The following is a 72,089-nucleotide window of genomic DNA, read 5'->3' on the forward strand; positions in this document are numbered from 1 at the left end:
ATTCAAATTCTGATTGTACCGCTTAGAACTGTCCCTTAACTACTCTGAGCCTCCACTGCCTCATTTTATGAATGGCTGGTAATATCTATCACACCACTGTCTGCAGCGCTGTTCTGAGGGTTGTGTGAAATGTACATCAGGTGCCGTGCCTAGTACTATGGTGGATAATACTTTCACATCTAACTCTCCTAAGAATAGTTTGGCGCATTAATATTCCCATTTTACAGATGTGGAAACTGAGAATCCAAAGTATATTGTTTACTTAAGATTACACAAGGAGGAAACAGAGGGGCAAGGATTTGAACCAAACTATAAAAGATGGCTGGCAAGCCTCACTTTGAAAAGAGAGTAGGTCCCAGCATCTTCTGACTTGAATCTTTCTCTTGACAATGTGAATATGATGATGCTGTTCTCATTTGAGAAATAAATATGCCTACTGCTAAATGGAATCATGGTCATAATCTATGTAATGTGATTACATTACAAAAAAAAAAGAAACAGAATTGAAAGGAGGGAAGGAAAGGAAGACAGGGAAGAGAAAAAGAAAGAAGAAAGTGTAGAGAGAGGGATAGAGGAAGAGAAAAGAGCAAAAAAGAAGAAAGAAAGAAAGCTTTACATAGAAACAAGATGCAGTTGAACTGCTGTTGCACTTCTGAATTTCTTTAATTCATTCGTAGATCAATGTCTGCTTCAGGATTTGCTGGAGGCAGAGTTTGTAGTCTTTGATGATAATGGTTCTCATCCAGAAATGGTTATTACCCTATAGAGAATGTCCAGTTTCTTGAGGGACTATCACCCATGGCTGCTGTAACAGGGAGTTGGATATTGTGTGGGTCAGTTGCCAGAGATACTCTTTAGAACAAACCAAGAAAGGTGATGGTATTAATGACGATGTTGATTTTTCTTAGTGATGTTGATCTACTTTTTTTTTTTTAACTCACACCCAGCATTCCACTGGATGTGAGCAGTTTGTTTATTAATTTGTTCAACACATATTCAGAGGTCTTCAAGTGACAAATATTTAGAGACGCATTGGTCTAGCTTCTGGAGATTACAGATTAACTGTTCTAAATTCTTGTTCAATAAGACAAGAATGTATTCTTGATATTACAATCAAGAGTACAAGAGGATGATAGCATTTAAATAATAAACATATTATTTACAGAGAAAACCATGATGGAATAAAAAAAAAAAGATGATAGTGTTTGAGAATGCCTACTTGAGATGGAGTGATCAAAGGAAGCCTTTCAGAGAAGGTACATGTTAAACAACATTTGGATTAAAGAAAGAGCCAACCACATAATGTTCTGTGGGAGGTGAATTCAACTGGCCAATGAGATCAGAGTAAATTGGAGTGTTTGAGAAATATCAGCCCAATGCTGCTGAAATACAGAGAGTGGAAGAGTGAAGTGAGAAACAGTTAAAGAGATAGAAACCTTATTCATAAAGGCATATGTAGGGACTTTATTTAAATTCGATTTACTTTTAAGCATAAGGGAAACATTTTAAGCAGAAAAGGAACATGGTATAAGACTTGAAAGATTGTGTGTTGTTTGAGGAATGGATCTGGGGAGATTGGAAGCATCTGGACTCATTAGAATGTTGTTGCCCAGTTGCTCAGTCATGTCTGACTCTTTGTGACCCCATGGACTGTAGCAGCCCAAGCTTCCCTGTCCTTCACCAACTCCTGGAACTTGCTCAAACTCATGTCCAGTGAGTTGGTGATGTCATCCAACCATCTTATCCTCTGTTGCCCCCTTCTCCTCCTGCCTTCAATCTTTCCCAGCATCAAGGTCTTTTCCAATAAGTTGGCTCTTTGCATTAGGTGGCCAAAGTATTGGAGCTTCAGCTTCAGCGTCAGTCCTTCCAATGAATATTTGGTATTGATTTCCTTTAGGATTGACTTGTTTGATCTTTTTGCAGTCTAAGGGACTCTCCAGAGTCTTCTCCAACACCATGGTTTAAAACACGTGTACCCCAATGTTCATCGCAGCACTGTTTACAATAGCCAGGACATGGAAGCAACCTAGATGTCCATCAGCAGACGAATGGATAAGAAAGCTGTGGCACACATTTCATTATGTAAGGGAATATTACTCAGCCATTAAAAAGAATGCATTTGAATCAGTTCTAATGAGGTGGATGAAACTGGAGCCTATTATACAGAGTGAAGTAAGTCAGAAGGAAAAACACCAATACAATATATTAACTCATATATATGGAATTTAGAAAGATGGTAATGATAACCCTATATGCGAGACAGCAAAAGAGACACAGATGTAAAGGACAGACTTTTGGACTCTGTGGGAGAAGGCGAGGGTGGGATGGTTTGAGAGGGTAGCACTGAAACGTGTATATTATCATATGTGAAAACACATCACCAGTCCAGGATTGATGCATGAGAGAGGGTGCTCAGGGCTGGTGCACTGGGATGACCCTGAGGGATGGGATGGGGAGGGAGGTGGGAGGGGGGCTTCAGGATGGGGACACATGTACACCCATGGCTGATTCATGTCTATGTATGGGAAAACCACTACAATACTGTAAAGTAATCAGCCTCCAATTAAAATTAAAAAAAAAAAAAAAAAAGAAAAGCATCAGTTCTTCAGTGCTCAGCCTTCTTTATGGTCCAACTCTCACATCCATACATGACCACTGGAAAAGCTATAGTTTTGACTATAAGGACCTTTGTTGGCAAGATAAAGGCTCTGCTTTTTAATATGCTCAATACGCTTTACTATGCAGTAGAATAGACCCTAGGAAATGTGATAATCAAAGATGGCAGGTGGCTTGAACTAGAATAATACTGAAAATGGGGGGAAGTGGATCAGTTTGTGATTTATTCTGGCAATAGCCAGGGTCAACTGAAGGATTAAAGTGTACTGATTTTTTTTTTTTTTTTAAACCTGAGTAAGTGAATGGGTAGTAGTGTCATAGACTGAAATGGAAAATACCAAGAGGACAGATTGTGGGAAGGGATTCAGAGGAAATCAAGAGTTTATAATAGCTAGTGTCATAGTTGATAGCACAGGGATAGAGTCAAAAAGCCTTCCCTGCTGGCACAGTGGTAAAGAATCTGCCTTCCGAGCAGGAGATGTGGGTTCAATCCCTGGGTCAGGAAGATCCCTTGAAGGAGGAAATGCAACCCACTCCAGTATTTTTGCCTGGGAAATCCCATGGACAGAGGAGCCTGGCGGGCCACACTCCCCGAGGTCTCAAAGAGTCAGATACAATTTAGCAGCTAAGCAACAGCAAGAACAATAGAGTCACACGCTCTTGGGTTCAAATCCGAGCTCTGTGTTATTTCCAACATGAGAAGAAAATTACACCTTTTCTCATCGTGATGTCAGGATATTTGAATCCTGGGCCGAAGCTTTCATATGTTATCTCTTTTGTTAATTCCACCCCCTTAATTTTAATTCAATAACTAATGGATGATATATATATATATATATATATATAATGATTTTATATGTAAAAGTGTATGAGTGTGTATATCCATATATGCATATATGCACACACATGCAAACACACACACATTGTGTGAAACTTAGACAATAAAGTAAGAATTCTCTGGTCCCACTACTCATACTCTCCCGAGCTCTCTTTTATTTCCCTTATTTTTAACCATTTAAGCAATACTTCAGGTAATTATTATTCTGAAGTCTAAATAATACAATGAGACAATTTTTTTGATTTAATAGATTTCATACATCTATTGATTTTTTATGTGGAAAGATTATCTAATTTCCCAAAACTCTATCACCATAACTTAACATTTGCAGTTTTTTTTTTTTAATGTCTCAGTTATGTTCATTAAGTCAAATAATTTGACCTTTCTTGTTTCATTAACATCTCAAGAACCTCCACCCCTCACCCTCTGTTACGTGTTCTTCTGCCTCCTTCTCACACTCTTATTCCCATCTTCTGGGGTAACTTCTTTTCTTTCATCCCATCAAGGTTGATGACATCTGTATTTTCTATGTTGTATCTTTAGATGGGGTTCCCAGGTGGCGCTAGTGGTAAAGAACCCGCCTGCCAATGCAGGAGATGCAAGAGATACAGGTTCAATCCTTCGGTCAGGAAGATCCCCTGGAGGAGGGCATGGCAACTCACTCCAATATTCTTGCCTGCAGAATCCCATGGACACAGGAGCCTGGTGGGCTCCACAGTCCATTGGGTTGCAAAGAGTTAGACACAACTGAACTGACTTAGCATGTACACACACACACACACACAAGCCAGCGAAATATTGGTGTTTTGATATTATTTTCTTCCTTTGGGGTCAATTATCACTCCACCTGTGCCACTTGAAAAAGTTCCTTCCATGCAGGTCAAAGATCTATGTCTTACTATCCTCCACCAACAGCTAAAAATCATGGCATGCCTCATAATCTCCATCTATGGAAGAGAGTCGTGTCCTCTGTGGGCCAAATTCACTTCTGAAATAAGAGCAGGGTTTCTGGGACAGATTACACAGGTTCTTGTTCTGAGTCTGGTGCTGACTCTGGGTCCTGGGCAGCTTGGCTATCTAAGCTTAAGCCTCTTCACCTGGTAAATATGCATGAGGGCAGCACCAAGAATGTAGTATGTGAGATTTCAGTGAAATACATGCCCAGGACTTAACCAGTGTCCAACACACGGGAACCATTGCATAAACGTGTGGGGTTTTTATTATAAAATTTTATAGGAGTTGCTAATTGACATTATTTTTATTGAGAGAAGGAACATAGGCCAAATGTCCCACATCACTAATGGTATCTAACTTTGTAGTCTTATTGTCTGTTGCTTTAATTCCTTTCTTTCTTCTTGAAACATCTTTTTGGATTTCTAAGTCTGATTTGGACTCCTGTTGTTCAGGTGTAGTTTACAGCTGTTTTTCTGAGCTCATCCAGGGAAACTACTCTCTCCTCCACAGACGCCCAGTCCTCATATTTTAGTCTCTTCCCTGATCTGTTTCCTTCACCAACAGATTTTCACCTATGCTCCAACATCCTGCAATTTGTTAGCATCTCCTAACTGTTGAGAGTCTCCTCCAGTACCAACACTGTTGCTGGTTTAATTCTTTCCTTTCATTTAACTGGGTCTTCTGGACCACGTGTACCCATTGCATTATTCCCATATGGACACTTTCACTGAATCTTTATTAAAAAAAAAAAAATCCATCATGCGAGTGCTATGAGTTACATCTTAGAGAAAGGAAAATTGAGGTACACAGAGACTAAGAAATTTGCCCAGGTCTCCCAAAAGCAAGTAGCAGAATCCTGATTATGTTTCATGCCCTTCAGACATCAAAACCCTTCTTGAAAGGACAGCAGTGCTTTTTGCTTGCTTCAGAGGGATCTGGGAACTGTCAAAGCCTTCCTTGGGTGCAAAGAGAGCAGGAGGGATTGCAGGGAAGACAGGGCAAGGTTCAGATGTGTACCTTGCTAGGTTAGCATATGTGAAAGAATAGATACAGATGCAACTGCTCCGCAGGCTAGGCAATAAAGGAAGGAGCAGCAAAAAGAGAACCAAAAACAAAGAGACATTTTTGTTGCAAATCCTTGCCTTTGTGATGAAAGCAAGTGCCTGGATTCCAGCTGTGATTGTACACATTTTTTCAGCGAACAAAGCTTTATAATAGTTTCCTTGTCCCAACTAGACTGACAAATTAACACTTACTGATGGTGGTCCACACCTCTCTCCCACTTGGGGATTGGCAGCTATTGCTAACAAGCGTACTGAGGGAGAATTGCTATAGATTTCTTAACCAGAAGACTCTCTCATACATCCTCTATGTGTCATCATTAAAAAGACAAATCAATGTTTGTATACAGTAATATAAAAATACATTGTTCAATGCAGTTTCAGATCTGCTTATTGATTCACCCAAAGTTTTTCTTAATAAAATGCTAGGTGTGTGAATAAAGGATGTGCTTTGAAAGTAGAAAGAGACATTTATTTTTCTATATACAGTTATAGATATACATTCATATAATTATATTTACTCACAATATATTACTATTCAATAGGTAAGAATTTGTGATATATGGATATACGTGCCTACACATTTTATATATAGTGTATGTGCATTTGTCTCTCTATAACTTGCTTTATCTATCCATCTATCTGTAACTGTGTTTGTTGTTGTTTGTGTGCCTGCTCAGTCGTGTCTGACTCTTTGGGACCCCATGGACTGTAGCCCGCCAGGCTCCTCTGTCCATGGGATTTTCCAGGCAAGAATACTGGAGTGGGTTGCCATGTCCTTCTCCAGGGCATCTTCCCAACCCAGGGATTGAACCTGCATCTCTTACATCTCCTGCATTGGCAGATAGATTCTTTTACCACTGTGCCCCCTGGGAAGCTCAATTGTGTTTGTATGGATCTACCTATGATTCTGTTACTGAATCAGACTGTTCCTTCAGGCCTTAGCCTCAGATAGGTCTAGACATGAAATTCAACACCCCCATTTAATAACCATAAAACGATTTTGCAAACATGAAATAACGACAGTATCTACCTTGGGATCACTGTTGTGATAATCAAATGAGCGTTCCTGTGAAACACAAAGCCAAGAGTTTGGCACATAGTAAATGATCAACATATACTGACTGTGACAATGGTGATAATTAAGATGAAAAGAAAGGACATTCTCATAGGCTCAATCCAGCATCTAGTTACCAAACTTGTATCTTATTTTATCTTACTATACATAGATGAAATATATATATATAGGATGTGTGTTTGTTTGCATGTATGTTTAGCATCTATCAAGTATAATTTGCCTACGTATTTGTACTTTTATGCAGGAAATGTACATAAATATATTTAACAAATATATTTAATTCAACATACATTAATTGAGAAAAATTTTGGAACTAGTCTCCATGTTAGTCCCTGGTGTGTTTAAATAAACTCCATGCACTCTTTTTATACCGTACTCTTAAGATATTCAGAAAGAAAAATACACAAAGAAATGGTTATAGAGCTGTATAAAATGCAATAGCATCATATGTAGAAGGAGAAGTGTGAGAGAATCAATTCCTTTTGCCTTGAAGGACCGAGAAAGGGATTCACAGGCTAGGAGACAATTGAAACAGGCCTTACAGGATGAAAGGGAGCTCATTAGGGGAGAAATAGCAGGAAAGGGGAGCAGCTAGTGCAAAGTCATGATGGAAAATGAGCCTGAAAAGAAGAGATTAGTTTGTGAGTGGCTTTCTCTGTTTCATTACAAAGTTTGAACTTCATAGGCGATGGGTCTCATAAACCATCAAATACTTTTAATTAAGAGGATAAAAACCTGGCTGCACCTGTGTTATTGAAGGTTCGATATAAACGGTAGGTTAAGGAGAAAGTGTGGAAAGGAAGACCATTTAGGAGTTTATTGAAAAATTACCAAAGAATTTTATTTGTATCATCTCTTCTATTTTGCAAAAACATATTCATTTTGTAATTGCTTCCCATGCAACACTATAAGGTGACCTGAGTCCTCTGGAAGGATTTAGTTTGCCTGTCTCTAACTCCCTAATCCTTTCTAGAAGGTGAGAAGAGAATACATGCAGAATAAATGTAAGTTTAAATGCAAGATAAATAAAAATGTTTTTTTTTTTCCAGTTTAGAGGTGAAAATGGAGATTCAGGGAACCGACACCTTTCAGTAGCCATATCTGCCTGTTCGTGTTACAAATCTCTCCCTATTGAAGTATCTAATATCACTATGTCCAATACTTATATGAGCAACAGAGGATGAGATGGTTGGATGGCATCACTGACTCAATGGACATGAGTTTGAGTGAACTCCGGGAGTTTGTGATGGACAGGGAAGCCAGGAGTGATGCAGTCTGTGGGGTCGCAAAGAGCAGACAGAGCTGAGCAGCTGAACTGAAACTGAATGCTTATAAATTATTGTGAAAAGCAAAATCAAACACAAAAAAATATTGTTGGCCTAGAGGCAAAGCAGTTTTTATCAACTTGCTATTCCTCCAAGAAAAATGTACATTGTATTGCACAAGCTTATTAATATATTTCTTCTCTTATAAACATATTTTCAAAATATGCACCCTGAAAAGTACTACAAATGTGGCCTAGAAAGGGGCACTACCAGAGGTAAAATCCAGATCTTCTGATAGCAAGTGACTGCCCGTAAGTCTTGGGCAAGTCATCGTATGAAGGAGTCTACATTTTTGCAATCATTTTACAAATGATATAGGGATCATTTGCTCTTTGCTTTTATAGAGAGGATTTCTGGAATTGGTAAAGTGAAATATAGAGCATACTTAAAATTCAGATAAACATCGGCTAATTCTTTTCTAGTTTGAGTATGTTTCATGTGATATTGACGACCTTTCACTCACATTTCTAAATTCATCCTCTCCACGCTCTATTTTAAAACCTTTGGAATCCCGTTTATTATCCTACATCAAATCCTATGTCAGTATTCATGACATTCTCAGTTTTATCTCTTGGATGTACCTCTCTCTTGAGCTCTTATCACAGTAAGTAGCCTATACTGTCTTTTGAAATATCTCTCAGTTTCTTTACACTCAATGAGAATAATAATAGCACCAATCTCATGGGGTTACTGTGGAGATTAAATGAATGTTTATTTTTTTTTTAAAGCACAAAGAATAATTCCTGGAATATATTCTCTTCCACTGTATGAAACTGCCATTATTCCAAGATCAAATACTGATGAGTTCTAACACTGAGAATTGCAGGATTGTCTGCCATGATCATCAGTGGTATTATTATTTTACTCCCATCAGCACCTGTTTTATTGCCTCACACACGTGACAGCACCATGACTTTCTGCTTGGATGACTGTATATGCCCGTGTCCAGGGTCCTGGCTCAGTCTCTGAAACAGGCGGTGTTGGTCTCTCAGTTGTGTCCGATTCTCTGCTATCCCACGGACTGTAGCTCACCAGGCTCCTGTGTCTATGGGTTTCTCCAAACAAGAATACTGGAGTGAGTATCCTTTCCCTTCTCCAGTGGATCTTCCTGACCCAGGGATCGATCCTGAGTCTCACGAGTTGCAGGCAGATTCTTTACCATCTGAGCAGGGACTCAATTCCACTTCTTCGGCTTTGCAAATAACCACCAAAATAATCTTCCTAAAACTCCGGCTCTCCCATGTCACCTATGGCCTTATTTCTGATTGCTGTAAAACAGAAACAGCCCTGATCTGCCACTGACTAGCTCTGTGACCTTGGATAAGTCACTTCACTATGCTCTCAACATGCTTTGGGGTTCCCTGCCCCTTCCTATTTTCTCCCACTCTTTCCCCCTCTGGAATCTATCCACAGTCCCATTCTGCTCCATAACTCACCTATCTAAATCCCCTCATCCTTCAATTCCAAGCTTAAAAACTCTTTTGCATATATTTTTTTAAATTTATGTAAAACTCTATTAACATAGGTCATATTCCAGACCATGAATATAAATCTCAGGGCACATGGCATGTAGTACAGACACTGGAATGTCAGTGCATTTTTTGCTAGATTCTCCCACATGCATTGTTGCATTGCAGCCATGCTATAATCCTATGCAATAACTGAGCCATGTCCCATCTTTTCAGCTGAGGAAATTGAATTCCATAGAAGCTAAATATTGCTTTCCCAGGAGCTCACCCTTACTGATAAAATTAAGATTTGAACCCTGTTGTGACCTCTTTTCATGGTGACAGAAGTAATAATCTCTCAAAAGAGTTTTCATATTCAAGGTGAACCTCAAAAGTGCTCTTTACAAATTTCTCTGTAGTCTGTTCTTTACTTAGTGGTTTTATTTCCTGGATTAGATTAGGAGTTTCTTGAGGCTTAGAATTACACCTGATTTAAATCACCCTTGTTTTACAGGGAATAGTATTTATAAAAGTTACAATTATTGACTAGTTACAAAGTATCCATACTGTTCTATCATTTTTAATCTTAATTCTTTAAAATGAAATAAATTAAAACAAGCAGAAAACAGATCTATCATCATTCAGCTTATAATTATTAACTAGTAATAACTGTTTTTTAGGTAAGGAATCTGAGAAAACCATTTAACTAGAGTGAAGAACTTAAGAATTTAAAGCTCAAAACCTTGAAGCTTTGCCGCTCCTTCTACTTAAGCAACACTGACTGATTACCACTTATAAGCCCCACAGGTGCTCAGAGTTACGTACAAATTGATAACAGATTTCCCATTTGCTTTGCCTTTGGAATTTTGGAAATAGGCACTGGGAAAGTTGTTCATTTAAAATGAACAACCATCTCTTCATCCTGACTTTCTTGGGACACATTCATTTCTTTCATTCATTTATGGTTTCAACACATATTTGAGATTCTAGTATGCATCAGATACTGTGCTAAAGGCTAAAAGTATAAGGTTAACAAGCAGACACTGTGCTAAAGGCTAAAAATGTTTCACAAGCTGCACCTGTGTCTAATCTACCCGCGTTCATAGTTCAGTGGGAAAGACGAGCAAAAGCCAAGAAATTCTGGGTGTGAGCAGGGCTAGTCAAGGGGAAAGGCAGGCCTCCACCTGGAGAGATGGGCTCAGGGTGGCTCCAGGCAGGAGGACTGTGGAAGCTTCTGAGACCCTGACTACATGGGAGTATTAGGAAGAGCACTGGAGACAGAAGAGAGAGAAGGTACTAAACCACTGAGGTGGGAGGGAGACTACCCCACTACTTTGTAGAAAGAAGAGTATCTTAAAGTATCCGGTGAAAGCAAATGGGGCTACAGAGGTGGTCAGAGAGCAGAGCACAAGGGTATCGCCACCAGGTTAGGCGGTTTGGACTTGAATGAAAGGCAGTAGGAAAGCTCTCATGGAAATGCAAACTCCAGGAGTTAGTAAAGGACACGGCAGCCTGGCATGCTGCAGTCCTCGGGGCCGCAAAGTGTCGGACACAACTTACTGACTGAACAGCAACAAAGAGGCGCAAGTGTCCTGACTCACCCTAACCTTGCAGAGCTCACATAATCGTAAAAAAAAAAAGGCAAGTATATTTGCCTGTCCAACTTGACATGGCAACAGTGCCTCCATATATGCATGCATCTGTACATTAATGCATGCAAAAATATCTAAAAGATTCAGAATGAACTGATCAGGTGTGCAAGATTTTAGTAAAGATTTAAGAAGAGAGCAACAAGAGCCTTCATTTTCTCAGCCCAAGGTAAGCGTTCAGCTTCTCTCAAAGAACAAATTACCTCCTTTTTTTTGTGTGCCCTGAGTACATTTTCTGGCCAAGTTATGTAAGAGAATGGGAAGGGAGACTTACAATGCCATCGTCACAATTGGTTTCATGATTGTAATCACACCACAAGATTTTATTTCAAAAAATAATGATTTTAATGCTACTTTGTCATTTTCAAAGTGATAGCAAATACCAAAAAAAAAAAAAAAAAATGGCTCACGTGAGCACAAAGTTGATTTCACAGAGACATACGGGGAATGTGGCCGATATTTTTTTCTCTTTATGCAATCAATGCGTCCTTTAGTTAGAGAGGGGCTCCCATCTATCAGACTGCTGAGAGTGCCCCTTTGAAATCTTCAGGGTGATAATTTAAGTGAAACAGAAATGGAGAGAAGGAAAAGGTCACATCCTCGGAAATCTTTTGTGATAAAGGATTTCCCTAGCTGCTTAATAAGATGGCACAGAGGGGATCAGCTTTACAATTAAGTTTGCAATGTTGTTGTACCTAGTGACTCCTTCTAAACATCCTCTCCATTCTCCTTAATTTCCTTGTAACGGGGGGGGGGGGGCGGTGATAAATTCCTCCGACACCCCTCACCTCCTGAGAAGCCTTATTTATTTAGTCCAGTCGTTCCCAACTGCATCTAACGGAAATACTGTTTTCTTACTTGACTCTTTTGGAATCATGTCTGTATTGCATGAGGTGTACAAATTGCTTTCAAAATTCGTTAAGATTCCTTGAATTCCCTTAGATCACACTACTTCTTTGGGGTGGAGAATAGAGAGGGAAAAACACAGCTGTTACGGAGGCAGTCTTAAATCTGAATTGCAATGCTGTTACCATTTAACTGTAAGTCACTAAGCCCCTCAAGCTCCATTTCCTCATGTTAGCTTGTTAGTTTTGTGTTAGATAATATGTAACTTGCTAGTAAGCGCCCCTATGCAGGCTTTAATCAGTTTATAGAATTGCCTTCCCACTCTTTCATTTTCACCTTTTTTGGGAATATCCTACTTTTTTTCCCCCCCTCAACATTCTAGTATCTTTTATGCTTAATTAAACCCTACTCTTGACACAGAGAATCTGTTAGTGTAAGGGAAAAAATATGAATAAGGTATTTTCTGACCTTCAAGTAGCTCTCCATTTAGGAAGGAGAATAAGTACATGTACATCTAAATCAAGCATAGTACTGAAAATGCCATGAGCTGTTAGAGGAACTGAGGCTGGTGGGAGTAGAGAACTGGAAGAATTTCATCTTTGAGAAACAGGGTAAACTTTCTGTGAAGAAGCTTTGAGGTCTTAACCTGTGAGATACAGATAACAGTAGGCCAAAAAAGGGTATAAGGAGCCTACAGGCCCATAGCATTTATTCTTCAATTCCAAAAACCAACACTCTGAAAGTGAAAGTTTTGCTTTCAGACTTTTGGTAGCTCAAACGGTGTGGTGGTGGTGGTGTAGTCGCTCAAACAGTAGCAAAACTGAAAGTAAACTGATGTACTAGAATATTCATTAGTCTCTTTTAGTGTAAATATTTCCTTGCTGTGCTCCAGAAATATTAATATATTTTAATTGCAATATACCCCAGACTCTACTGAGGGCATTATTTAATATGCAGTTGCATTGGTTTATCTTCATAAAATACCTCTCCCTATCTCTTCCCCCTGATTACCGATTCTATCACTCATCTGACTGCATAGGTTTTAGATAAGGGATTGTGTCATGGTACTTTATTTATTATAGGCAGAGAAAAATACAGTGGTATTGACATAAAACGCTGTAAAGTAAGTGAAGAGAATATCAAACCATCCAATGTTGCTGGAAAGTTTAATGAGCAGACAAGTAGGCTGGCAAAGCTAATGAAAGGATTTCATTCAGTAAGTCAATGATACGTATTGAGCATGTATTGTATTTGGGATACTGAGGTTGTATTAATAGCTCTGAGCATACCAAATCAATGCAACGTAAGCAGACTTCAAAGTCCCTAGTTGTTCCAGAATGATAGTGATCTATCAGGGGTCTAGCTGGCAGTGCCAGGATCAAAGGGTAACTGAAGCACAAGAGGTGAAGTGCCTCGTTGAAACTTTTGCACACAGTTGAAGTCTTAGAGAGTCAAGAAATTGCCTGGTCTAAGAGTGCATGCTCACAGTCCCACTTTACTATTCCTCTTGCATTTAATTAAACACATGCCGCAGAGTTGACTTTCTCTGCGGAATTTTGGGATAGTGTCACCGAAGGCTTATCATGAACTGGGTCATAAGAGATAATCAAGATGTGTTGTATTAGGAAAGAGGATCGGGTTATTAGGCTGAGATTAGCTCTTCTGGGTGGGCATAGCACAGTGGCTGAGAGCATGTCCTTCTAAAGCCCAAGCCTAGTTTCTACTCCTGATTTGACCACTTAATTAGTGGATGATCTCTGGCATACTAACTTGCCTCTCTGTCTCATTTTTCTCATCCCCAACATAGGAGCAACAGTAGTACTCACACGTGAGGATTAAATCAGTTGCTGTCTGTCAAGGTCCTTGGTGTTGAGGTTATAGTTCTGAACATACCCAACCAATACAATATGGGCAGACTCGGGGCCGTGTCTGATGCCTATGACTGTGACAAAGACAGATAAAGGTCTTGTTCTCACGTTTGCTATTTGTTTTGCTTCTACGTAGTATTTGCTGTAGTTTTGATTTTTCAATCATTTGTGTTTGTTTAACATCCACCTTCTCTCTTTTCCAGTATATTGTATATACTCTAAAGCACCAACTTGGCCTGTTTTGCTCATCACTGTCTCTCACATATCTCATACATAGTGTGTGTGTTTGTGTATGTGTGTGTGTGTTAGTCACTCAGCCGTGTTTGACATTTTGTGGCCCCATGGACTGTAGCTTGCCAGGCTTTTCTGACCATGGGTTTCTCCAAGCAAGAATACTGGAGTGAGTTGTCCCAACCCAGGGATTGAACGAGGGTCTCCTGCATTGCAACCAGACTCTTTACCATCTGAGCCACCAGGGAAGCCCCTCGTACATAGTAGGTCTCAACAAATATATGTGAAAAAATGGATAGAGAAATGCATGAATGATATAAACAAATAGATAATTAATCACTGTGTATCCTTGACTCAAGCAAATCACTTAACTTTTCTTGTTTGTCATCATGTTTTTTTTTTCCCCCATTGGAAATCTGGAGCACTAAATGACTTAAAAAACAACAAAAAGAGTTTTACTCAGGGTGGTCTATTTTTGAGCTGTTCCTGCATTGACTTAACAAGAAATGTTTCCTGACATAGATACTCGAGACTAATTGCATTGTCTAGGCACATTGGATAAGGATTTAATTTCACACATCACAAACGATCGGCACCAAATTGTCAGAGTCGTATTTCATAACTTTTTCATGGAGATCTTTAATCTTCTTAGCCCACTTTCAATGTTTCACAGTCCACTACTCTGAATCAAGGCTCAGCTAAAGATGAATGGGGAAAAAAAGAAAGGTATAATGACAAAAGAGAAAGTAAGTGGTCACTCCCTTCACTGATTTCAGGAAGTCACTTGTGTCTCCAGAAGTTACTGCAACTTTGGACCCAGAGTCATGCAGTGTCCCAGGAAGCCAAACTTGGGTCTCTGCAGCTTCTAGCACCTGCTTTGATTTTATCTACAAAAAGTCTAAATGCAGGCTACACAACAGACCTAAACCCATTTACCAGTATCTGCTGAGATTCCAAGTTCTTTACTTTTTAACAGCTAACATTCTTAGAAGTTCAGGGGCTAAATCCTTTCATCAAAATGACACAGTAGGTTTCTAAGAAGTAGATACAACAAGAGAATTATCAGTTCTGTGATATGCTACCTTTCTACTGAGTGCTTCTGCACTGCAAACAAAAGCAACAGTTCCATCCATAGATTGTAATTCCTGATATTTCTCAAACCCATCTCTTAATCTTCATCCCTATTGACTGTTTATCTTAGTGAAATCCTCATTATCTTTTAGCTGAATGATTCCTAGAATAGACATCAGTAAACCTCACTCCTTTCTTCTCTCTCACAACTCAGCTTCTACCTCATCATCAGAGTATTATTTGTAAAGCGCAAGTCTGCTTACATTTTGTCAACCCATCCCCTCCTCCAAATAGAGCATGTGTTTTAGCAGAAAATGTCCTTAAATTTAAAAACCTGCTACATTTCCAACAAGTTCTGTTTTTCTGAACTCAGTTCTAATAGGGTCACACTAAACTATCTCCCATGAATCTCCTGGATGCCAATGATCTCTCTCTCTCCTCTACACCCCTTACAGCTTGTATTTTGCCTCCATTGCATAAGTCATTACTATGACCTAATCAGTTTATTTATTAGCCTGATTGTACTTCTAAACTGATTCCCCTTGGGATGCTTGACACGTTTTGCTCTTGAGTATATAGATCAATTTCTTTATTGGAATTGGCTAAGCTCCCTACTCATCTGCAGTCAGAGGTCCCCTCATACCCAGTCCTTCCCATGCTGATCTAATGTGGACTGTCAGATTTTGGGGGCTCAACTGACTCTAGCAAATCAAGAAGTGCCTTGTATGGTACAAGTGGGCTGTCTTCCAAGTGGATTCCCACCCTCCAATAGTGCAGTCCAAACCTAGTTTCATGGAACTGGCAGAGTTTCAAGAAAATAGAAATATATGCAAGGTTTCCTGAGGTCTAGACTCAGACCTAGCTAAGTATCATTTCCATCACAGTTTACTAGTGAAGGGCTCAGAAGATCAGTCTAGATAAGAGCTGGGGAAATATATCTCAATAGAAAGAGCTATAGAGTCACATAGCAAAGAGAATGGCTACAAAGAGGAGTGGAAAGTTAGAGCTACTTTTGTAAGTTTCTAATATATGTTGTAAGTAAACCAAAACATTTTTAAACATTGCCATGCTTCTTCCTTGAGAATTTAGGACAGTACTTGGCTTAGAGCAGTAAACTATCTATTATCATTGGTTCAATTAGTATTTGATTTGTTCATTGTTGTCCAGTTGCTAAGTTGTGTCCAACTCTTTGAGAACCCATGAACTGTAGCACACCAGGATTCCCTGCCCTTCACTATCTCGCAGAGTTTGCTTAAACTTGTGTCCATTGAGTTGGAGATGCCATTCCACCATCTCATCCTCTGTTGGCCTCTTCTCCTGCCCTCAATCTTTCCCAGCATCAGGGTCTTTTCTAATGAGTTGACTAAGCCTCAGATGGCCAAAGTATTGAAGCTTCAGCATCACTCTTTTCAGTGAATCTTCATGGTTGATTTCCTTTAGGATTGACTGGTTTGACCTCCTTGCTGTCCAGGGGATTCTCACGTGTCTTCTCTAGAACCACATCAATTCAAAAGCATCAATTCTTTGGTGCTCAGTCTTTTTTATGGCCCAACTCTCACATCTGTACGTTACCACTGGAAAAATCATAGCTTTGATTAAACAGAATTGGATTGATAATTGCTAAGAATCCTTAAAGCAGATGAAAGATTTGCAGAGAGGCTTAAAGTAAGCTAGTCAACAGTTTTATAAAAGAATTAAGGGAAGAAAGATGTTCTAAATGACTACAAAAATATAAAATAGCTACAATTTCACAGATTATATTCCATAAATTATAGATCCTTTGGTCCCTATTTTGTTTATGAGGAAAAGGAGGCTCTGAGAGGTTAAAGAGAGGTCCAAGGACATGAAGGTAGTCCTTTGGAAAACCCAGGACTCAAAACAAATCCTTCTATTTTACTCCAAGTGCTGACCTTTTCCCCTGTATCCCTTTGGTATATAAGAGTTTATTTACAGTGACTTAATATCTAATCATCATCAACATGATGGCCATTGTCTTATGCTAAAGGTTTTGGGGGAAGGGGCATCTATGTAAGAGATTTCATTTATGTGAAAGTCTTTTCCAGTTTATTCATCCTTGCAAGGACAAAACCCAATGTCTTTCGCAGCCATAGTTAGTTTATACTTTCAGTAAATTTCATGTTCTCCACACAGTTGATCAGATGCTACTTTAGGCAGGAATGCCAGTCATAAGTCTAAAAAGTTCATTCCTCTAAATACTGTCTAGAAAGCGGGGGAGGGGAAAGTTCTTATCCTTAAAATTTTCTTTGTTAATCCAAAGAGCTGAAAATATTTCAAGTCAAACATGACCACCTACCATCTGGCAGAGTTAGAAGTTTATTTAGTAATCTCCTTATCAGTCAAACAGCTGGAAGTCTAGATAAGTCCTGAGTGTAAGAAGTCAGTGTCAACTTGTTTCCAGATAATAGCAGTGGGGGGAGAAAAAAAGTAGAAAAGAGTCATCAGTAGGAATTAATTTGGGAGTTTTGCTGGCATGTACTGAACTCTCAGCACTGGTGAGTTTATCATCCATTAAACTGACTGAAGAGCGGAAGGCTACTCCACGTGTCATCTACAAGGATGCATAATTTCTGTGTGTGGTTTTCAAAGTGCTTTCTGCCCAGGAGTTTTGTTTGAATCTCTAAAGTGTGATATTACTGTATTTTACTTTGTGCAATAGCTGTCTCACTGCAAACTTGCACACAAATTGATTTTTTTTTTTTTTTTGTAAATGGAAACCTAATTGAAATACACTAGGGGGGGAATTTGCTAGTTAAAGAAATCCTTGTGTAGTGGGAAAATTGCTTTTGCTCTTGAAAATAAATACTCTTTAATATATCTGTTTTGTGAATTTGAATTTGTATGCCATGAGTTTCATATAGCTGAGATTATCTGTGTACCTTAGGGTACCTGGAAAAAATGCTTTAATATCAATTTAGTAATGTCTTTTCTGAGTAATACCTCCTACACCCCCAAACCATATGAGAATTTCATAACTTGAAAACATCACACTTATCACCTAAGTGATTAAATGTACTCCTACACCATAACTAGTTGAGAGTCAAACCCCTTCTAACCCATCCTCTCTATTTCTCTATAAGATGAGAAGTCATGATTAAAGCAGAAAAAATGGTAGGGTAAATTGATACATTAAAAACCAGCTCCCTCGTATAGATCAGTCTATTGGACTCTGGGGGAGAGGGTGAGGGTGGGATGATTTGAGAGAATAGCGTTGAAACATGTATATCATCATATGTGAAACAGATCGCCAATCCAGGTTCGATGCATGAGACAAGGCGCTCAGGGCTGGTGCACTGGGATGACCATGAGGGATGGGATGGGGAGGGAGGTGGGAGGGGGTCAGGATGGGGGACACATGTACACCCATGGCTGATTCATGTCAATGTATGGCAAAAACCACTACAATATTGTAAAGTAATTAGCCTCCAATTAAAATAAATAAGTTTTTTAAAAAAAGAGGTTAAAAAAAAAAACAGCTCCACATGGCCATTCAGATATTTCCTATACTCAGATGTGGAAGGCAGTTCTGCATAAGAGAATGAACTTTGGAGTCAGATAATGAGTGACAAGTCACATCAAATTCTTTGTGTCCCATTTAGCTCATGTTTAAATGGCTTGGTGCAAATCTTGGGACATAGTATGTATACAGTAGGCAAGTAGTTATTGCCACTTTCTCTGGTGTCACTGTGCTCACACCCTGGGAGAACCCCCTCATTTTCTGTATGTGTCAGGCAGGTTATGTTGAAACCAGACTCTACAGCTCTTTACAGCTTCCTAGAGAAGTCATTTCTTCTTGATCCTTAGGTTGTCTGATTTTATTCTCTGGCTTAATTTTATCATAGCAGTAATGTTTTCCTGTTTTCTTGCAGTATAATGTTACTCAGTATATAACAGGCAGATGACTTCCTCATCTTTAGACCAGTGGTGTGGGTTCCATTTCTTTCTTGCATTTACATGCTCAGCCTTTGAAGTAATACTCTGTTCCGTTTACCAATTTTGTGATTTGAGATGAATTTTCTATCACCTTTTAATTCTCAAATTTCTTATCCCTGAAAGGGAATTCACACAGTCGACTCTTAAAAAAGAGTTAGAAAGAGTAAATAAAACAGTGAGTATAAAATGTTTTGCAAAGTATGTAATACACAGCCAACATATGATAAATGATGGTGGTTACTATATTCAGGAAAGACTGCTTATCATACTCCATACCCAGATTTCTAACCTCTTAAATGTCCGGTGACTAATTCCTTAAGGAGATTCTGAGATTCCTTTGTTTTTATGTCACATTTTCACCTTCAGACATCTATATATTTCATATATTAATATACATAAATTAACATTTACATGCAGAGTGATTTTTTTCTTAAAGTATAAATAATTTATTTACATTAGTTTTAGGCACACAGCATAATGATGAAGTATTTTATAGAGTATAGTCTATTTAATATTATTACAAAACAAAGGTTATATTTTCCTGTGCTGTACAATATATCTTTGTTACTTATCTGTTTTAAATACAGTAGATTATATCTCTTAATCCTGTACCCCTATCTTGGCCCTCCCCACTCCTCTTTCTCTACTGGTAACCACTAGCTTGTTTTCTGTATCTGTGTGTCTGATTCAGTATTGTTATATAACTTAGCTTGTTTTTATTTTTTAGATTCCATATACAAGTTATAACGTAACTGGAGTAGATAATATTATTTGTCATTCTCTATCTGACTTACTTCATTAAGCATAATGCTCCCTAAGTCCATCCAAGTTGTTGAAATTGGCAGAATTTCATTCTTTTTATGGCTGAGTAATATCCCACTGTATATGTATATATATACACATACATATACAGATACCTCATATCTTTTTTATCCATTTGTCTGTTGATAGACACTTAGGTTGCTTCCATATCTTTGTTATTGTAACTAATACTGCTGTGAACAGTGGCATAAATGTATCTTTTTTAATTTGTGGTTTTGTTTTCTTTGGATTTGTACCCAGGAATTGGTGGTTTTTGAAAAACCTCCATATTGTTTTCTATAGTGGCTGTACCAATTTACATTCTCACCAGTAAGGTATTAAGGTTTTCTATTTGCACATCCTTACCCACATTTGTCATCTGTAGACTTTATGATGATAGCCATTCTGACAGGTGAGGTGATATCCCATTGTGGCTTTGATTTGCATTTATCAAATGATTAGATTTGCATTTATCTAGTGACACTGAGCATCTATCATTTTATGTGCCTGTTAGCCATTTGTATGTGTTCTTTGAAAAAAATGTCTATTCTGATATCCTGCACATTTTTCAATCACTCTTGTTTTTGTTATTGAGTTGTATGTGCTGTTTATATGTTTTGGATATGAATCACTTAAAAGTCATATCATTTGCAAATATTTGCTTGCATTCAGTAGGCTGTCTTTGTCAAAGATTCTCCTCACTGTGCAAAATCATTTACATTAATTATGTCCTATTTGGATTTGTTTGTTTTTTGCTGTTTTTGCTTTCTTTTTCCTAAGGACAGTGAAGGTATTAGTTGGTCAGTTGTGTCTGACACTTTGTGACCCTATGGACTGTAGCTTGCCGGGCTCCTCTATCCATGGGGATTCTCCAGGCAAGAATACTGGAGTGGGTTGCCATGCCTTTCTTCAGGGAATCTTCCTGACTCAGGGAATCTTTCTGACTCAGGGATTGAACCCATTCTCCTGGGTTGCATGCAGGCAGATTCTTTACCATCTGAGACACCAGGGAAGAGATGCAAAAAAATATTGCTATGAGTTATGAAAAACAGTATTGACATATTTATGATTCTCTTGTAGGATTTTTACAGTTTCTGGTCTTATATATAGGTCTTTGAAGTCTTTTTGAGTTTATTTTTGTATATGGTGTGAAGAAATGTTCTAATTTCATTCTTTTAGGTATTTGGTGGTAATTTATTCACTAAGTCATGTCCAACTCTTGTGATCCCATGGACTATAGCCCATCAGGCTCCTCTGTCTATGAGATTTTCCAGGCAAGAATACTGGAGTGGGTTGTCAATTCCTTCTCCAGGAGATCTTCCCAACCCAAGGGTTGAACCTGGGTCTCCTGCACTGCAGGCAGATTTTTTACTGGCTGAGCTACCTTTTGGCTGCATGTATTGCATGTATTTATCCACTATTAACAGCATGACTTATTGAAGAGACTGTCTTTCTTCCATTGTATGTTCTTATCTCCATTCTTACAAATTAATTGACCATAGATATATGGGATTTTCTCTTCCAGTTTGGATTCATTTTATTTTTCTTGTCTGATTGCTATGGCTATAATTTCTAATATTATGGTAAATAGAAGTGATAAGAGTGGGTGTTCTTGTCTTGTTCCTCCTGATTTTAGAGGAAATGATTTCCAGTTCTCACCATTGAGCATAATATTAGCTGTGGATTTGTCATAAATGGTCTTTTATGTTGAGATATCTTCTCTGAATACCAACTTTGAGAGCTTTTATCATGAACGAATGGTGACTTTTGTCATATGCTTTTTCTGTTTCTATTGAGATGATCAAGTGGTTTTCATATTTCCTTTTATTAATGTGGTATACCATGCTGATTGTTTTGCAATATTGAACCATCATTTTATCCCTGAAATAAATTAGACTTGATTACTGTGTATGATCCTTTTTATATATTGTTGGATATGATGTGTTAAAATTTTGTTGGAGATTTTGCATCTATACTCATCAGAAACAATTGGCCTATAACTCTCTCTCTCTCTCTTTTTTTTTTTTGGAATGTCTTTTTCTGATTTTGGTATCAAAGTAATTGTGGCCTCATAGAATAAATTTGAAATTAGGTGAAAGAGTTACCTATCATGATTTTGAAGGGCTATCCTTATGTGGAAGCACCCCAGTGCAACCTGCACGTTCTCAGGGTTTTGGTGAGACAGCTGATTTTGATGAGAACAAAAGTTACGTGTTTCCTCAGGGTGTGAGGGCAGCTATTTCACCTTGGGAGGAGATGGTGCTGGGGATGCAGGGACGAGGGACAGAGCCAAGTGTGAGCTGAGGTTTTCCCCTGCTCAGTGGCCATCATAAATCCAGAAGGGGTGGAATTAGGATTCAGGTTGCTGGAGAAGAAGGCCTGAGGTTCAGGCCTGGGCTGGCTCTGTTCTTCTTTAAGTGTGAGTAAATTTTCTTTCTCTCATCAGCCACCTTGCCCCAGTGGGGGCAGTGCTGAAGCAAGATGGACTGTCAGTTCTCAGCATATGCTAGAGTAAGGGCTGCAGCAGTCCAGCCATGGAGTTCAAGGATGCTTCTGATTTGCTGCCTGTGCAAGTACCGGTGATGGCTGTCCCTGCCTCACAGATGCTGCTTTAGGTCTGAGTATCCTTTGTGGCCAACCTCTCACCTCAGCCCCTGCCATTAAGCCCCTGGTTGAACTGGGCTGCAATACAAGCAGGACCTGTGTGGGCTGGCCATGTGTTATGAGGTGTGGGCTGTGGTGTCCTGGCTGCAGACAGAGGCCAGGGTGCTGCCCAAGTGTTGCCTATGTAAGCACCTGTAATGGCTGCTCCCACCCTGTTCATGTACCATTTTAGGTCTGAACCACCTGGGTGTCTCATAGCTAAGTTCTTTGCTCAGTCATGGTGGCCCTTGCTACAGTATAGACCTGCAAACTGGAGGAAGCGGGACTGGCGAGTTTGCTGGGCTCAGGCTGGGGTCCACATGCCAGGTGGTCATAGGAAATGAGTCAGCCACTTACACAGTTTTAATCCACTGTCTCTCCTCTGGTTTGGGAGGATTCACACACATGCACATTGCTTCTGGGCAGAGCATAGGCTTCCCACGGCCCTCCTGTTAGTCCCTCTGGCCCGCCAACCAGACAAGGGGGCTCCTCTTCTGTGCTGAACACCAGGACTGTGGCTCCATATATATGCCCTGAGCTGCTTACTCCCCAGGGAGGATCTCTGCATGTGTAATCTCCTTTTTCCTCTGTCCCCTCCTGGGGCACAGGTCCCACCATTATTTCTCTTCCCTTCCTACCTGATTCTGTGTGGATCTGTCTTTCACCCTGGGTTGTTTTACTGGAGTTTCACTGCCAGGTTCCAGTCAGTTTTATTGAGAATTGTTCCTCATGTGGATGGTTTTTTTTGGATGTGTTTGTAGGGGGAGGTGAGTTCCATATCCTGCTATTCTATCATCTTATTCTCTTCCTGCAGTGATTAAAAAAATATATATATATCAGGATGGGGAATACGTGTAACTCCATGGCTGATTCATGTCAATGTATGACAAAACCCACTGCAATGCTGTGAAGTAATTAGCCTCCAACTAATAAAAATAAATGAAAAAAAATTTAATATTAAAAAAATGTTTATTTATTTGACTGTGTTGGGTCTTAGTTGCCACATGAGGAATCTCTAATCTTTGCTGTGGCATGCAAAATCTTTAGTTGCAGCATGCAGGTGTTTTGTGTGTGTGTGTGTGTGTGTGTGTGTGTGTGTGTGTGTGTTTTCCCCAGCTGTGGCATGTGAACTCTTAGCCATGGTATGCAAACTTCTAGCTGAAACATGTGGAACCCAGTTCCCAACCAGAGATAGAACCTCCCATGTTTTGGGAGCTCAGAGTCTTCGGCGCTGGACCACCAAGGAAGCCCCTGCAGTGATTTTTGAGCAGTTCTTATACATCATCTGGTCCTTTTAAAATAGAAACCTGTTTAATCTCCCCAGAGAAATATATTAAAAATTAAAAAATGAATATGCTGTTCCTGTACTCCAAACTTCCTCTGATTCAGGGGCTATTTTTTATGCCGTCCTTCTTGTCTCTCTAGTCTCCTTGCTTGCATGTCATGCATCCCTGCTCCAAGCTCATTGAATAATGTATATTTCTCCGAATATGTCTTTCTCTTTCAGACTTCAGTGTTATGCATAGTTTCCTTTGAATATATTTTCTGCTCCCACTCTCTCAGCAACCGTCTTAAAAGCTCACTTTTTTGTGGACTTCTGTTTACCATACAAACCTTGGTCTTCCTCCTGGAGCTCTTCTTGCACCGTTTACAGATTTGCTTTGCAGCACTGTTCCAATGGCATTGAACTTGACAATTCATTTCACTCTCATCTTATAATGCAGGAACTATCCTTTATTAGATTTTATATTGCCAATGACTAGCACAGTGCTTGACCGTACTACGTTCTCACTCTTTTTTTCCCTTTCCCTTTTATTTCAGTGTATATATATGCATGTTTGTAAACACTCACATGCATACACTTTCAATAAAGAAGTTGTTCAATGTCATGTCGACTTATTTTTTCCCTCTAACAGTCACCATACTCCAGGGTAAATACCACATAATGTAAGCAAATTAGAGCGGTTCTCACCTTACTATTTAGTTTGTGGACACATATTCCCAGGGAATAGGCAGATAACTGGAACAGACATTTTCTCTGAATAGTACAATACGCATTCACAGCAGAGAAATCAATACACCATTTACTGAAAGAGAGTTAGCTTTATCGGTTGTGTGTGTTGTATTACAAATGACTTTACAAAAAAATGATTGAGCCTGACTTCCCAATTTGTGAGCATTGTTCAATGAAATTATTTCTCATTCATACTAAGGAATACAGCCTCACTAAACAGCATGATTTTGAGATTTAGTTCAAGAAAGACTTTTTAATGAAATGCCTTTGTTGAGATTCTTGGGAATTTCAGGGAGTCATCCGTTCATTGAAGGTGAGCATATGTTAAAATATTTAAATGAAGAGTTATTGCTGGAAATATCATTGAAAACTAATAGGTTCAAAATCTTTGTAAGAGTTAGTTTCCTATTACAGTTCTTAGTTTGTTTTGCAGCAGGATATTACTATTTTAAAATTTTTAAACAGGGTATGGATTTGTGTAAAATACTCCCATAGATTGATTTACAGTTCCCTAATGACATTTTAATCTAAAAGTTATCTGAAATATATGTATATATATATGTGTATATATATATATATATATATGTAAAGGTGACTCACTTTGCTTTTTACATGAAACTTACACAACTTTGAAAATCAACTATGTGAAAATAAAAATTCCTCAGTGATGTCTAACTCTCTGTGACCCTGTGAACTGGGCCCACCAGGCTCCTCTATCCATGGAATTCTCCAGGCAAGAATACTGGAGTGGATAGCTAATCCCTTCCCCAGGGGACCTTCCCAACCCAGGGATCGAACCTGGATCTCCTGCCTTGCAGATGGATCCTTTACTATCTGAGCCATCAGCAAATCACTAAACTTTATATCAGGACCAACCAAGGAAGGTTTATATAACACAAAAATGCATGTGTGTGTTGTATCAACAGTTACCTCCTCATCGCGCTACAACTCATTCAATAGTTTTTCATTGTTCCCTCCAGTTTCTGTCCATATGCATGCTTTATGCATACTTATGCTCTTACTGCTTATAAATTTGCAACTATGAGGTTTCAATATTTTCATCTTAAAGATATTTCATAGATACAGAGGATTTTTCCTCATTCTATCACTACCTTAATAAATAGAAAATTAAAAGTACTATCAAACTTTACTTCCGAATTATCTTTACCTTATTTAGATTCACCGAGTATATATGCATTTTTAGAAAATTTATATAAATGTGTCATACTGGCTATAATTTTCTCTACTTCATTCAACCAGTACTAGCTCTTTGAGATTCACAAATGCTGAAACATGTTCATTTATTATCAACTCTGTACAGTATCCAGAGCTTAAACTTTACACAAAAACAGAAAATTGTTTTCTAAAATAGTTACATCAAAATTATACTAAATACACCTCCACAAGCATAACATAATTTACTGTGGTTCTGTAATCTTGCTAATGCTGAGTATTATCAGATGTACTAAATGAAAATGAGTGGCATCTACATTTGGTTTTGATGTTTTTATTTCCTTCTTGTTAATGAAGGTGAATACTTACATATTTAGTGATTATTCCATAAAATATCTTCATATATTTTGCCCATCCTTCTATGGTTTGGTTACCCTTTTTTGACAGTGCTAGCAGTACTTTATATTTTATGAGTAATAATCTCTTAAGCCCTTCTAGTTTGAGGCTTGCATCTTCATTCTCATAATGATAGCTTTAGAAGTACACATATTGTTAAAATTTTTAATAGCTGAATTTATCATATTTTTATAAACCATGCTTTGTGTGTCTTAACAAGTGTGTGTGTCAAACCATGCTTTGTGGTCCTCTATACCAGGGAGGAAAAACATTGTCTATATTTTCTTTAATAATATTAAAATTTTGCTTTTCAAATTTTAACTTTGTTATCTATATGGAATTGCTTCTTTGATATGTATAGGGATTAATTTTTTTCATAGTAACCACTTTTACTTGAACCATTTCTGCTTTACTAAACAATGTACTATTTCCTCAAATACTTGTTTCTGTATTTCTACATTAATGATTCTAACAATTAGTCTATGTGTCAATTAAGGTTTTAAAATAAGTCTTGGTATGTGAATGGGGAATATCCATCTGTCTTACTTTGTCTCAGAATTGTGCAGGTCATTCTAAGGGCTCTGCTATTTAATATAGTTAGGGCATTCTTGAATGAAACATATGTGAATTTTGATTGAAATTGTATTATAGCCATTGAATTTCTAGAGAAATACTGATACTTTCCGAATATGCCACAACTCTCCATTTGTTTAAATATTTTGTAGTCTGCTTTTTTATTTATAATGAGAAATTTATTTCACATACATTAAATTACATGTATCTAAAGTGTACGAGAAGGTCTGTCTAGTCAAGGCTATGGTTTTTCCAGTGGTCATGTATGGATGTGAGAGTTGGACTGTGAAGAAAGCTGAGCGCCGAAAAATTGATGCTTGTGGTGTTGGAGAAGACTCTTGAGAGTCCCTTGGACTGCAAGGAGATCCAACCAGTCCATCCTAAAGGAGATCAGTCCTGGGTGTTCACTGGAAGGACTGATGCTGAAGCTGAAAACTCCAATTACTTTGGCCACCTCATACAAAGAGTTGACTCATTGGAAAAGACCCTGATGCTGGGAGGGATTGGGGGAAGGAGGAGAAGGGGATGACAGAGGATGAGATGGCTGGATGGCATCACCGACTCGATGGACATGAGTTTGAGTAAACTCATGTTACTCATGAGTCAACTCAACTCCGGGAGTTGGTGATGGACAGGGAGGCCTGGCATGCTGCGATTCATGGGGTTGCAAAGAGTCAGACACAACTGAGCAACTGAACTGAACTGAACTGAAAGTGTACAACTAGTACAACTAGATAATATTGGACATACATACACCAAGAAACTGCAACCACAACCAAAATAATGAACATATCCCTCATCCTCAAAAGTTTCATCATGACACTTTCCATCCTTCCCTCCTGTCTTTAATAAGTTTTTTACCTTCTCTGTATAGATTCCATGCTGTTACTGTAAAATGTTTTGTATTTTCTTGATGTGCTTTTTATTAACTCTATAATTTAGACATACTAGTACATACTATCATCACTAAAATGTTTAACAATAATGTTAGATTTTACTTCCATGTATGATAGTTTCAGTTTTATTTTCTTCCTTTATTCTCTTTTAATATAACTTTTCCTTTACTTCTTCCCTAATTACATCATTTTAGAGATTTCTTCAGTGAAATCATGCTGGTTTCCTCTGAAAATATTTTATTTTGCCCTTTTCCTTAATGATAGTTTTTGCTGAGTGTTCAATTTTTAAATATTTAGTATCTATGTCTCTTACCATGGTCAACATACTTATTCTGATTTCCATTGCTGCTGTGAAGACTACTCTCACTCCAGTCATTTTTCATTTAGATGACCTGTCTCTACTTTTTGTCTATTTATCACTGTCTTTAGTGGTCTACAGTTTTATTCTATTGAATATAGACTTGGATTTCTTTTTATTAACTCTGTTTGAATTTTTACTGAATTAATAATGTGTTTTTTTAATAAATTTTGAAATGTTTTCAGATTTTGATTCTATACATTTTCTTTTGCTTTTTTCTATTACCTCTTCTAGAATGCAAATTAATGTGTACCATTTAATTCTATACTATGTACCCCATAATGACTTCTATAAAATATATTTTTATCTCTGCAACTCCTTGAATTGTACTTTTTTATTTTTTATAGTTAGTTTTCATTTTGTTAACATTCTCTTCAGCTATGTTTAATCCACCATTTAATCCCCTTAGTATTTAAAAATTCAATGTATGCAATTAAATCTAAGCTCTATTTTTTATTTAATAAGTTAGCCTGTCTCTCTTTACAGTCTACTGTCTCTCTCTTTTGAACCCATATTTTATATGTTTAAGTGTTTTATCAGTGGATATTTTGTTTTCTGTATCTAATATTTCTAATACTTGAAGTCCTTAGGGTTCAAATTTATTGCTTAGTGTTTCGACTCATTTACAAAGGCTCTTTATTTTCTCATATATTTGGCGACCTAATATTTTGAGCTCATCTTTGACTGACCTAATATGTACAGATCCTGAGGGTCCTCACATGAGATTTCTTTCCTTCAAAGAGAATTTACATTCATTTTTGCTATGATGCTTAAATTTTAACTCCTAGGGCCACTGTCGTGTAATTTTCTCATGTGGTCTTTCTCAGACCATGAAGCTGTGATGCATCCTACCCCAAGTCCCATGCACAGTTAAGGCTATAGATACACACTCTCAGAAGACACCACTAATGTGGGTGTTCTAGTGGTTATTTTCTATTTAGCACTAAGAAATTACAGGCACCGTTTTGCTCCCTATAGTACCCACAATAGATCTTTTCCTCGTAGCATATAGTTTTGCTAAAGGTAAGACTTTTATGGGTCTGATTTATGTGGAGGTAGGGGTAGGGTGTGGATTTATTTCCCTTTCCTCTCTGCCATCCTAAAAGCTCAGGGGCCTAGTCATTCACTTCCAGTGTAGCATTTGTTCACAAAAGCTTGAATATTCTGGTATTGATGTACGACTCGGCAGTCTACCTTGCTAAATTTGCTTACTCTGTTGCTTTCAGCTCCTGATCCTCTTCATCCTCACTTTTTTTACATTTCTCTTTTTCTGGATCTTGGAGGTGCTTCTTTCCTCTTTCTCTGTGAGTTCAGCAATACAGTTAAAAGATATGTTTAAATATCTAACATCTAGATGTTCTGAAGCCAAAGGTTTTTTCAAAAATACATTTTCTTCAATACTGCCTAGATACATACATTTTCAAACTATTAATATTAAACCAATAGTATGTTCCATTTTATAATTAAACTGTATTTAATAGCTTAAAATATATATTCAATTGACCAAATTATTTTCAAATGCCTATTAATAGATCTAATTTGTATATTGTGTAATAAAATTGCTATTACTGATGCAATTTATGTTTTATCATAGTTTCATCTGAAATGTCTTATGTTATCCTATTTTATCACTTCCCAGTATAAAAATAGCACTTTCTGTCAATTTTGAGAATAGTAGGAACCACTATTTAAAAGTTTTGTTGGAATATAATTGATTTGCAATTTTGAGCCAGTTTCAGGTGTATAGCAAAGTGAATCAGTTTTATATATATATATATACACACACACACACACCCATATATATATATTTCTCTAGATTCTTTATAGGTTATTACAAAAGAGTGAATATATTTCACTGTGCTAAACAATAGATGCTATCTAAACATCACATCCTCTGCCACCTCCTCCTACCCACAACCTTTCCCAGAATCAGGGTCTTTTCCAATGAGTCAATTCTTTGAATCAGGTGGCCAAATTATTGGAGCTTGAACTACAGCTTCAGCATCAGACCTTCCAATGAATATTCAGGGTTGATTTCCTTTAGAATTGATTGGTTGGATCTCCTTGCAGTTCAAGGGACTCTCAAGAGCCTTATCTAACACCACAGTTCAAAAGCATGTATTCTTCAGTGCTTGGCCTTCTTTATGGTCCAACTCTCACATCTATCTGTACATACAGGACTACTGGGAAAAAAAATAGCTTTGACTATATGGACCTTTGTTGGCAAATTATGTTTCTGCTCTTTAATACTCCATCTAGGTGTCATAGCTTTTCTTCTAAGGAGCAAGCATCTTTTAATTTTGTGACTGCAGTCACTGTCAGTGGTGATTTTGGAGCCCAAGAAAATAAAGTCTGTCACTGCTTCTACTTTTCCCCCTTTTATTTTCCATGAAGTGATGGGACAGGGAGGCCTGACGTGTTGCAATTCATGGGGTCACAAAGAGTCAGACATGACTGAGTGACTGAACTGAACTGAACTGATGGGACCAGATACCATGATCTTAGGTTTTTGAATGTTGAGTTTTAAGCCAGCTTTTTCACTCTCCTCTTGCACCTTCATCAAAAGGCTTTTTAGTTCCTCTTCATTGTCTTCCTTAGAGTGGTATCATCTGCATATCTGAGGTTGTTGATATTTCTCCTGGCCATGTGTGTATTTATATATGTATATATATACATGTATATATATAAAAGCATCTTGTTTGTGTATTTGTTAATGGACCCTTAGGTTGCTTCTATATCTTGAAGATGACAAATAATGTTACCATGAACATTAGAATGTGTGTCTTTTCAAATTAGTGTTTTTGTTTTTTTCAGATATACACCGAGGAGCTGAGTTGCTGGGTCATATCATAGTTCTGTCTTAAGTGTTTTGAGGAACCTCCATACTTTTTCAACAGTGACTGTACCAATTTCAGTCCTACCAATAGTGTATGCGTATTCCCTTCCCTTCGCATCTTCACCGGCATTTGTGTTCTCTGCTCTTCTTACTGACAGTCATGCAGGGATGTGGGCGATGTCTCACTGCCGTCCTGCTGATTCCTGGTGCTGAGCACTGTTCAAGTGGCTTGTCGGCCATTTGCACGTCCTCAGTGGAAAATGTCTACTCAGTCATTCTGCCTGCTTTTAAATTGGGTTGTTTGTGATTTTCATACTGAGTTGCATTTAGAAAATGTGTAACAATTTTAACACAACTCTCCTCTTATATCATTTTGCAAATTTCAAGGTAGCTGCATAGTAGATGTCTATCTCATTTGATTTCACCATGACTCTCTAAGGAAGGGGTCATGTAATTTCTCCACTAGGCAGATGTGAAAAATACAAGTTAAAGAAACAACATACTTCCAAGCAAAGTGAGCAAAGGCTAAATTATATATAGAGAGAGAGCCCCTGATTAAGGAAAAATTAACTTCATTTTTACTACTTGGATGAAATGGGTTAATAGTCATGAAACAGGAAATGTCTCTAGCATGCATAGGGTCATGGTGAATAGGACGTTTTTCAGGACCATTTCTTTCTCCCAAAGTCCAATGAGGCTTTTCTTTGTTTCTCTAAATTGTTGTCATATTTCTGAAAAAAAAAATATGTGTCATATCCCACACAGGCAGCCCAATTCCCATCAGAAAGTCTCTATAAACTGTGTATTGTCTTGAAATTTTAAATAAATATATATTGAAACTATCCACTGGGCATCACAGTCCAGCCTGACTCTAAAATTGTAGTGCACATGGTTATTTTATTTTATAAGAATTTATTCCTCAAGAGGCTCCCAGCTTTAACCTTGTATAAAGTCAGACCATGAGAAATTACATATCTGGGCCACATCATCCTCTCCATCCTCACAAAATTGCCTTAAATAACTTCATTTTCCACTCTACCATTGTGTTTTACTATGTGCCTGTGATTTAAGAACCAGTGATAAAGGAAGACCTTCACCTTTCTGGTAAAACTGTCATCCAGGATATCAGCTATTACTTTGCTGAGTCCTAATTCATGCAACAACCCTCAGACAACACTTCTCAGGGCTCCAAGCCAGGAAATGGATAGTCTTTTCTGACAAACAAGCACATTCCTTCCTTGATTAGACAGTGAAAGCAATGTGTGATAGAAAAAGATCTATTGACTTAGGAAGTGATGTGTATGTGTTTTCATCCCTGATAAATACGATGTTAACCAAATTATTAATGCTCCCTAAGCCTCAGGTTCCTCTTTTGTAAAAATCCAAGTTATGAGTCTTAAACTGCAGGATTATTCTGAGAAATAAGTCTCATGTTGGGTAATATGGGATAACCACAGAGTTATAGAGCAACCCTTAGCTGTGCGAGTTTCTACTACATGTAGTGCACTGGGCCAGTTCCTTCACATATGTGACCTCCAAACTTGTCAGTAACACAAAGAAGTTTCATTGTCTCCATTTCTTAGTTGACTCAGCTGAGTTTCAGAGAATAGCAGTAACCTAGCTCCACCCCTCACAACCTTCCACTTCAAGTAAATGATGTAATTTGTATGTCTATTGCTTCACATGCAAAATCAAGATAATGACAATTCTCATAGAGAAGTTATGAAGATTTAATTAAATTTACAAAGTGCTTGCTATTGCAAGCCTTGCCACACAATAAAAGTGTTGAAAGCTTTAAATAATTTTATCTTTATTGTCATTATCAGGGAGAAAATTGTTGGGTAGGAGTTCCAGAGCACTGTTTTCCTTCCAGTGCTCCTGCAATGAAAGATGAAAGTTGTCTGACTTTTAGGGATCATCAGGTCTCAGATGAAAACAGTTCATTCATCTATAAGTGTAAGAGGCTTCAGTGAAGAGGTTATTCACAGACAGGTGAGGAGGGGTATGAGGACCAAAAGGAGGTGGGGAGTCATTGCCACCCATAGGCTTGAAGGGGCAGAAGAAGAGAGATGATCCCCAGAACCCAGTGACCTCTAACCCTGGAAGATTACCCAGTAAAAACTGACCAGAGCAGTGGGAATAGGAATAAATACCCCAACTTGTCTGCCTCCCAGCCGTGATCTCCTGCAAGTGTCACCCATTTTTCGAATCCCATGGAAAAGCAGAAGTAGGGGGGAATCAAAGGAACTTGGGAAGTGTAATCTTAACTGATAAAGGTCAGCCTCCCAGGATACCATCAGAATAGAGAAGAGTCAGAGGGGGAAAAAGGAGAAGAACTGATACAATCAAACATCAGAAAAACCACCAGTTACTAGAGATAGTCAGGTACTAATTTAAAAGTGAACCTTAGATTGAGTCCATTCTCAACTACTTACTAATTAGGTAAGATTAGATAATTTACTTAAACATTTTAAGTCTCAATTTCACCATGGAAAAGGAATAATAATAAATTCTGAGTGTTCTTCTGAAAAATGAGATATGTATAAATAGTTCATTGAAAATTAGAAATAATGTATGATTAAAAATTGGTTATGATAATGGTATTTTTTTATTGAGGCTCTGGAGGCTTTTATAGTGCTGGCGTCTAGTTTAAAGATCTCTCTAAACTTCTGTATTCATTTGTTAGATAAGTATCCAAGTAATTAGTGTCTATCATGAGTAAGCTGCTCCTAGATACCTAGAACATAACAGTGAACCAAGGCAACCTGGACTCTGCCATCGAGTTTATAGTCTTCCAGAGTTAAGCACACAAATAAATCTTTTAAAGTGTAAAACATACTATGAAAGAATAGTGTTATACTGGAACATACCAAGAGGGCAGTAATTTAGTCTAATTCAGACTAGATGGTTACAAAAGACTTTTCTATGGAGGGACCATGTAAGCCAATCCCCATAGATTAGTGAGTTTGACAGGTTGGGTTGAATAGGAAAGGGTTGGGACTGGGGACAGTTCAATGCAAAGACAAACACTTACCAAGGTCCTGAGGCTAGGATGAGTTGATTAGCGTGAGGACCTGAAAACCAGCATGAAAATAGCATATGGGACAAAGAGATTGGTGGTAAAGAGGAATCTGAAGATGCAGACAAAGACCCCACCATGCGGTGCTGCACTGTTGGCCACTGAAAAAGAGCTGGGAATGCAGCCTAAGTAAAAAGAGTAATCACTGAAGTGCATCAAGCTTGGAAGTGGTGTGGCCTCTTTTACATTTGTAAAAGGTTACCTTGGCCACCTGATGCAAAGAACTGACTCATTGGGAAAGATCCTGATGCTGGGAAAGATTGAAGGCAGAAGGAGAAGGGGATGGCAGAGGATGAGATGGTTGGATGGCATCACCAACTCGATGGACATGAGTTTGATCAAGCTCCGGGAGGTGGTGATGGACAGGGAGGCCTGGCGTGCTGCAGTCCATGGAGTCACAGAGTCAGACATGACTGAGCCACTGAACTGAACCTTGGCTTTCAAGTACAGTACATGTTAGATAGACACAAAAATTGAAAAATGGAGACCCATTAGGAAGCTGAGTGGATAAGATCAGAGATGATGATGACTTTGATCAGGTCAGTAAAATTGAATCTCTTGCATCTATTATCATAGCTAATCTGATCAACCAGATGAAAATCTATTTTCTAAAAATAACATAGCTGGGTCCTGGGTCATGGGTTGTGAAGATTGTGTAAGACCTATGTAACTACATGTCAAAGCCCCAGGTGTACAGTAAGTACTTAAAAAAAAAACCCAAAAAACCAGATCCTCCTCTTCATGTATACTAGACTGTTGGCTTCTTGAGTATAGATATTTGAATTATTCTTGTTTCCATCCACTCAAACCCAGTATAGTGCTTTTAGAATGGCTGAATATTGCATAGTGGCAAAATATTAATATTAAACCTTTTGGAAAGAACATAAGAAATCAGGGAGAAAAGGCCTAGCAGACAATTTTAACTTCAAGAATCTCAATTTTTCCTGTTTCCTCTTTAGACTTAGATATCATAACTCCAAGGGGTCCTCAGAGGCTGCTTTGTGCTTTGCTAAAGGGCATCCAAAATCTAATTTGTTGTTGTTGTTTTGGGAATGAAACATCATCCTGCACTTGCAGAATTATCCTTTAAGAACGGCAAAGTGCTTTTCAAATGAAGATACATCCTCCTTATGAACTAGAAGGGGAAATGAAGGAGCTGGATGATTTATATGTCTGCTGGCAGTGAGAAAGTGAACTGGTAAGATGGAAAAGGATGAAATACTAGAATCTCCGCACCATCCTACAATCTTTCTCTGTTGTAAAAGTTAGCTTTGTTTTCCTGCAGAATTTCTTGAAATGTCAGGGGAAAAAATACAGCTGGATCCCTGGCTTTGGGCTGCTTCCATCACAAGGGTATAAGATAGCCCTGAATCTGAAAATCCATACCCCACACTGTCTTTTTGAAAGGCATTGACGCTGAAAGGCAGCTGGAGGTGGTTCTTTAATGAGGAATCTTGAATCTACCCTGTAAACTATTTCATCAAGCTGTGCATTTTAAACCAATTGATAACCCAAGAAAGCATTTCCTAGAGTAACACGTTTTAGTCATTGTTAATGTGTCCGACAAGAAAATAAATCCCATGGTGAATCAGACCAGTAACAAACTCAGAAAATTACTCTGTCTCTAAGAGGGAGACGAAAGGATTTTTCTGAATAGATATAACATGGTGGAATTATTTGTTATATTGTGGTATGACACTAAAGTCAACATGATAGGTCAGATTTGGGTATAATCAAGACTCTTTTTGAAAACAATTGTCCATGAAACCCTGTATGCATGGTTTCATTTAGCTGTGAGCCCTGAGCAGAGCAAATAAAAGCTTACATAGCGATTTCTGGTATTGTCCTTTTAAGCTACATAAATGGAAGGCCAGTAGAACAGTTTTCAGTAGTTTTGATGGCATTTTGGGTTTCTGTATTCCTTGATCATGTTAGTCTTCTGTAAAAATTACAATGTTCATATCAGTTTATTATTGTGAGGATTGATTAAGAGTAGAAAACAATCTTTGGCTGAGGTTAATGTCAAAGGCAGCACAATGTATACAAACTATGACTGTAGTCTTTTTCTGTCCCAGTATTCTCACATAGAGATATTATTCAGTTAATTAATCAGCAAATAATGATTTATTTGGTGTCAATGTTATACTTGCTCCCATTTTAGGTGCAATGAGGCTCACAGGGAAAAAAAAAAAAAACAAACCTAGAAAGACTAGTTGGTCCCTGACTAGCATTTACTAAACTTGCTGAATTTATAAATGAATAACTGAAGGAAAGATCTTATAAAATCATTGCCTCTACAAAAAGAAATTATGCCTTTTCAAAAACCTTTTTTTTAAAAAAATATTTTCCTTTCTCTGTAAAATCTTTGCTGTTCTACTACCATGCTGGACATCATAGACTTACCATACTGGATGACTCCCAACAACTCGTGCCTACTTAAAAAATTTCTCCTACACATTACATTTTTTGCAGTTAACTGTATATATGTCTGTCTCCTCTCCCAGACTATAAGATCCTCACTGGCAGAAACCATTTCTTATTCAGGGCTTGGCACAATAATTAGAACATATTAAGTGCCTTTTAAGTGTGTTAATTCACTCATAAATTTGTATACCCTTATATTCAGTCAGATACTTTTGTATATAAGTCATTATACTATTGAGAAGGTACCTACCACAGTCGCCAACACTCTACAGATACTTAATGTAACCTTCCAGTCTTAATAAACTGAAGAATTCACCTCGTTACTTATTTGTCAATCCACTAAGAGAAAAATATTTTGTGGGTACAACTGGTAGCTTGCTGTGGCAGAAGTGAGATTCCTTAAGACAAATGATAAAGAGGAATTGCTCACTTATCCTTGTTCATCTGTGGTATTAATGGCTTAACTCTGCTATATACGTATTCTATTACCAATGTATCTGACTAGCCAGCTAACTAAAAATGATCAAGTAAGCTCAGACCATGAACTCCTTATTGTCAAATTCAGACTTAAATTGAAGAAAGTAGGGAAAAGCACTAGACCATTCAGGTATGACCTATGGTGACTACAGCCATGAAATTAAAAGACACTTGCTCCTTGGAAGAAAAGTTATGACCAACCTAGACAGCTTATTAAAAAGCAGAGACATTACTTTGCCAAAAAAGGTCCATCTAGTCAATGCTCTGGTTTTTCCAGTAGTCATGTATGGATGTGAGAGTTTTATAAAGAAAGCTGAGCGCTGAAAAATTGATGCTTTTGAACTGCGGTGTTGGAGAAGACTCTTGAGAGTCCCTTGGACTGCAAGGAGATCCAACCAGTCCATCCTAAAGGAGATCAGTCCTGGGTGTTCACTGGAAGGACTGATGCTGAAGCTGAAACTCTAGTACTTTGGCCACCTCATGCGAAGAGTGGACTCATTGGAAAAGACCCTGATGTTGGGAAAGATAGAAGGTGGGAGAAGAAGGGGACAACAGAGGATGAGATGGTTGGATGGCATCACTGACTCAATGGACATGAGTTTGAGTAAACTCCGGGAGTTAGCGATGGAAGGGAGGCCTGGCATTATGCAGTCCATGGGGTCACAAAGAGTTGGACATGACTGAGCAACTGAATTAAAATCAAATCCCTTACAATTACACAGTGGAAGTAAGAAATAGATTCAAGGGGTTAGATCTGATAGACAGAGTGCCTGAAGAACTGTGGACAGAGGTTTGAGACATTGTACAGGATACAGGGAGCAAGATCATCCCCAAGAAAAAGAAATGCAAAAATGTCGAATGGCTGTCTGAGGAGGCCTTACAAATAGCTGTGGAAAGAAGGGAAGTGAAAAGCAAAGGAGAAAAGGAAAGATATACGCATTTGAATAAGGAGTTCCAAAGAATAGCCAGGAGAGATAAGAAAGCCTTCCTCTGTGATCATTGCAAAGAAATAGAGGAAAACAATAGATTAGGAAAGACTAGAGATCTCTTCAAGATAATTAGACATACTAAGGGAATATTTCATGCAAAGATGGGTTCAATAAAGGACAGAAATGGTATTAACCAAACAGAAGCAGAAGATATTAAGAAGAGGTGGCAAGAATACACAGAACTATACAAAAAAGATTTTCATGACCCAGATAATCACGATGTGTGATCACTCACCTAGAGCCAGACATGCTGGAATGCGAAGGCAAGTGGGCCTTAGGAAGCATCACTAAAAACAAAGCCAGTGGAGGTGATGGGATTCCAGTTGAGCTATTTCAAATCCTAAAAGATGATGCTATGAAAGTGCTGCATTCAATATGCCAGCAAATTTGGAAAACTCAGCAGTGGCCACAGGACTGGAAACGGTCAGTTTTCATTCCAATCAAAAAGAATGCTCAAACTACTGTACAATTGTACTCATCTTCCACACTAGTAAAGTAATGGTCAAAATTCTCCAAGTCAGGCTTCAGCAATACATGAACCGTGAACTTCCAGATGTTCAACCTGGTTTTAGAAAAAGCAGAGGAACCAGAGCTCAAATTGCCAACATCCTCTGGATCATTGAAAAAGCAAGAGAGTTCCAGAAAAACACCTACTTCTGCTTTATTGACTACACCAAAGCCTTTGACTGTGTGGATCACAATAAACTGTGGAAAATTCTGAAAGAGATGGGACTACCATATAATCTGTATATTTATAGTATTTCTTACCTAAAACTAAAGGGTACCACTGCCATGGTGGAATTTCAGGTACAGGCTGGACTTTGTAATTGGGCAGGATACTTTGCATTTTTCTCATGTTTCCACATCCATGATGTACTCAGCCTTCAGGAAAACCCAGAAGAAAGTAGTTCAGTTAGGTTCAGTTCAGTCTCTTAGTCATTTCTGACTCTTTGTGACCCCATGGACTGCAGAACAACAAGCCTCCCTCTCCATCACCAACTCCCTGAAGCTACTCAAACTCATGTCCACTGAGTTGGTGATACCATCCAACCATCTCATCCTCTGTCGTCCCCTTCTCCTCCTGCCTTCAATCTTTCCCAGCATCAGCAACTTTTCCAACAAGTCAGTTCTTTGCATCAGGTGGCCAAAGTATTGGAGCTTCAGCTTCAGCATCAGTCCTTCCAATGAATATTCAGGACTGATCTCTTTAGTATGGAATGGTTGGATCTCGTTGCAGTCCAAGGCACTCTCAAGAGTCTTCCCCAACACCACAGTTCAAAAGCATCAATTCTTTGGCACTCAGCTTTCTTTATAAAACTCTCACATCCATACTTGACTACTGGAAAAACCATAGCTTTGACTAGACAGACCTTTGTCAGCCAAGTAACATCTCTACTGTTTAATATGCTGTCTAAGTTGGTCATAGCTTTTCTTTCAAGGAGCAAGTGTCTTTAAATTTCATGGCTGCAGTCACCATCTGTAGTGATTTTGGAACCTCACAAAGTAAAGTCTCTCACTGTTTTCATTGTTTCACCATCTATTTGCCATGATGTGATGGGATTGAATGCCATGATCTTGGTTTTTAGAATGCAGAGTTTTAAACCAGCTTTTTCACTCTCCTCTTTTACATTCATCAAGAGGCTCTTTAGTTCTTCTTCAGTTTCTGCCATAGGGTGGTATCATCTGCATATCTGAGGTTATTGATATTTCTACTGACAATCTTGATTCCAGCTTGTGCTTCATCCAGCCTGGCATTTTGCGTGATGTACTCTGCATATAAGTTAGATAAGCAGGGTGACAACAGACAGCCTTGATGTACTCCTTTCCCAATTTGGAACCAGTCTTTTGCTCCATATCTGGTTCTAACTGTTGCTTAGAACTGGGGTGAGTAGGTGCTTTTCAATTACACATTTGATTTATTTGTCATGGTATCATTAAGAGAAGATTATCTTTTTTGCTGTTGTTGAGTTCGATAGTTTGCATTTAGGGAAACTGAAGCTAAGCTGTTGAATTTATGCACATAAGTGTGTTCATAGTGGATGCAGGATCTGTAGCCTTGTAATATTCCCAATAGTACTGATTTGTGTTGTCTCTCTTCTTTCAGTTTTCCTAGAGGTACATCAATTTCATTGGCTTTTTTTTTTTTAACAAGGAAATATTTTGGTTTTGTTGATTTTTCTCTATTGTTTTCCTATTTTCAATTTCATTGATTCTGTTCTAATTTTTTTCTCTTTCCTTCTTTCTCTTCGTTTTGGGTTTATTTTACTCTTCCTTTTCCAAGTTTTTGAGATAGTCAGGGTACTTTTGTGGGTGAAAGTGTTCCTATGCATAATTTCACTCTGAGAACAGGTGTCATCTGCAAGCTGGGATTTCCTGGGCAAATTAGGATATATTGTACCTCTAGTGACAACCCTTAACCAGGGAGACTGTAGGAAATGCATCTATGGCCTCTTCATGTGCATCATGAAGATTCTGTCCTATGAGGTAGGGGTGGCACTGAGCTTATCACCTTTTCTTTGGGCTACTTATCCTTAGGACTTCGCAGATGTCTCAGTGGTAAAGAATTCACCTGCCAAGCAGGAGACATGAGTTTGATCCCTGAGTCAGGAAAATCTCCTGGAGATGAAAATGGCAACCTTTTTTGATATTCTTGTCTGGAAAATCCAATGGACAGAGAAGTCAGACACACATTAGCTACTAAACAGCAACTCACCACTAGTTGCAAAGATTACAATGCATTTTTCTGCCACATTCTGTAGCCTTTTCATTTTAATATGCACAAAATGGGTCTGCATTGTTTCTTCTGGTACCAGGAGACAATGTGCTAACTCTTAGAAGTTTTCAGAGATGGTAGCTAAGTTTTATGGTATACTTTTGTGTGCCAGATTCTACTGTGGGGCATGTTCAAATCTATCATTCTCTCTTCCTAACAATATTAGGAAGTAAGTACCTAAATTTATACTGTTTTAGAAAAGGAAATTGAAGCCTGCAGAGGCTACAGTACTTTCCTGGGAGGTGTGTAGTGACTGAAAGAGACTGGAGTTGAGATGAGCCTGACTCCGTGGTACTGTGTAGCTCTCCAGCGTTAGCTGCTTGTAGCAACACCTACTGATGGTCTTTACTGATGGCGGGGGAGGGGGGTGGGGAGGAGGTTGTTGTTGGTGGTGGTGCTCTATTAATGTAATCAGATCTGCAGTTTGTCGGAGGCTCATGTGTGTATTTGATTATGAATGAGGTAAGGTGATATCAGAGTAATATATGTGGTTGTTCTGATGAAGGAAAATATAAATACATTTAAATTGTTTTAGGAAAAGATGAGATTTGTTAAATGTCTTTTGTGCAACCATAAGATAAAGATCCAATGAAGTAATATTCAAGCTACATTACCTCAGGAGAGGGAATTGACAGTGTCCTTAACAACTCATTTCTTAGTTGGAAAATATCATCAACAAATATTTTCTGTCTTTAATCATGTATTTATATGCACATAGAATGATAGATAATGGGCATGATCAATGGGATATATGGGTAAAATTGGGGGATTGAAATACGATGGAGATAATCAACAAAGCTCAGTAGAAACTGAAATGAAGGCTTTTCATATGTGATTGTACTTGGGCTCTCATCAAATCCATTTACTGCATTTTATCTGCCTTAAAGAGAAGCAAGTTATTTATTTTCTTTTCTTCCAGTCAAGCTAAAATGTAAAGGAAACAAATTCATTTATTCATTCAAGACAACATATTTCATAGCCTTTACTAAGAAGTGTTATCTGTTGATCCATGTTTGTTAAATATATGGAACTTTTACAATTCAACAACAAAATGGCAAATAGCTTAATTTAAAAATGAGCAAAGGCCTTGAGGGTTTGAATAGACATTTCTGGAAATAATATAGTCAATAAGCATGTGAAAAGGTGTTTACTTCACTAATCATTAAAGAAGTGCAAGTCAAAACCACAAGATACCCCTTCACACCATTAACATGACTATAATTAAAAGCAAAATAAAACAAAACCAAAAAATAAGTTTTAGTGAGAATATGGAGAAACTGGAGCCTTTGAGTATTGCTGCTGGAAATGAAAAATGATGCAGCTACTACGAAAAATAATATGATACTTCCTTCCAAAATGAAACATAGGACTAGCATATGATACCAAATTCAACTACTGAATATATACCTAAAAGCAGTAGAATTATTCACAATAGCCAAAATATTAGGGAAAAAACTCAAATGTCCATCAATAGATGAATGAATAAACAAAATATGTGTACACACACACACCATACAGAGAACAATTACTCAATCTTATAAAGACATGAAATTCTAACATATACTACAAAATGGACAAATCTTGAGGTCATTGTATTAAGTGAAATAAGCCACTCATAAAAGAACATCTGGGCTTCCCTGGTGGCTCAGAGATAAAGAATCTGCCTGCCAGGGCAGGGGACCTAAGAGACTCGGGTTCAGTCCCTGGGTCAGGGAGAGCCCCTGGAGAAGGAAATGGCAACCCATGCCGGTGTTCTTGCCTGAAAAATCCCGTGGACAGAGGAGCCTGGTGGGCCACAGTCTGGGGGTCGCACAGATTCGGATGCAGCTGGATCAGCTTAGCATGCAAAAGAACAATTATTGTATGATTCCACATAATACGCTCACACATGTCTAGAGTAATCAAGTTCAAAGACAGAAAATAGAATGATGGTTGCCAGGGACAGGAGGGAGGGAAAGTGGAGAGTTATTGTTTAATATTTGGGAGTTGCCGTTTGGAAACATATGAATATCTAGAGATGAATTGTGTTAATGGTTGCACAACAATGTGAATGCACTTATTGCCACTGAACTGTATAGCTAAAAATGGTTTGACTGGTAAATTTTATGCTTTGCCACAATAAAAAAAGAAAATAGTGTGGGGTGTGTAGCACCCTTTCCTAATTCTCCATAGCACAGATTATTAACTCATCAGAAGAGTGCAACAAACTAATACTTCATATATTTCCTTAAAATGGCATAAAATTAGCATTAGTATTTTTTATGTTGTTTTGTAGCCTTGCTTCCTCCCATTAAAACAGTAGTAATAATAGTCATATAAATTATTATTGAATGAGGTAAAATGAGATACAGATACACAAAATAGTTTACCTGTATTAAGCTCTTATCATAGACCAAGTGCTATACTATTTTACACAGATCAGCCCATTTAGTCCTCACCACAGTTGCAGGTATCATCATTTATGCCATTGTACCAATAGGTAACTAAGGCACTAAATGTTGTAATACATTGAATACACAAAACCAGTAACTGGGGAGTGGAACTACACAGAATCTGAACGTACATAGTGTAACTCCAGAAATATGCCTCTTATTACTTATTTTGTTAGTTAGCTTGTGACTTTGGACATACTCTTGATCTTGAGTTTTTGGTTTTTTCATTGCTTAATTTGTAAAATCATTTGTACCCTTAACCATATCCCAGCCCGCAATAAATGTTTTTATTTTTACCTTGAGCTTCAGCCACACAGTTTCCATGAACTTGGAGACTTCCCAGATTCTAGTGTTTAGAACAATGTCTGATGCATGATAGGTGCTAAATAAATTTAAATAAGAAAACCATACAGAGAAAATGAATGATAAGAGATGGACTTATTTCCAGTTCTATGGCCTGAAACTCTCTTCTCTCTCTCATATAAATAGGGCCCATTGGAGCACAGTATCATCAAGTTGCTACTCAGTCAAATTTATTGTTGTTGTTGTTCAGTTGCCCAGCTGTGTCCATCTCTTCTTGACCCCGGAGAAGGCAATGGCGACCCACTCCAGTACTCTTGCCTGGAAAATCCCATGGACGGAGGAGCCTGGTAGGCATAGTCCGTGGGGTCGCGAAGAGTCGGACACGACTGAGCGACTTCACTTTCACTTTTCACTTTCATGCGCTGGAGAAGGAAATGGCAACCCACTCCAGTGTTCTTGCCTGGAGAATCCCAGGGACGGGGGAGCCTGGTAGGCTGCCATCTATGGGGTCGCACAGAGTCGGACACGACTGAAGCAGCAGCAGCTTCCTGACCCCATGAACTGCATCACACCAGGCCTCCCTGTCCTTCACCATCTCCTGAAGCTTGCCCAAGTTCATGCTCATTGCATCGGTGATGCCATCCAGCCATCTCCTCCTCTGATGCCCTCTTCTCCTTCTGCCCTCAATCTTTCCCAGGGTCAGGGACTTTTCCAATGAGTCATCTGTTTGCATAAGATGACCAAAGTACTGGAGCTTCAGCGTCAGCATCAGTCCTTCCCGTGAATATTCAGGGTTGCTCTCCCCTAAGATTGACTGGTTTGATCTCCTTGCTGTCCAAGGGACTTTGAGGAGTCTTCTCCAGCACCACAGTTCGATGGCATCGATTCTTTGTCATTCTGCCATCTTTACGGTCCAGCTCTCACAACCGTATGTGACCACTGGGAAGACCATAGCCTTTCTTCCACTGGGAAGACCAAAGACTATACGGATCTTTGTCAGCAGAGTAATGTCTCTGCTTTTCAATACACTGGCTAGGTTTGTCATCACTTTCCTGCCAAGAAGCAATCATCTTCTGATTTCATGGCTGCAGTCACTGTCTGCAGTGATTTTGGAGCCCAAGAAGAGGAAATCGTCACTGCCTCCACCTTTTCCCCTTCTATCTGCCATGTAGTAATGGGGCCAGATGCCATGATTTTAGTTTTTTTAATATTTAGTCTTAAGCAGGTTCTTTCACTCTCTTCCTTCATCCACATCAAGAGGCTCTTCAGTTCCTCTTGCTCTCTGTAAATACACTGGTATCATCCGCATATCTGAGGTTGTTGATGTTTCTCCCACCTGTCTTGATTCCAGCTTGTAACTCATCCAGTCCAACATTTCTCATGATGTCCTCCACGTTTAATTAAACAAGCAGGGTGACAGCAGACAGCCCTGTTATACTCCTTTCTTGATCTTTAACCAATCAGTTCTTCCATACAGGGCTCTAACTGTTGTTCTTGACCTGCATACAGGTTTCTCAGGAGACAGGTAAGATTGTCTGGTAGTCCCATCTCTTTAAGAGCTTTCCACAGTTTGTCAGGATCCACATAATCAAAGGCTTTAGTGTAGTCAATGAAACAGAGATAGATGTTTTTTTCTGAAATTTCCTTGCTTTCTTTATAATCCAGCAAATGTTGGTAATTTGAGCTCTGGTTCCTCTTGCTTTTCTAAACCCAGCTTGACATCTGGAGTTTCCTAGTTTGCATAACACTGAAGCCTAGCATGCAAGATTTTAAGCGTGACCTTACTAACATGGGAGATGAGTGTAATTGTCCAATGGTTAGCACATTCTTTAGTAATACCTTCTTGGGAATTGGGATGAGGATTGACCTTTTCCAGTCCTGTGACCACTGCCAGGTCTTCCAGATTTACTGACATGAATGCAACTCCTTGATGGCATCATCCTTTAGGGATTTGAATAGTTCTGCCTAAATTTCATTGCATCTGCTAGCTTTGTTAGTAGCAGAGCTTCTTAAGGCTCACTTGACTTTGCACTCCAGAATGTCTAGCTCTGAGTGACTAACCATACTGTCATAGTAATCTGGTTTGTTAAGATCTTTTTTATACAGTTCTTCCATGTATTATTTCCATCTCTTCTTGATCTCTTCAGCATCTGCTAGGTCTTTACCATCTTTATAGTTTATTGTGCCCATCTTTGGGCAGAATGCTCCTTTGGTATTTGAAGTTTTTCTGAAGAGATGTCTAGAATCTTTCCCCTTTTGTTGTTTTCTTCTATTATTAAGCATTGCTCGTTGAAGAAGGGCTTCTTGTCTCTTCCAGCTATTTTTTGAAACTCTGTGTTTAATTGCATGTACCTTTCCCTTTCTCCCTTGTTTTTCACTTCTCTTCATTCTTCCACTATTTGTAAAGCCTCCTCAGATAACCACTTCTTCTTGCTTTTCTTTTTGTTTGGGATGGTTTTGTTTGTGACCTCCTGTACAATATTACAGACCTCTGTCCATAGTTCTTCAGGTACACTGTTAACTAGATCTAGTCCCTTGAATCTATTAGTCCATTCTACACATGGATATCACTCAGTCAAATTATGAGTGAATAAATATCAACTCATGAGTTTTCCCAAGTTTCTTATTTTCTGATGATCCTTCATTTAGGTTAACATTAAAATGGGCCAGCTTCACATGAGGATGGGGTGCCAGGGGAACTGTGTACTGATCTAAGATAGAAATCTGATGGAAAAAAACATTCCATTGTATTACGCAGGGAAATACCATATAAAACTAAATGCATAAACATACTTTGAAATGTGATTTGAATGTTCAGTTTTAATTTAGTGGTACACTTCTACCTCTAAAAGAAAGCTCATAGAAGCCTGCATAATTCTGAGAAAAAAAATGTTCTCAAACTTTCTTTGGACATATTCCTTTAATAATAACATAACCTTAGAGTGTTAGTCACTCAGTCATATCTGGCTTATTGTGATCCCCTGGACTGTAGCCCACCAGGCTCCTCTGTCCATGAGATTGCCAGGCAAAAACACTGGAATGAGTTGCCATTCCCTTCTCCAGGGCACTTTCCTGACTCGGGGATCAAACCCTAGTATCCTGTGTTGCAGGTGGATTCTTTACCATCTGAGTCACCAAAGGACCCCAAACATAACATGTGGAGGTGCTATTTAAAAATAATAATTCATGGGTCAAATGGAAATGTCATGGATATTGGCCCTGGTCGTGGTTTAGTTTCTGCTATGGGTTAAGTGGACGACCATTTTCACGTTTACTCAAGAAAAAGAATGAGTTATTTTATTATTGATGGTAAAACTAATGAAAGTTAAATGGAAAACTAAAGCAATTTTGCCCGACTTCACAGCAGAGAAAAGAAAAGTACACACAGACAATCAAATGAAAAATAAATATTTTGTTTTAAGTAACCGGATACTTGAGGCAAAAGCAATTCTTTATACCTTCCTCAGTGTGAAATTATCCATCTCATTCAGTTAAAATTGGTTTTCTTACCATTATCAAGATACTTAAGAAACAATGGTTTTTATTTTCAGGAGAAAAGTGAGTTTGTTCCTATTTATTTGTTGTTGAGTTGGTTGGTTGGTTGTTATGAGGGAGCAGGTGTGAAGGCTGGCTGGATAATTGTCCCAATCAATTACTTCTCTGCAGTGCGCTGAGTTGCTCTAAATAAGGATAGTAGAGTGGCAAGTGACCAGGCTTGCCTGCTTTTTAGGTAATAACAAACTTCAAATCTGACAAATAGCCAGGGGCATCTCACTCGAAACTCCAGCGAAATGGATGGTGTTCGTCTAGTTGACTGAATGTTCCACATTTACAAATGAGACAGGATTTGAGTATAATTCTGAATTATTAAAACAGAAGATTTATTTCCACATGCTGTATAAACAAGTATACTAACAGGGTGCATTCTGAAAAATGTAAGAACAGACTTGAACATGGCAAAGTGATCATGCCATTGGTCAAGAGAGACTTTACTTTTATTGTATTTTTCTAATTTGTATGAAAATGTAATGCATATATTGTATTATTAGAATGAATTTGAAGTATACATACCATATGATGATACATTTAGATATTTGAACATATATGCATATAAGAAAAAAAGTCTAGAGTTAAATACATCCATCTTACTAGTACTAATTTCTGGGTTGTGGAATTATGAGCAGTTTTTCTTTTCACACTTCAAATTTTCAAAATATCCTATACAGAGAACAATAATTTTATAATTAAGACTGTAAGTTTGTTTGAGAGAGAGGCTCATTTTCCCACTTGGCAAATAAATGGGCCTTGAGCTAAGTGCAGTTAGCTCAGTAGAGCTAGGTTCACTTTCAGCTTTGAACTTGCATCAATCTGTTTTATTTACATGAAAAGCATATAGTATGTCCCAGGTTCTCAAAGAATGACTAGTATCACTATTTTTACACACCTTAGTCTTAATTCAGTAAACTAAAGAGAGAGTTTTTATTGTGAAAAACATGGGTATTTATTCTATAAATGTTTATTGAGAAACCATTATGTGCCCTGAATTACTGTAGATGTAGGAATTTACCCATTAGTGAACCAAATAGACAAAAATAACTTCCTTCAAGGGACTTACATTCTCATGGGAGAAGGAGATGTTCAAATATTAGTTATATTCTGTATTAGAAGGTAATGAGTGCTATTGAGGCGTACAAAATAGAGCTGGGTGAAGGGAATGGAAAGTGTTAGGAAAGGAGTGAAATTACAAGATGACCAGTCAACGTAAACCTTCTTGAGAGGGCATTTGAGCAAAGACTTAAAGGATGTGAAAGTAGGCGACACGCAGATATCTGGGAAAGACTGTTCTAAGCAGATGGAACAGCTGATGTAAAGACTCCGAGGCAAGCATGTGCCTGACATGTAAACAACAAGGAAGCCAGTGCTCCTAAAGCAGAGTGAGAGAGGGGGAAAGTAAGAGGTGATAAGGTCAGAGGTAACCAAGGACCAGATACCATGCCTTGAAGGTTACAGTAAAACATCGGACTTTGATTTTGGTCAATGAGCTCTAACTCAACATTTTAAATTATTCTGGTTGCTGTATGAAGAATACATTGTATGAGGGCAAAGGTAGAAGCAGGAAAACCAGTTAAGAATGTAATGTAACAATCTAGGTAAGAGCTAATGGCTTGAACAAGGATGCTAAAAGTGGAAGCCCCATGCTACCCCTCTAGGTTGATATAGTGCTTCTGTTTGAGTTCCCTAAGACATTTGTATACCTATGGCTGATGCATGTTGATGTTTGACAGAAAACAGCAAAATTCTGGAAAGCAATTATCTGTCAATTAAGAAATAATTTCTTTTTAAGTGGAAGCAATGAGAAGTGGTAAAATTCGGGATACATTTTTGAAGGTAGAGTCAAAAGTATTCCTGAGCTGTGGAGAAGAGACCTCAAGGATGACTCCAAAAGTTTTGATCTGATCACCTGCAGGGAGGGACATGTTCTGACTGACTTTCAGCCAATCCACTGAAAATATTAAGTGACTGCACAAGTTTGGATTTCAGAAAAGAGGCTTGCATTGAACATGTCATTGAACACGGAAATTGTTGACATAAAATACTTTAAAGCTTTGTGGGCAGGTCGAGGAGTGGGCCATGAAGCATACCAACTTTTGGAGCTAAGGGAGATGCAAAAGAATCAACAAAGGAACTAAGAATGAATAGTCACATGGGTAGTAAGACGGCTAGAAATGTCACTCAAGGAAGAAGGAATGATCAAATGTGCCAAATAGTAGACTAGGTAGATTAAGATGACTCAGAATTAACCATTGATTTTAGCTACATAGAAGCTATCCATGACCTTGACATTCAATAAAATGACCAGGATGAAAATCTGACTGATGACTATTTAATAGAAAATAAAAGGCTATTGGAGATAGCAAATAGAGACAACTCCTTCAAAAATTCTGTTTAAATAGAAGGTGAGTAATGTGTCTGTAAGTAGAGTAGTAAGTGTAATTAAGGGAAGGTTTTGTTTGCTTGTTTGGAGATGAAAGAAGTAACATTTGTTCCCCTTGGGAACGATCCAAAAGACAGCTAAAATAAACAGCAAAAGAGGAAAAGAGTAGAAAACACATACATGTTCTTAAATGAATGCCCTAGTGCTTAGCTAAGGCTAGACTGAGTGTGAGGGCAGAGATTCATGTACTTTTTAGAGATGGTGCTGGAGCAGGAGACCTTTTTTTTCTGAGCACTTCAATAATCTCAGCAAATTAGGAGACTAGATTTCAGACTGTATACAATCATACAGCTAACCAGCTGAGAATGCTTTGTACTCCAGATAATGTGTTAGGTCCTGAAATAAACATAATATACAGTCCCTTGCCTTCACAGAATTTGTGCTCTAGTAGAGAGACACAATTAAGCCTAAAAAAAGTTATGAATTGATGCTATGAGAAATACAGGATTTCTATGAAATTACATAAGGGAATATCCTCGAGGGCATTTTGGGGCAAGTGACACCAGAAGAAGTGTCCCTCAGAAAGTAATCTCTAAGTTGAAATGTGAATGTTCATGGGGAAAGTGGTTTAAGGGTTGCAAAGGGGACTTCAGGCAGAAGGAATGATGTGTGAAAAGGCTGGAAAATGAGAGTTAATCAGTCCAGAAAATGGCTGTGATGGTGGGACAGAGGATGAGGCTGAAAAGGTTATTAGAGGCAGACTTATGTATCCATGTTGAGTAGCTAAAATTATGTTTTAGAGTTTTGGACACCTGGAAGAGATTTTAAGAGGGGATGATATGGACAGGTTTGCATTTACTCTCTAGAAAGATCACTGGGTCAAAGGTGAAGAACGGGATGGAGGGAATTGAGAGGTCAATTGGACACTGTCCCATTCATGGAGGTGGAAGGATGGACATCAGACTATGATAGCAGCTTTCAGGGGAAGTAGATCCACATAAGAATATTCAGGAAAAGGAGTCAGCTGAGTTTGAGTAGTAATTGAATGCGGATGGTTGGTGAGAAGGAGCTGAAGGGTCATTGACAGGGTTTTGTCCCATGGTAACTTTTTATTTCTTTATGTTTGTGGTAGCTTTATTATTATTATTGTATTAATTTAGATGACATAGAAATAAAGGAGACTCTAGGGGAAAGGTGTCAAGTTCAACTTTCAGCAATGCTTTGTGACACCCTAGAGAAATTTTGAAGAAGACAGGAACAAGTTTGGAACACAAGGAAATATGTTTGATTGAAATGATAAATTTGAAAGTCATCAGCATAGAGATTTAATTGGTTTGCAAGCAACTAAAAAAAAAAAAAAGCCCTTAATGAACAAACTAGACCAACAAGTTGACATCAAGGTCACCATTAACTGTTCTTCTCACTAAACTTGAAGGCCGTTGTCCTTTCTTTTGTTTTTAGAGGTTGAATGGCCATGTTCCTTTAATGCTCCCAGACAAAATTCTCATGTATTTTTAAATGCAAATGTGTAAATGTCATATAATTATCCTTGGACACTTTTAATTTCTTCAAATAAAAAGTGTATCATGTAGAGTATATCAAAACTGACTTTTTGGTCATTTTCTCCAGCTACTAATTTTCCATAAAAGCATGCATAGGAGGAAAAGAAAAGAAACAAAGAAAAAAATGTTAGATTTTGGGCTAAACTGAGCTAGATTGTCCAGAGCACAAAAAAAAAAAAAAAAAATCACTGACTGTTGATATGAACTCTGCTGTTGTTGGTATTTCCACACAAATCTGGCAAATTCTGTAAAAGGTTAAAGCTACAGTTTAGCAGCCAATGCATCTGAAATGTAGTATGAATTAGCACATCATCTTAAAAAAATATATATATATATATATATATATATATATATATAAAAAATTTAGTTATATGTGTTCCTTTCAAGAGTTTGTCATTTTAAAATCCAAGCTCCAAATCACCATAAATTAACAGAAATTCACTATATGCCACGCTTTATGTTAGACTTTTATATTCCTAAACTCATTTCAGTTTCTCATTCATACTTACTGTCCAAACGGTATCATCATCTTTGATGTCAATGAAAAGCTAGGTGCCTTAGGTTAGGTCATTTTTCAGAAGTGGCAGATAAAAGAATGAAGATTTAATATCCATATATTTTCTGTCACAGTGTTCTACTTCCCCAGGTCCAAAAAGTAAACAAAAATATAAGACATTATGTATAAATAATACTCCAGGGAGGCATGGAATTCATCACTATGCAAGTGAGGGCCATTGAGAACTGGTGCCAAAGAAATACTTGTCTTTTGTATGGAAAGAATCCCATGAATTCTTCTTCTCAGCCTTTTGTATGTTATTATTGTGCGCATTTCTCTGATGCTTTGGGAAGAATTTGGAGCCTTTGCAATGAAAGATGAGACCCTTATTGTGACATAAAAGCTATCTAATTTATCTCTGACAAGATTTCCCCTTCACCCAGCACAAATCGAGTTCCAGCTTAATGATGTCATTCCCTATAATGTGGAATATAAAGATAGAAGTCGTTGGGGGCCTGCCCTGGGGAGAACAATGAGTGATGTCTTTTAGTTTCTTGTTAGCGCCACACTGAAGATTCCTAGATGTATCCGCAGAGTTTCCATAAGCTAGACAACTGGGTATTGAATGGGACTTCTGACACTTGTCTCCCAGGGTCATTCCAAAGATAAAATGAGATACTTTAAGTAATGAGGTCTAGCATAGTGGCCAGCTCTTAACACATTTCCATTTTATTTTATTTTCCCTTCTTTCTATTTCTAAGGTTGATTACTACAGACTTTACAAGAAAAGCTCTCTGTTTTTGCAATGGATTTTTAAAGTTGGGCTCCCTAAGCTAAAAGGAAAAAATATCACACAATTTTCTTGTTTCTGTGTTCTAAATGCTAACATCTAATTTCCCTCCAGGCCTGGAGGGAATAAAATAAACTCACAGATCTGCTGAGGTTAAAATATTGAAGTATTTATCTTCAAAGTGTATAAACAACAGCAGCAACAACCACCGTATTCCAATGGCATGACTGTAAAAATAAACATATTTATTGTAAAAAGGCAACAGAGAAAAGGGAATAAGTGAGCAGAAGTTTCTTCTAAGCTTTACAACCATGATACTAGATTGAAGGATTTTTGGAATTTTTGAGAATATATATATGTACACATATATCTATATACATACATATATTTGTAAATATATAGCAATGCATATATATAAATATGTGAGAGAGATATATTCGTATGTAGGTATATATATGATATATGTAAACATGTGATATATATATGTAGATAGTGATAGTGAAGTTGTTCAGTCGTGTCCGACTCTTTGCGACCCCATGGACTGTAGCCTACCAGGCTCCTCCATCCATGGGATTTTCCAGGCAAGAATACTGGAGTGGGTTGCCATTTCCTTCTCCAGTAGATATATGTAGATAGACAGATATACATGTAAATCTAGGAAAGGGAGAGGAAAGCATAGAAAGATATGTAAGGAACAGCAAGCAGTGTGGCATGTTTGAAGAACATCACAGAATTTGGGAAAGTGAAATAAAAAGGCCATGAAGTAAAGAGCAAAGTTTGGGTTCAAATGGTGGCTGCCTTCTTTGCTAAATATCTGGACTTTATCCTTGAAGCAAAGGGAAGCCACTTCAGAGTTGTAATCATAGAAATGCCAAGATTTGACCTGCGCCTAAGGAATAATTCTGGCATCAGCTGTGGAATTCCTCAGATTTCAAAGCCGAATTCCATCCTTGACTCCTTCCTACCTCTCACACTTTCCCCATGTCCAGTAAACACAAAAGTCTGTACATTTTGCCCTTTAAATATCTCTTCAACCTGTCTACTACTGTAGATCCCCTCTGACACTCCTGATCTGAACCAACATTACATCTTGCTTGGATAATTTAATGAGTTTCCTTTCTGGCCTCCCAACAAAGCCTTTTTTCCTCAGTTCCAATCCATCAACACCCAAGAGTCCTTTCCAGCTACAACTGGGATCATGTCACACCTCTGCTGGCCTTTCCTGGTGGCTTGGTGGTGAAGAACCCACCTGCCTATGCAGAAGTGGTGGGTTCCATTCCTGGGTCAGGAAGATCCCCTGGAGAAGGAAATGGAAACCGGCTCCAGTATTCTTGCCTGGGAAATCCCATGGACACAGGAACCTCGTGCGCTACCATCCTTGGGGCCACAAGGAGTCACATACAATGTAATGACTAAGCAGAAACAACATATCTCTGCTGGAAATCACTGCGTCTTCTCACAACACTCAAAACTACAAAAAATAGCGTATAAGACCCAGGAAAACCTGGACACGTTCTACCTCTTCAGTTCTATTCTCTGGATTTCTAAACTGGAGCCCTACAGGAGCATCATTCCTTGGCCCAGACCATACTGATTCAGCTTCTGGTTTCCCTCAGCCCTCTTCCTCCTCCCTGGAGAGTGCATCCCCAACATCACCTAGCAACATGAGCCTTTCCTTCACTGCCTCTGCAGACTCCTCTCCAATACTACTCATCACGCCTGCAGTTATCATGCAGGGCTTGTCTTCCTGGCTAGACAGGGAGGGTGGAGGTCCACATCATCCTTATTCTCTGGTGAAACCCAGATGCCTAGCACAGCACCTGGCCCACTGCAGATATTCAATGAGCTTTTGGCAAACCAACCTGCTGGATAAATGAATAAAATGAGGAGCTCTCACTCTGCTAAGTGTTACCGCCACAAAGACACATAAAACACAGTCCCTTCTTCTCAAGGAACTCATAGTCTGTTAGATGAGAGGGAATAATGAACAAAATACAATAGTCTACAATTCATCCTACTGCATTGGTACAAACAGGGGCTATGATAACATGGTAAATGAAGAAAAGTGTCCATGGTAGGGGTAATATCTGACGTAGTTCTGAGAGGAGGAATTGATGAGTTTAGTCAGGCTGCTAGAACCTCGGGGAAAGGGAAGAGAAGGCGAGGATGCATGCTATGTCAAAGAGACGGTGGATCATTGGTATCTGTGCATCCAAAACTCACAGGTTTGAGTATCTGATAGTAGCCCTGTAGACTGAAGGAAAGTTATGACCAACCTAGATAGCATATTAAAAAGCAGAGACATTACTTTGCCAACAAAGGTCCATCTAGTGAAGGCTATGGTTTTTCCAGTGGTCATGTATAAATGTGAGAGTTGGACTATGAAGAAAGCTGAGAGCTGAAGAATTGATGCTTTTGAACTGTGGTGTTGGAGAAGACTCTTGAGAGTCCCTTAGACTGCAAGGAGATCCAACCAGTCCATCCTAAAGGAGATCAGTCCTGTGTGTTCATTGGAAGGACTGATGATGAAGCTGAAACTCCAATACTTTGGCCACCTCATGCGAAGAGTTGACTCATTGGAAGAGACCCTGATCCTGGGAGGGGTTGGGGGCAGGAGGAGAAGGGGACGACAGAGGATGAGATGGCTGGATGGCATCACCAACTCGATGGGCATGAGTTTGAGTAAACTCCAGGAGCTGGTGATGGACAGGGAGGCCTGGCCTGCTGTGGTTCATGGGGTCGCAAAGAGTCGAACACGACTGACCGACTGAACTGAACTGAACTGAATATTATAATATGAACCTTAAAGTTTAATGAATGATTGCCTAGTACACATATATACCCACATATGTATAGGTATGCATCGAATATATAACAATTAAGTAAAAATAACTATTATATAAGCCCCACACTAACTACTTTTTACATATATTATCTAAATTTATCCTCACAATAGTCCCCAAAAGATATATATTAATATAGTGTTATACAGATAGGTGGGCTGGGTCTTCCCCGATAGCTCAGCAGTACAGAATCTGCCTGCAGTGGAGGAGACACATGCTCAGTCCCTGGGTCGGTAGGATCCCCTTTGAGATCCTGGAGAATCCCATGGACTGAGAAGCCTGGCAGGCTACAGTTCATTGAGTTGCAGAGACAGACGCAACAGACGCGACTGAGCACGCATGCGTGCATACAGGTTAGGAACCTGAAGACTTGCTGGGTTAAGTAACTTGCCCTTTATCTTAGGGTAAGAACAAGGATTTGAACTCAGGTTTTTGCTTCCATGACTCGTTTCTTAAACTATTCGTAGTATGATATATTGTCAAAATAGATATGTAGACTCTCCCTGTCTGTCAGTGGTTCAGCTTATAACATTTGACTTCGTAAAAGTGTGAAAGTGTTATGCATTCAGTAGAAACTATACGTTGTGAATGTTAATCTTTTCCCAGGCTAGCAGTCTGCAATATGATACTCTCCTGTCATTCTGGACAGTGGCAGCAAGGCTCAGCTCCCAGCTAACCACCTGATCATGAGGGTAAATGACCAATACATTCACAACCATTGTGTACCCACACAACTATTCTCCTTTTCAGCTCTAGTACCGAATTCAATAAATTACACCAAACATCCAACACTTTATTATAAAACAAACTCTGTATTAGATGATTTTTCTCACCTGTAGGCTAATATAGGCTAAGTCTTGCAAAGAGTCAGACATGATTTAGCGACAGAACAACTACAAGGCTAATGGATGTATTATGACCACATCTAAGGTATGCAAGGCTAAACCATGATGTTTGGTAGGCTGATTGCATTAAATGCATTTTTGATGTATGGCATTTCCAGTTTACCATGGGTTTATCGAGATGTAATTCTATCGTAAGCCAAGGAAGATCTATAATTGATATTTAATTAAACCATAGAAATGAGGGAAAATATGACGGTCCTTTTAATGCAAAAAATGAGCGTGACCATTATTATGGCTTTGTTATGGCAAACAGAGAAAATAATCCTTAAGCTTCAAAGGCACCCTCCTGCACGTGTTTTGAGTTTGTTGATTTTGCTTTCAGCAAGATGTGCAGCCTGCATGACTAAGCTTTTCCACTGCTACAGGATTAATTTCAGGTATCAGACGTGTATTGGTGTACACTGACGGCTAGCTCTAATGCTCCTGGAGGCACACCTCATCCCTCATACCGTGATAACTCTTCTCTGTTGCCCTTCCATGTGTAAAATAGAATAAGCTTCCTTGGCATGGTCTTATAAAATATATTACAGAGGATGTAAAGTGGAATAGCTTTGTTTCGCAGAGTAAAGGGAAGAAAGGGAGCCAGAGGAGTCCAGGCACAGATTTGCGTATCCTTTCAGTGTTGGAGAGTTAGCTATTATCTCATTTTACCTAAAAAGCTTCGACTGTGCCCCGCTTTAGGTTCCTTATGTGAGCTGGCGCACCCTTGTAGATCAGAGGCACAGGTGATGGGAGTGTAAACACAGGGGTCTTTAGGATCTTGCCCAATAGTTTCTATGCTCTCTTTATGACTCTTGCTCCTTACAGTCTACATGTTCATGTTCATGGGCCCATTTCTACTTACCTCAGAAGTCATCCCACTGAACTTGTGATCTGATTGGTCCTCTTCATACGAAGCAGTTATCAGTCCCAGGGTATAGATGAGGGAATTAAGACTGAGGTTGAGTTAGCAGTTTGATTAGTATATAATTAGTAAACATCCATGACATGACTTCGACTCACATCTGACTGATTTCAAAGCCCATTTTCTTTCTACTGTGTCAGATTGTCTAAGCTGTAACTTGCTATTCAGTTCAACAAACATTGAAAATCTAACCCTCCAGAACCCAGCAGATCACTGTGCTAGGTTCTAGAGTGGTACACTAATAAAAAAGATAAAGTATGTAAAATCTAGTGAAGGAACCAGACATAGAGATGCGACAAAGCATGAAAAAAGGCATGCCATGTGGTGATCGTTTTCTAATGGATAGAAATATCAAGTCACTCTGGTGTGTACCTGGAACTAACAGTGTTGTAAGTCAAGAATGCTTCTTAACAAAATAAATAAATAAAATCTTACCACCAATCTTGTCTTCAGCAGCTCAAGCTGAATGACTTGATATTTAAAATTGGTTAATCAATCAATTTATAGTGTAGCAACAATATGTGGATGATGACTTCTTGGAAAGGTGGGCATTTATTGCTTTGTGTTTCTTTAATGGATCTGGATAATCCTGGCTCTTCTTTGTCATTCTCTTCCTCTTTTAGACCCAGCAGAGGAAGTATGTGCCTTGAAATTGTCACTTTACTGCTAATAATGCATACTGACCAGGACTATTTCATCTGATGTATTTTGTTTACCAGCTGATCTTTGGATTATCCCTCTGAAATGATTCTATCACAAAAGTGTTTTCATTTTTTATCTCTAATAATTTAATTAATAAGCCTTTAAAAGGATATATCAGAGTTTATTGACAAGGCTACCTTCAAATAAAGACCTATCACTGGTCATGATATCAGGGACTTTTTGGTTCATTAAGGCCCAGCTTTGCCCACAGTACTTAACCACTTGAGGGCATTACAGAGTCTGCTGACCTGGAGCTGAGTCTTTCTATTGTCAACTCCAACGTTAGCTGGGACTTTGAAGAGGAACTCAGTTTGAGTTCTTTAAAATCTCCAGCCATTTGTATTTGAGAAGAAACAGGAAAAATTAACAAAATAAAATCCATTAAATAATCGTGCATTAAATGTTCATGAAATATGAAACACTTTTCTAAGCATTGTGAGGGACAGTGATTACAAAGTGTGTGTCCACTGAGGGCTCATGATAGTAACAGATGACTTTATTCTATTTCTTTAAAATGTATTACTCACTAATCCAATCGTCCATCCCATGACATCAAATTGTGAAGCATTCTTATTTGATAGATATAGAAATTTAGACTCTGAAAGATGAGCTGACCTATAGAAGGTTACTCTGACAATTAGTTGTTGTTGTTCAGTCACTAAGTCTTGTCCGACTCTTTGCGACCCCGTGAACTGCAGCATGCAAAGCTACCCTGCCCTTCACTATCTCCCTGAGTTGGTCTAAACTCATGTCCGTTGAGTAAGTAATGCCATCCAACCATCTCATCCTCTGTCACCCACTTAGTGCCTGGGATTCAAATACAAGGAGCCTGGCTCCAGGGTCTAAGACCTTAGTCATGACATTAACTGGAGGAGAAACAATCAGCTTTGATGTCTTTGAAGTGAGGAAGGCTATGTAAAGTATTAGAGTAGAGCAGAAACAGAGACTGTCCTGTGACAGAGGAAGACAGTAATTCTAACTTGGAGTGGGGAAGGATGCGTGGAAAGGGAATCGTGATTAGATCAGGTCTTGACTTGCTAAAAACTGTGAAAGTAGCTCCTTCTAATGAAGATTAAGTAAGTTTAGTAACAGTTTTTATAAAATATTAATATGCTCAAAGATTTCATAAAACAATGAAAACTCAGTTTTGTTTCTGATGATAGATATTCACGATCTAATTCTAGGATTTCTATGTAACCAATTAAAGTCTTAGTCTATTTCTTATGATATTTCTTAATAATTATAAACAGTATTTATCCAGTTGCTCAAGGAATAAATTTGGGGAGCAACTTTGACTCCAGTTTCATTCTGTCTTCCCCTTAAGACCGACCATAAATCCCTATCGAATATATATCCTATAATCCTTCAACATGTTTCATACATCTTGTTGCCTTCTACCTTGTACCAATGCTATTAATATTTTACAGCCTAAATGCAAGATGATACAATTATCCTCAATAAATTAAATCTTGTGTTTCAGTTTGATTTTCTTTTTCTAGAGACATTTCTGAATCCTGATTGCTATATCCAATAGCTTTGTGTAAAGCACATACTTAATAACTCTTCAGTGTCTTCATCTAAGAAAATTATTGACTTAAAAAATTAAAATTGATGAGTAAAGGGAAGTCTTTGGAGGGCTATGAAAAATATTAAAAATTTAATCAGAAACTTGGGACCGTAATTATTTTACAAACAGAAAATCCCAACTGATTATTTCTTCTTGTCCATACAGATGTGAATGAGAAATACATTGTAGAGGAAATCAAAATAATGTTACAGTAAAACAGTTTTCCTTATAGAAAGTTTAATACCTTTGGCAGTGAAATACGATTTGTAATACAATTGATTTGACAGGATTTTCTTTCCTTTTTGTTTTTTGGCCAAAACATGCTTATGCCTAATGATCACCTTTTCTTTATAAATAGGAAACAAACTCTGAATAAACAAATACTTGCAGGTTTCTTTTCTGCCCTATGTGTAATAATTTACAATGGCTTTAGAGAAGCTATTGAAAACCTGCATATCTCATCAAAGAAAATAATTAAGTATGCACTATCCGGCTTTCTTTACTTTGAAGTTTTTTCTTTGCCACCAATTTTGTCCCCCCCAGAGTGGTATTTACCTGCAGCAGGCACTGCTGGTGGCATGCCCATACATCCCCAGCCCTCACTTTTGTTACGCGTGATGAAAACTTCTTCCTGCAGGCACTGCACCTCTTTCCCTAAGGGCTTTCTATGGCCCCAGGCGCATACTCTGCCTGCTTACAAGGGAACCTGAGGCTATTAGCAGGCCCCTTGGTGTAGGTCTCAGCCCAGATGAACAGGGGTCGGTGGGCAAACAGCCAGCTTCCTTGTTCTTCAGGTGGAACCACTCTGGAGGGTGCTCTGCTTTCCACGAGAAGTCCCCAGTGTGAATGAGCCCCAGTTTCCCTCAGCAAGGCCTTCCCTGGTGGCTCAGACAGGGAAGAATCTGCCTGCAATGCAGCAGACCTGCGTCCAATCCCTGAGTCGGGAAGATCCCCTGGAGAAAGGAATGGCTACCCACTCCAGTATTCTTGCCTGGAGAATCCCATGGACAGAGGAGCTTGGCAGGCTACACTCCATGGGGTCACAAAGAGTCAGACTTGACTGAGTGACTAACACACTCCCCACAGTGATAACCTGCTTAATTTTTGTTGTTGTTGTTGAAGTGTACCTGAGGCTGATTTATAATGTTGTGTTAGTTTCAGGTGCACAACACAGCGATTCAGATATATTTATATATATATATATGTGTGTGTATATATATATATATATATATAAAATGTAAGTGTGTGTGTATATATATATACACACACATATACACACAAGCACAGAATTTTAGATTCTTTTCCCTTATAGGTTATTGCAAAATAGTATAGTTCCTTGTGCTATACTTATTGGTTATCTCTTTTATATATAGCAGTGTAAACATGTTAATACATGTACATGTTAATGTGTACGTGTTAAGCAGTATGTACTGTGATCCTTGTTGGTTATCTCTTTTATATATAGCAGTGTGCATGTGTTAATCCCAACCTCCTAAAATAACCTGCTTATTAATGGATTTTTGTGGCTTCCCTTTCCTTCTCTGTCTAGCTTCTCTGGCTTGGGGTCACTTCTTAAATAAATATCTAGGTTCAAGGTTGGCTATTGGAAGAACCCAACATAAGACTTTACCAATCACATCAGATGAAGATTACAAATCCCAAGCCTCTACTCTATAACTGTGGTCCTTTCCACCAGAATCCCCTCCTCTTACTTGAAGGAGGAAGACAGAGAGAGAGGGAGGGAGGAGGGAGCAGGAGGAGGGGGAGGAAGAAGAGAAAAGATTGTGAGCAAGAGCTCTGTGCATCTCTCCCGCTTCCCCCCCCCCCGCAATGTTATGACTTGACTTTTCATATATGCAAAAATTCGACTAGGCTACTAGTCACTACATGTTTTTGCAAACTTTGCTGCTGCTATACACCAACTTCTAGGAAAGCTGCAAGCTTTTGTGGGACCCCCGACTCCTATCACAACAGGATTGGATAAGAGAACCTGCAAGCATCACAGTAAAATACATAAATGGTCTCAAGAAAGTGTTTACAGCCTTCTGAAGTAATTCACCCTGCAAAGTCCCTTTGCGGTACCTAATTCTTGCTTAACCCAGGGTGCTGGTAACAAAGATAAATGATGCCATGACAGTTGGCAGCACAAGCAGGATGACATGTCAGAGAAAAAAAGCCATCAGTTCTGATTGTTTGCCAGCAGTTTATTTCTCTCTCCCTCATCAGACCGAAAGTGGCAGCTATAGTAGGTGTGTGATTTATACAACCCAGCAGTGCTCCTTGCACAGATCTTTTTGCAAAGGAAAATGATGAGCAACACCTGTGACAGATACCTTCCACTCAAACATCAGAATCCTCTGATGATTTAAAGAAGAAGGCGAAGGGGAGTGTCTGGGCTTTGCTTGGCAGACAAATAAAAGAGAGGAAGAATTGTATTGGAGACATTATGTACTCTGTGATGCTGGTAATGAACCCTGGTCAAGCTTTTGAGGGAGGAGAAGGAAGCCTCATTGATACTGGAGAGAATGGGTCTGGTTTCTTGTTTCTGTTGAGCTCTGTGGAAACGAGAACGATGGCATGGGAAGAACGTGGTCTTTAGAGGAAGATCTGGGCTAGAATACCAACTTTGCTACTTTCTGGGTTGGTAAGCTATTTTACCTCTATACGCCCCAGTTTTCTTAGTTGTAAAAAGTGATATTAATAACTATCATAGTGAAAGTTGCTCAATTGTGTCCAACTCTTTGCAGCCCCATGAACTATGCAGTCCATGGAATTCTCTAGGCCAGAATACTGGAGTGGGTAGCCTATCCCTTCTCCAGCAGATCTTCCTGACCCAGGAATTGAACTGGGGTCACCTGCATTGCAGGTGGACTCTTTATCAACCGAGCTATCAGGGAAGCCCAAATAGCTATCATACCAACTGACTATGTGAGTTAATCTTGGACAGGCACACAGATGCATATGACTTAATCATGTTGCAGGAACTCAGGAATTTCTGGTGAATTACTTTCACATTTGTCTCAATTACTAAGAACCTCCCAGCTGCTAGGGCTGTGTTGACAATAGAAAATCAAAGGTAGGTAGAGCTCTCAGTCAGGTTTGAGAGGAGAGGGCAATTAGCACAGCAGTGCTTCTATCTTTCTGATAAATACATGCCCTTCTTTTGTCTGTCTTTGAATAGAGAATTATTACTCTGCCTTTTTCCACAAACAGCTAGTTGAGGAATTTTTGCTTCCATGCCACATAATGAAACATGCTTCCATGTATCTGGAATCACATATATATATGTGTGTGTGTGTGTGTGTGTGTGTGTGTGTGTGTGTATACATATATATGTATATATAACATTTAACCAACACCTGTCTTGATGGTGATAAGGAAAGGTGATCTTTCATCAGATAAAACAGGAACTTTCTTTGAGTCTAGTAAGACGTTACCAGTAGTATAGTCTTATCTACTTTTATGATCTGATGTCTTAATTTTGTCTTCTATAACTGAAGCAGAAATCTCAGGCATACTGAAATGTCAGTGAAACAAGCAAGAGAAAAGACTATGATGGGATAGAAAATAAAGGCAGTGGGGAGCATTTCAGTGATGGTCCCTACGGAGGAATCTGTGGGCTTGGTTGCTCTGGGCTTGAGTCAGGAAGCAAAGGTGGTGATGCTGTGTGTGAGGCAGTGTGAGAGGGTCCACATGCGATGGTAAGATTCAAGTCAGCAGGGTGGCAGACTTGTGTTTGCAAAAAGTTTGTCAAATTTAGAGAAGAAATCTAATCTCTGAGTGAATATATGCAGGAAATGGTCCATATTCCCTGGGGTGGATTTGAAAAATGTTGGTGCAGTTGTTTCTGAGTCTACTATTCATTAGATTAATCTGGAAAGCTTTCTCAAAACAAAAGGAAACAAAACCAAACCAATGTCTAGATCCTACTCCCAAACCAATTAAGTCACAATCTCAGGGTAGAATCATTATATTATAAAAAGCGGTATGTATAAAAATTGAAAGGAGTTTACACTGAACATCTGTATATTTTTCATTTGGATTCTATATTTAAAAGTTTTCTAGATTTGCTTTATCAAATATCTACCTGAATATCATCTAGTAATGCATTCTGTTGGTACATTTTGAAGTAGATTGCAGATCTTTGCACACTGCGTATGTCAGCTTGCATGTCGTTAACAACAATACAATAATGTTTACAACTTTTGTCTTCTGTTATAAAATTTACGTACAATGAAATGCACATACCTTAGTCCATTTGCTGCGTTTTAGTAAATGCAGGAACCACTGTAACCCAAGCTTCTGTCAAGGTATAGAATATTTTTGTCACTCCAGAAAGTTTCCTCATGCCCTATCCCGGTCAGTTCCTTGCCGCCACTCCCCAGAGGCCATCATTATTCTGAATTTTTTTTTGTCACCACAGATTATCAGCTTTTTGAGAATTTCACACAAATGGAATCATTTGCTATGTATTCTCTTGTGTAAGGCATTGTTCACTTTGCATAACACTTTAGAGGTTTATCTAGGCTAATGCCTCTAATAGTATATTTTTTCTTACTGTTGAGTTGTAATGCAGTATTATATAAACATACTGCATTTTGTTTATTATCCATTTTCTTTTAATGGGCACTTTGGCTGCTTTCAGTTTTTAATTATTATAAGTAAACCTACTATGGGCATTCTTTCACAAGTCCTTTTGTGAACATATGTTTTCCTTTTGTAGGAGGAGAATCACTAGGCCTTAGGGTAAGGTTAGTGCCATTTTACAAGAAATTGCCTAAACTTTTTTTTCTAGAAGATTGCACCATTTTTTGCATTCCCACCAACAATTTACAAGAGAATCCTAGTTTGTTCCACAACCTCACCAGCATTTGATGACATCTTTTTTTTTTCCTAAAGAGAAAAAAAAAATGCTTTCTTAACTTTATTTCTTTTTCTTCCAGTATTTTGTAGATAAAATCAACATGCAGCACTGAATTCTTTGATTTACATCCATCATGATGTGATTAGCACAATAAGTTTGGTGATCAGTCTTTTTAATTAGTCATTCTGGTGCATGTACATTGGTATCCCATTGTACTGATAAGTAATAGCAACCACTTTTTCATACACTTACTGACCATTTATATATCTTCTTTTGTGGCTTTTAACTTATCCAGCCACTTACATTGAGTTCTTATCTACTTACTATTAAGTTGAAGACTTTTGTTGTCATTTGCTTGTTTTTACAGATCCAAGATACCAGTCCTTTGTCAGATATATGTTTTATGGAAACTTTTCTCTCCATCTGTGTCTTGAGAATTTATTTTCTTTATCATATTGTTTATTGAGAGAAGTTTTACATTTTGCTAAAGTCTAATTTATATTTTTACAGCCATTGTTTTTTTAGCTGCTCTAGGGGTTTCCCTTTAGCTCAGTTGGTAAAAAATCCGCCTGCAATGCAGGAGACCCCAGTTCAATTCCTGGGTCAGGAAGATCCTCTGGAGAAGAGATAGGCTACCCACTCCAGTGTTCTTGGGTTTCCATTGTGGCTCAGCTGGTAAAGAATCTGCCTGCAATGTGGGAGACCTGGGTTTGATCCCTGGGTTGGGAAGATCCCCTGGAGAAAAGAAAGGCTCCCCACTCCAGTATTCTGGCCTGGAGAACTCCTTGGGCTATACGGTCCATGGGGTTGAAAGAGTCAGACACAACTGAGAAACTTTCACTTTCACTTTTAGGGTTTCCCAGGTGGCGCTACTGGTAAAGAATCCACCTGCCAGTGCAGAAGACCTAAGAGATGTGGATTCGACCCCTGGGTCAGGGAGACCCCTGGGGGAGGGCATGGCAGCCCACTCCAGTATTCTTACCTGGAGTTACCTGGTGGGGTAACCAGAGGAACCTGGGGGGCTGAGATTCTGGTGTCTAAGAGTTGGACATGACTGAAGTGACTTAGCACACATGCAAGAAAAATTCCCTTTTCATACTTTTTTCAAATGATTCTAACTTATAGCCAAAAGTGAGATCATCTGGATTATAGAGATCAGTAAATTTCCCTGACAATCTACACAGCTATTAAGGAAATTAAAACATCAAATTTGGAAAAATGAACATATTTGGGAGAAATGTCATCTTGAGAGAACTTGAGTATCCTGGTTTCATACCAGGGCACTGAATTTATGGTAACTGGTTAATCCCAGGCCCTCTCAGAGCTTATAACATGCTCCGTGACTAGACCATGATGATTTTAGGTACTGGGTAATGTGTGTGTGCGTAGCTTTAGTCATGTCCTACTCTTTGCAACTCCGTGAGCTAGAGCCTACCAGGCCCCTCTGTCCATGGGTTTCTCCAGGGGAGAATACTGGAATGTATTGCCATGCTCTCCTTCAGGGGATCTTCCTGACCCAGGGAACAAACATACATCTCTTATATATCCTGCACTGGCTCAGTGGTAAAGAATCCACTTCCTAATGCAAGAGATGTGGGTTCGATCCCTGAATCAGGAAGATTTCCTGGAGAAGGAAATGGCAACCCACTCTAGTATTATTGCTTGGGAAATCCCATGGACAGAGGAGCTTAGTGAGCTAAGGTCTATAGGGCTGCAGGAAGAATCAGATATGTCTTAGCAACTAAACAAAAAAACCACAAGATAGAAGTTGTAATATTGGGGGCATTGGTGACTATAGTTGAATAGGAAAATGGGGAATCAGGAGTTAACATTCTTGAAACTGGAATCTTCAGTGTTCTATCCCTACCAGGAATAGACTAGTATATTGGCTCATATAATTTTCCTATACTACTTGTATGGAAGACATTGTGGAAAATCCAGAAACTAAACCTACTACATTTGTTGGCAAATGCTGCATTAGTTTGAGCTTAACTTGGATTAAGACCACAAGATCAAAATGCTCAGGAAGGGAAAAAAGATTAGCTCATCGCAATACTGGTTCCCATTTATTTAGTGCTTAATATACATCAGGAATTGCCAAACTAGCCAACAGCTAAATCTGTCTCACAATGTTTGTGACACAAATTGTATTGGAACACAGACACCTCCTTCATTTGCTTGTTGTCTATGGCTATTTTCACACTACAGTGTTTGTTGAGTAGTTTGCCAGGCAGTATGGTCCACAAAGTCAGAAATATTTCCTATTTATCTCTTTATTGAAAAGTTTATTGACACTTGATATTCATTATTTTTAAGCTGTATAATATGTCCGTAGGGAAGATATTTTGTGTCCATTTCAAATACGGAGAAACTGAAGCTTAATAAATTCAGATTACTCATCCAAGATGATAAAAAGAAAAACTAGAACGTAAACTCCTGTATGAATAGCTTCAGTGCATATGCTCATTCCGTTGTACCATCCTCTCTCCCTCAGTTGTAGAGAAGAACTTAAAAAACACAAATCCAATAATTATGGTCATTGAAAGGATTTGTCATGCATTATATACTGGAAAACAAAACTGGTTAATAAAATGAATAATTGGTATTGAAAGATTACAAGGAAATATGGACATTTAATGAGTTGTATACAAGATTAATTTACATACCATGAGCAGAGTCTGCACTACATCATGTAATCATCTGGTTAACATCAATTCCTTGTTTAGGACAAAGCATTAAGACCCATCAAGATATTGTAATTCAAGGCAGAAATGCATCAGCATCAAAAGCCCTATTCTGATACTGGAGAGTCTGTGGGTAGAGAAAGGCACATGTGGTGCAAGAAAGAACATTTTAACTAGCCCTTGACAAACAGGAGGGATTTAGACTTGGAACACTGCAGGCAAGGAAAACAGTGCACGTGTAAAGAGCAGGCTCTCGTTTATTTTTTCTAGAAAGTAGACTGAAGGAAGCTTTGCTAAAAATACGACAGAAAAGAAAATCAATGTTAGATCATACAAAGTCTTAAATGCCTGGTTAAAACACTGCATGTAAATGAAGCAGGTTTATATCTAAGATGACCAACTTTACTTGCCCAGAATTGAAAGTGAGTCCTGGGATATGGGACTTCTGATGCTAAAACTAGAGTGGTCTTGAGCGAATTGGGATGGCCAGGCTCTGCATTCATACACACACACACACACACACACACACACACTCCTAGAGTAGCATATGTTCCTACACAAATAATGCAGAACCATAATCCTTCCTAACTCCTATTTAATATTTAACAATATTCATCTAAGGGATTCTGAGAAAAAGGATGAATTGAGTCAACTGGAATTCACCTGAGAATAATGTGAGAATTGGCTGCTGAATTCATTATCAATTATGTTTTATTTTAGCAGATTCCAGCTTTACTGATACACAGTATGATAACTCTAGAAAAGGGATATGAACTAGAGAGGCTAATTAATAAAACATCCTTTTCAGAGAAAAAAAAGTAAACTAACAAATAATCAAGCAATCTCCTTTGTGATTCGGTTTTAAGATATAGGTTTTTTAATTAAAAATCATCTCATCTTATTTTTTGTTCTATGTTAATAAAGAGTTTTAAATTGTGACTAACATATTGGGCATTGCAAACTTTGATTACTTAAGGGTACTTGATACAAAATAACATTTGATTTATTCATTTTTTGCTCATACATTCAATCACTCAAGGAAGAGTTTTCGAGAGCCTACTAAATGAGGGGAAAATGAAGATAAGACAAATGCCCTGTCCTCAAGTAGATCAGGAATCCCTTAGGAGAAGAGATATATAAAAAAAATACTAACAAAGCAAAGAGGTGAAAAATAAGTAACAGATTTGTGGAAGAAGGGAATTATTTTCACTTTCGATGAAGTAGTTAAAGAATTCTTCATAGAAGAGATAATATGTGAGAGAAGCCTAGGTAAATCTTTGGAGGTGAGCTAGCGTCCACATTTTACTTACAGGGGAATGAATGAATAAAAGGAGGGGATTAGATATGACAGTCTGTACTGAACAAGTAGACAGGCAGCCTGGGCCCAGCAGAATTGGTGGAATATTTATTGAGAAAACAGGAAGGTGGTGGTAAGATCAGTGTAACCAGAGGATGGATATAGACCGCGGAGAAAGGAATGTGGAATGCAGAGCCGGAGGTCTACTGGTACAGAGTGAGTCTCAGGAGTAGGGCTGAGTCAGAAAGATCACAACTGCTCTGAAACCAAAGACAAAGAAGAAATGGCAAAGAAGGGAATGTATGATAAACAGGCAAAAATTAGAATGCTATGAATTCAGGTAGAGTCATTAACTGCTTATGCTTTGTTGTGGAGACGGTAGACCATTATATGAGTTCTTGAAAGCAAGTTGGTGCTCTAGGGTAAGTAATGGTTTGCTCACATAGCAATGTCACCTAGCAATTCTGCTTCTGGGTATGTGTGAAAGAAAGTTTTTGTGAATCTGTAAAGTTTCTTTTGTCAAGATTGTTTATTTTAATGGCATTTATAATAGAAAATATTGGGTACCCGTGGGAGAATGGATAAAATGTGGAGGAGTAGTATGCAGTAATTAGAAACCATAAGGATCTGAAAGCATAGTGCTCAGAATAACGACAGATAGAAGGAAGCAGAATGACATTTATTACACAATATGGGTTTCATAAATTAAATATGCATGTTCCCCAAACAACAAAATAGTCAGCTTTTCATAATACAACATATTCTTTCCTAAAATCATCTTGCTGTACAAAAAAATACAACACTTGTGAGACGGTTTTGGGGAGAACATGAAGTTTTGTTGGTGACATGAAAAAGAAACTTAATAAAAACTGCAGCACAATTAAGCATGCACAGTTTTAAGCTTTTAACTTGAAGTTAAAAGCGTGTGCACGGCAGTGCATACATACTCCTACTTTTACCTTCAAAGAGGTCAGAAGTTTTCTTGTGCAAGTGGCTTGAATGTGGGAAAGGTCGCAGTTTATGAGTTATTATGGGCTGATGGCATGACGCCTATCTGAAGTTAGAAAGTTGTTAACACAATTGTGAATATATGTGGTTTATAACACACGTGGTGACTTGAAGTTGTTCATAGATATTTGAGGAGTGAGTGTGTGTGTGTGTGTGTGTGTGTGTGTGTGTGTATTCCTACCAGTCTCTAATCAGTAGGGTGCAGTTTTCTGCACTCACCTATTGTTTCTCCTGGATGGAATTACACATGATGTGAAGTTTGAACCATGCTCAATTTTTTTCTTTATATCCTTGGCATTGGAATAAATTCACTGGTACAAAACAAGCATTACAGAAGAAATGACTATATGAACACATGCAAACAAATGAACATAAGACAGTGTGAAAAAAAGGAAATACAGAAATTTATAAAATAAAGCAGGAGACTTTGATGAGCCAATGATGATAATTGGTAATGTTTGTGGGTTGGTGAGTATGACTAATCCATTCTCTTCTGACTTTCATTCAAAGAAAAAGAAAAGTGGGGGTCAGAGAGAGGTGCCATATGTTCGGGGTGAATATTTCAGGGAAGATTCTGTAAGAAATTACAGGGTGCCTGAGATTGTTTTTATGTGTAAAATGAGTTTATTGAAAAAACAAAGAAGAAGGGGCTAGAGAGAACCTTAAATCCATGTGTTGACAGTGAAGAATGACCTTAGAGGAGTAGTATTGCAAGGCACAGGAAACTCAGCCACACGATCATATGGAACTAGAGAAAGACAAAGAGGATTGAAAGAAAAAAAAAATCAGCACAGATAATAGTTGATCATAAACAGGAAGTTGATCTCTAAATCAGCCAAAGGCACTATTATGAGTAAGCTCCCTACCATTTTGAACTTCGTGAGTGGTAATACCCATATATCCTTCCCAATATATGGCTCGCTGAAAAGAGCAAGCAGATTATATAGCCGAAAATCATTGATGCTGGGAAGCTGCAGAGAATACCCAATAATTTAGTGACTGCCACTCGGCTTGATCACAGGACGAGGAGGCATGGTTTTGGAGGTACACGGAAACTGTAAAAGGAGATGTGAAAAGTAGTCTGCAGAGGAAATAAAAACTGCAGATTCAAGGGCAAAAAGGAGAAACCAGACTCTGGATGGTAATGAACAATAAGATAGTCGATGGGAAAAATGAAAGGTGATGATGAATCACTTTTACACAGATGAATATTCACTGGGATGATGTGGTTTGAGAAGTGGGGGAAAAAGTGTGTATTTTGAAGATTGAAAGACACTGTAGTTGGACAGACAAGCTAGTATTTTCCCTTTGAAATGACTCAGGTCAGAGTACAATGTAGAAGTATGCACTTCAAAGTACACCTAGAGCATTTTTATTCAAGGTTACATATAATACCTAAAGGCTGCAAAGGATGGAGGGAGAGAATGAAGGAGGGAGGGTCTACTAAGAGACAGATAATGTGATACAGAGATTAAGTCATTTATCTTCCATGTTAATATGCTTTTCTTTGGGTAGCCTAGCTCTCAGTTGGGATCCTCCTTACCTCTCAAAAACTGTATAACACTGAGTTTAGCTTTCCTCACCAACCTGCTGAGGCTGTGGACATGCAATGCTTCCCAAAGTGTATTCAAAGTTCTATTTCCACGGCCACCTAAGTGTCTGGTACCTTCTCTGTCTTGGGTCATCTTTGTTGACTGACACTTGGAACTGAGGTTCTTTTCTTTAAAAAAAAATCAACAGTCCTAATAAATTTGTCTGAGTCTGTTATTACACTATCCTGAAATGTAGTGTAAAAGAGAAGGGTTTACATCATGGTCATGTGAACAAATTAATATGGAAAATTAGCAAAGCTTACTCTTATAATGCCCTTCAGCCACCACACTGCTGTAGAATTTCATAAATCTTTTACCCTAGTGGACTGTAGAAACTCCCCACTGGATCTTTTATGCCCATTCCTTCCCCTCTTCATAGTTCTCTTCTCTCCTCCTCTATTTCAAGTTGAGCTATTCCACACAGAGCATCTTATCCCTCTTCTCCGAAGCTGGGGTGCCCATTCCCTAATGCCAGAGCTTATCAGTTCAGCCGCTCAGTTGTGTCCGACTCTTTGTGACCCCCTGGACTGCAGCACGCCAGGCCTCCATGTCCATCGCCAACTCCTGGAGTTTACTCAAACTCATGCCCATCGAGTTGGTGATGCCATCCAACCATCTCATCCTCTGTCGTCCCCTTCTCCTCCTGCCCCCAATCCCTCCCAGCATCAGGGTCTTTTCCAATGAGTCAGTTCTTCGCCTCAGGTGGCCAAAGGCATTAGAGTTTCAGCTTCAGCGTCAGTCCTTCCAATGAACACCCAGGACTGATTTCCTTTAGGATGAACTGGTTGGATCTCCTTGTAGTCCAAGGGACTCTTAAGAGTCTTCTCCAACACCACAGTTCAAAAACATCAATTCTTCTGCACTCAGCTTTCTTTATAGTCCAACTTGCACATCCATACATGACTACTGGAAAAAGCATAGCTTTGACTAGACGGACCTTTGTTGGCAAAGTAATGTCTTTTTAATATGCTATCTAGGTAGGTCATAACTTTCCTTCCAAGGAGCAAGCATCTTTTAATTTTATGACTGCTGTCACCATCTGCAGTGATTTTGGAGCCCAAAAAAATAAAGTTAGCCACTGTTTCCATCATTTCCCCATCCATTTGCCATGAAGTGATGGGGCCAGATGCCATGATCTTAGTTTACTGAATGTTGAGCTTTAAGCCAACTTTTTCACTCTCCTCTTTCACTTTCATCAAGAGGCTCTTTAGTTTCTCTTCACTTTCTGCCATAAGGGTGGTGTCATCTGCATATCTGAGGTTATTGATATTTCTCCCAGCAATCTTGATTCCAGCTTATGCTTCATCCTGCCCAGTGTTTCTCATGATATATAAGTTAAATAAGCAGGGTGACCGCTTATAGCCTTGACGTACTCCTTTTCCTATTTGAAACCAGTCTGTTGTTCCATGTCCAGTTCTAGCTGTTGCTTCCTGACCTGCGTATAGGTTTCTCAAGAGGCAGGTCAGGTGGTCTGGTATTCCCATCTCTTTAAGAATTTTCCAGTTTGTTGTGGTCCACACAGTCAAAGACTTTGGCATAGTCAATAAAGCAAAAGTAGATATTTTTTTTGGAATTCTCTTGCTTTTTTCAATGATCCTGTGGATGTTTGTAATTTGATCTCTGGTGTTCCTCTGCCTTTTCTAAATCCAGCTTGAACATCTGGAAGTTCACGGTTCATGTACTATTGAAGCCTGGCTTGAAGAATTTTGAGCATTACTTTACTAGCATGTGAGATGAGTACAATTGTGCTGTAGTTTGGCCACTGCTGAGTTTTCCAAATTTGCATATTGAGTGCAGCACTTTCACAACATCATCTTTTAGGATTTGAAATAGCTCA

Source organism: Cervus canadensis, chromosome 29 (assembly GCF_019320065.1).
Source record: "Cervus canadensis isolate Bull #8, Minnesota chromosome 29, ASM1932006v1, whole genome shotgun sequence".
Lineage (NCBI taxonomy): Eukaryota > Metazoa > Chordata > Mammalia > Artiodactyla > Cervidae > Cervus > Cervus canadensis.